We start from the raw sequence: 72,089 nt of genomic DNA on the forward strand, positions 1-72,089 counted from the left end.
ATATTCGAACGTAATTGTTAATTAGTCAAATTACTAAATTGAATCCCCTAAAGTGTAGGAGCGTATTGTATGATATACTTACGCCTCTCCTGTTATGTTAGTCTCATGTCTTCTTCTTCTATCGCGTGGATCTGAGTGGAGTACCAACCTCATCAACCCTCATCAAGTCTCATGTGATACGAGTTTTTCGTTTTTCTTTTTTTTGACGTGACTCAAATATACAATAGATTTGCCGCAGATGGCATTAACTACTTGGCCGGACAAAGTATGTAATATGAGGCGAACCTACTGCTTTTTAGGAATTCGAACTCATAAAATCGAATTCGGTGGATTAGAAACCAAGGCGGCTTTCGAATCCGTCACATTTGAATGTGTATTAACCATTTTAAATTAGGTAAATTCCTTGTACGAACAATTCTGTATGTAACTTTAGTAAGCAGTAAAAACCTCCATACCACCCGTTACAAAAATACAGCTTACTAAATACTATCAAAGTCTCTGAAACAAAGCATTATATAACCTGAAATTACTTCGTCAAAAACCTTACGAGACTATTTGCGACAGGTCATAAATTCCATCTGACTCCGTTACTTCAGGTCATGTCAACCTGACCTCGGTATTCTGTATTTATAGCTCAAGAAGTGAGATCTAATTTGTTTATAGTTGCGAATACGTCGCAAAAGTGACTATTTCGCAAAAAAATAAGTGATTCCCTGAGCTACGTCTGAGAATTATGAGGCTGTGGGAAGAAAATTGTTTTACATCACCACGCCTTATACTTATACTTAAATGGTCTCAGTGGCAGCGTTCCGAAAACTGAGGGGAAAAAAATCAGATCATGATTCTGAGTTAATATCAAGCGGAATTTTCCATTGCAAAAGTATACAATTGAAAGTAATTTTAAAAACAATAAAAGAACACGAATTTTGCGACGGAAAATTCCACTTGATATTGACTCAGGATTATGAGCTGAATCATCCGCCTCAGTATTCGGTACCGTGTCAGTAACACCTTGCATGTTTTATTTCACTGTACACACATGAGACTTACGTATCAGTATTTTTTATAAGAAATCATCATAGATTATTTATACTCTAAGGCGTTTCTCCCACGACGCAGTTTGTACACTGCGCGGTGTTCGAGTGTAAACACTGCACGCACATGCACGCGGCATCAGCGAATTACATACAAGTAATTTAATTAATAACAAACTAATACACATCCTGAATCATCTGCCTCAGTATTCGATACGGTGTCACTAACACCCTTTAGGCACACCCGGGACACTTCATACAAACAACGTCGTTTTACACAGACACCACACATTGACGTTATCGTACACGCGCATCTGTGTGTGTGACGTCTGACGCCATGGGGGGGGGGGGGGGGTGAGGTAAACCCTAGCTCAGACGCTGGTGGGGAGCGGAGAGTTGCTGCTTTATAGGAAATATTATTCCTTATTATATGCTTTAGGTTTAGTTCTGACTATAAAAATGTTACCGCCAGTTTTGTACACCTATAAAATACATACATAGTACAAATACATAATTCAGAACAGACACTCGATTTGCCTCTGCGTTCACTATACATCCGTAATAGCTCTGTTCGGAGAATTGACTTACGTCGTAGTCACGAGCTCGGACGCAAAACCACTGAATTCGACTTTAACATAACATAGTTTTTAATATAAAATAGCATTATGTTATGTTACATTTCACTTTTTCTCTTCTATCGTGTGAATTGTGAGGTGAATTACCAACCCCATCAACCCTGGTGTCAGGGTTATTACTGAGCCGCCATAGGCCCCTGACATTACTCATGTAACGACTACGTATTTACATCAGTAAGTAATAACCGGGACCAACGGCTTAACGTGCCTTCCGAAGCACGGAACTTTTTACTTTTTGGACACTCAGGTGATCAGCCAGTAATGTCCTGACCAAACTAGGGATCACAAAGTGATTTTTGTGATTTGTCCCCACCGGGATTTGAACCTGGGACCTTCGGATCGTGAGCACAACGCTCAACCACTGGACCACGGAGGCCGTTTACAAAATAGACATATCTATGTGACCGTTAAAACATTATTACCTTTACCTTTTAGGTAATGGTAAAGGTAATAAATAATATATATATATATATATAAGGTATTTTAATGGAAAGTGAAGTGATTTCGCAGTCATAATGTAGTTAACTCCGTTCTCCGGAATGTAAAACTGTCAAGTCCACGTCTTAGGCGGATATAATTTAAGTTTTAATTTTGAATAAAACCCAAATCTTCAATTTAAAAGTTTATGTCCCCAAAACGGCGGGGACTTGGGGTTGAGGTAGGCAAGCGGCTAAGGGAGCAAGGTGGCAACTCCCGGACCGGGTGTTACTTATCGCCCTCGCCATCCAACGGGGTAACGCTGCGACCGTGATGGACACATTCGGTCGAGACATGGTAAAACGGAGCATTTTTAATTGAGACTTCTATTTTATAGTTTTAGTAGTTTAATTTAAAACTTATATTAATAACAAAATTGTGTAGGTGATGCGTTCGGTCAATAGGTCAGAACGAAAGTGTCATGTACTCGCAACAAACTCCTGGGCAAAATGCAGTTTTTGTCATCCGGGAGTGATAATTGCGGACGTGGTTTAGGAAGGCGCTGGCCGGAACACTCCATTATTCACGGTCTGTCGGTTAAGTCAACACATATATTCAAAGGCTAGAAAACTCTGGAAACTAGATTCTAGCCAGTAGTAGAAGAAACCGGACACTCCGTACAGACCATTTTCAACGTTATGTCTGGGATTATGATAACAAGCTGCAGCAACATCTTACTCTTTGAAATCTTTGTAAAACCTATCCAAACATGGGCATGTAACTTGTTATCATGTACACACACTTACATTTTCACATGTATTGTCATACATCTACTCAAAATCTACACAATTTATACTTTTCTATTTTTATTAGGTACTTTTTCTTAATGTTTATTAAGTACTAGCGACTCGCCCCGACTTCCCTCGTGTGCAATGCTGAGGAAAAAATTAAATTATTTACGACATCACATTAAAAACCTCAAAAATAACAGTTTTTCTCCACTATTTAATGGAAGTTATTATATTTTATATACAAACGTTTCTCTTGAATCACTCTATCTATTAAAAAAAACGTATCAAAATCCGTTGCGTAGATTTAAAGATTTAAGCGTACATAGGGATATAGGGACAGAATAATGGACTTTGTTTTATACTATGTAGTGATATAAATTAGATTAGCACCTATTTATATAAGTTTTCTGGCACAGGCATACTTTACTTAATAATTTGTAAAGGAAAAATATTTTTTTTTATCATACGGCATATGTATCTAGTTGTCTCTTGATCACATTTTTCTGATCTAATCGACATAATGGGAATCATCTTCACTTATACTGAAATACGTACAGAATAAGTTCCATTCAATTTTACTCGACTAAATTCAATTCATAGGCATTATTCCAATTTTACTCAGGCAATGCGTGCCTTTATTTATATTCACCCTACATATGAAATTGCACGAGTGTTTCGTTTCCCCTTTTATCTTACCACCATAAGTGGCTGAATGTTTTTGTACTCAAATTACATGTCAGTTTCAGAATAGGGAAGTTTCGAAGCCAAGGGATTTGACTCAATAGGCCTCAGTCAACCGGGCGACATATTATTATTACACCAAATTTTTTTTTAATGTACAGGGGGTACCTAAGTGACATCAAAACATTCAGACCATGATTCTGAGTTGACATCAAGTGGAATTTCCTGCCACAAAATTCATGAAAATTTTACTATTTTTTTTTTACTATCTAGGTATCATTCTATCAAGCAACGTAGCCGCGCGTAGGTAGGTAGGTCTAGCGACTGTTTCGCGTTGTTCGATTTACATTACGGAGCAGTAAAATCTCAAAACCTTAATTAAACATTAAATTTGCGACAAGAAAAACACCTACTATCTTTTTTAGTATAATGAAATAGATGTTCCATTTTTTAAACGTAAAAAAATGGAACGTCTATTTGATTGTACTAAAAACGATGGTAGGTTTTTTCTTGTCGCAAAAGATTTTGAGTTTTTTACCTGTATGTATTATGTACCAATGGATTTTTGGAAAATCACATTTGGATGTGCGTCTTTGATCAGGAAACCTCGCAATAGATAAGCAAGGTAGTTTCCATCAAATTAAAATTGTGGTCTTAGAAATTTTTACCCGCATTGAAATAAATTGATAGGAATCGATGATTCGTTCAAGAAAATGAAATCAGAATGTGATTTTTCAAAAAGGGGCTTACGTGCTTTTCATTATAAGGAGACGACATGATGATTTTGTTCGACTCGATAATATGATCCATGATATGAGTCAGAAATGAATTTTAAAAAGAACCAGACATGTTTAATTTTTGTTTGTTATTATTATGAACAAAGCTTTAAGCCATTATGAAAATGCCTGTTTTCTGTTTAATGACCTCATAAAATACCTATACTTACAACGTTTTCATTGCAAGTAAGATTTGTCAACATTTTAAAAGTTCGTGGTTGATAGTAAAACACTAAAAGCACATATCTACCTTCTTTCTAACCTTAAAACAATCAAAGATCGGCTTGTCCCGACTTCCTCAAGAAACCCATCCTACCCAAATATTGACATTTCCGCAAAATTTATAACTGCACGGAACAAAATACATCGGACGACGTAATAAGAATAAAAAGCAGAGTTGGTGAACAATGGACCAGTGCAATGATAGCCGGAAGTTTGCGCTGCCACCGGAAGTAAACGATGTTCCGCTTCACTTGTTTTTGATAGGTGAAGTCAAAGTGTCAGTGAAGTGTTAACTGTGGGTGAAGGAAAAATTCTGAGTGAATTTCATAATGTAGATATTTTTTGATTATGCTGGAGAGGTCGTGATAAAAAACTTGGAGCACGTTCAGTTGCTAATCCTCAAGAGCATTTCGTAAAAATTAGAGAAATCGTGTCGTTTTTAATCTGCTGGACCATGACAATATGGGCGTTCATCACATTTTCTACTGAAATATTGTAGATTTACCGCATATGGCGTTAAGTATGTGAGCGAGCACATAAGGAGTGCTGAGATTTCTCACTCGGTACAAAATTTAAAACAACAGACCTGAGAGTGCCAGTTGGATGCGTACCTCAGCTCAGGGCGTCGTTTGAGATGATTATATTTGAAAGAATTAATCGACGCTAGTGGGCCAATAGCTGAATGAAGGATATTGTCGACGATTCCGAGGGGATCAGTATCAAATATAAATCAAATATACATTACTGCACAGACAGCACACACCTTTCAAATAGCTCTAAATCAATTCCTTCCAGGCAGCCATTAACAGGAAATAACCATATACAACACGCGGATGAGGGGTGGTGTAACAAGAAATAAATAATTAAAAGTAAACTAAAGTTAATAAAATCGATATGGGGCTGGTGTTGATTGTTCGTTGTCATCATTCGGTTCATTATATCTATCATAGAATCTCGCATCAAAAGTGGCTGCCTATGGTATTCTTCTTGCGTCATTAGGGATCATGGTATGGGTTTACGTATGTACCTATGTCGACGTCCAAAGTTCTCGACAAGGGACCTGGTACAGCGTGACGAAATTCTCACGTCTCGAGTGAACTACAGAACAAATATCAAATTCATAATTCCAATGAAACCTCACGGGAACAGTGCACTGCTTGCAATGCTAATAGAAAATTAATATTTCATAGCACGAATCTTCGCTTGTTCTGTGTTTTTCAAGGACCTACACTGCTTCAAATGCCTGGAAAATTATTAGTTTTCTAATTGCTTTTCTTCATTCAACTATTATGTTAAACTTAGCATGGAATATTCTTTGCATTCTTTTAAAGTGAATAAAGAAATACAATATATAATTAACTGAATTTCTATTCATAAATGTTTTGATGTGGAACTTCGAGTCAGTCCTGAGCTTCGGGTTAGGTCCGGGTCTAGGTCCAGGTCCAGGTCAGGGTCTAGGTCAAGATCCAGGTTAGGGTCAGGATCCGGGTCCGACTTCACATCTGAGTCGACGCTTATACAGATACAGAAGATGAATGAGTATAATGTAATTTTAATAAACATCATAGGGTAGTTTCGAACTAGTCAAATCAACTACTTTTTACTAAACGTCAAAACATGGAATTACTGTGGAATTGGTATGAAAACGCAACCTGTGACGTCATAGTAAAACATGACCAAATGTCGCACTTATTATTACGTATTTCTTTATTAAAGTTCATAAATAAGTTAATTAGAAAAAATAAAACGTTTTTGTCACCTTTAGATCTGTCTTTATTAATTAGAATTTCATAATTTATCTCTGACTAGGGAATTACCCAATTATATAATCATTTGAATGACACCAATAATAATGTAATGTGATGTAAATTTGCATAGCTAGGACGCAATTCACCAAATTCAATCAAGCTTCGAACGTTTCAAAACAATTTTTCGCGACGAATATCGAATACTGGGAAAAATACGAATTCAATGAGGTATTGAGTTGAAAATACACACAAACATAAAATCACGTCTTTTTTTCAATTCCGGTAGGCAGAGTTGATCCGTGACTTATTTACTTGTAAGTTCGATAGTATAAAATATTTGACAGGGATTTCAGAATAAAACGTGAAATTAAGTGTGATTAACTCAATAATTTCTTCATTGGAACAGAGTTCTTAGCCTCACTGAGGCAACTCAACGAGTGAACTCACTGAGTCAAATATTTAACACATCAACGAAGTCAAACCTAATACATTTTGTCGCTGTAAGTATACCTATTTACTTTGTAGACTCATAATTACCAGTATTTGATTTATTCTTTAAGCAAAGTATCTCTGTTTAACTTAGACTGTGTATCAAATTACAGAATGTGTAAGTGCGCTGGCTAACGCGTGTGTGAGCGAGACAAAATCCGCGCGCTTTCCCTCTTACTTTTAACCTGCTTACCCACCAGCGTGGTCGACGATTTCCCTCATTCAGCGCTTATCGCTATCGACCCACTAGGGTCGATTAATTCTTTCAAATATTTGTCCTCTCAGACTACGCCTTGAGCCGAGGTTCGCGCCCAACTGGGCACCGTCAGGCCTGTTGTCTTAAACTTTGTACCGGGTGAGAGCCTTCAGCGCTCCACATTTGTCCGGCCAAGTAGTTAATGCCATCTGCGGCAAATCTACATTAAGTCACGTCAAAAAAATGTATACGGCCATTTAAGTAGACTAAAGTAAGATTACAGATTACTTAATAGATAAAACCCGTTATAGCCGATCACAAAAGCTTTAAAAAAATACATTAAAGTGTCTCAACCCGCAGTGCAGCAGCGTGGTGGAGTATACTCCATACCACTTCCCATTCAGAAGAGGACTGTGCTTAGCAATGGGACGTATATACGTAGTCTGTTTATGTTTATATATGTAGGTATCCTTTCAAGTAATTTTACAGAGATATATGATATCACGTGGTTTTCAGGATTTGTGCCAATAGGCTCGCCCTATATTACATGGGACTTACACATCGCTAGCGTCGCGTTGGTTACGGTTACTAGTTATTGATGTAAATAAGTAGTCGTTACATGAGCCAAGGCAGGGGCCTTTGGCGGCTCAATAGCAACCCTGACACCAGGGGTGATGAGGTTAGTACTCTACCTCACAACCCACACAAAAGAAGAAGATCGCTAGCGAGGAGTGAGTGTACCAGACATCTCTGCCTACCCTTTCGCGGATAAAGGCATGATGCTATGATGCTAATTTTACGTACCTCTAGGGGTTTATATAGGTGCCACTAATTGGAATCGACGAGTAGTGCAGTCATGAGCAATATAATGTACCCACTTTCGGACTCTGTCGCACTAACATATTTGACATTTAGTGAGACTTACAGTTCAATTTGTCAAAAAAGTTAGTGTGACATGGTACCAAAGTGTATACATATATTAATGCTCGTGACCGTACATCGGTTGGCTTGTCTCCTCGTAATTACTCCAGAAATCTGTATAAGTAGTGACTAATTACTGACATTTACACTACGAATTGTTACCATGTGACGTCGGTAATTGAATTAACCAAATGATCCATTAACTATTACCGGGACGATTCCATTAAATAATTAAATTTGCTAATTATGCACCGTCTAATTCACTATGGGTGAAAGACAAGCAATTAACGTGGATTGATTCGGGCAAGACATGAAATAGATTTACCTGGTAGACAATAATAACAAAGGATAAACAAACATTAATAAGTGATAGATTTTATACCAATTAAACAGTGAATGTGTAGAACAATCCGACATGTCAGACGACAGATGTGTTGGGCACGATATCTGACAAATTGGAGGGGTGATTGGCACGAGAGACGAATGACCCTTCTGTAGGCGTTCGAAACTGATGACCGTTGAAAATATTTTGTACCTACTTGTTTTACTGAGTAGGCACAATATACCATGTGATGTGAAATGTCTATTCTGGCTATGATGTTTATTCTATGAGATTATTGTAAAGTTATACTTTTTCCAAAGTTGTGATTTATCTAGGCCTTCAGTCATAAAATAAGGAATAATACTACGTATAGATAGTTCTAGATAGCAACAGCCTCCGTGGTCTAGTGGTTAGAGCGTTGGGCTCACGATCGGAAGGTCCGGGTTCGATTCCCGATGAGGACATTGTTTGGTAAGGACATTGCAGGCTTGAATCACCTGATTGTCTAAAAATGTAAGATGATTCCGTGCTTCGAAAGGCACGCTAAGCCGTTGGTCCCGGGCTACTAGCCCAAACACCTCCACCAACCCGTAGTAGAGTAGCGTGGTGGAGTATGCTCCATACCCCCTCCGGTTGATTGAGGGGAGGCCTGTGCTCAGCAGTGAGACGTGTACAGACTGTTTATGACTACGTATAGAACGGCAACTCTCCGCTCCCTACCTGCGTCTGAGCTAGTCCCCCAACCCCCCTTCGGTCTTACTTAAGTCTTCAATTCGTGCAGAGGTGTTTTGTATGAAGTGTTCGGGAAGTGCCTCTTCCATGTCGCAAAAACCGAGTATCGCAAAAATCCTTTCTAAAATGACGGACCATTATATGGGCAATAGGCCGATTTACCTGTACGGTTCCTCATAATATATTATAGGACTTATTAAATAACTTAACCACAGAACACTATACATGACTGAAGTGGTAGAGGGCGGACACATTTGTCGCAGTACCGACAACTGGTGCAAACGTGTTCTGAAGTGGAGACTGCGTCTAAGGAAACGCTGTGTAGGTCGACCCCTGGCAGGATGGCGGGACGACTTGTAGAAAATGTCTGGAAGCGCCTGGATACATAAATCTGAGGATAAGGCATTTTGACGAGTCTTGGGAGAGTCACATGTCTAGCAGTGGACTGTAATGGGCTGGTGATAATAACAGAAAACTATAAGGTCGATATTTCTTCGATCACTATAATTAATTGACAAATCCCTAAATCAAACCAATTGGCCTGCACAATTTGGGCGTTTGATTGCCATGTATAAGTGATATGGGTTAAGCTGAAACATTAATATGCACACACACGGACCCTTTCTGATGTGATTGGGATAATTGTGGAAATTAACGCAGTTTGTAAACTTCATTTAGTGTTTGATAATTATCAAATAGTGTAAGGCGGGTAGTTCCGTGTTGGAATGTAGGCATGCCATTCGACACACATAATTCAAATGACATTTACAATTTTATATTTTTACTTATGTGAAGTTATGTTATGACTAATAGTAAACATTTATTTATATCATATATTACAATTGTACACAAAATAATATAAACTATTAAGTACTCAAGAACTAACACGTCGAACTCAAACTCGAACTCAATACTAATTTATTCATTAGGTCCGTAACATACTTGCACATTGAATGGTATTTTTTAAATCTCTCTTTATTTAAGAGCTGCGCTCTTGTCGGTGGAGTAATCGCCTTCAATACTCCATTGATAGGGCGTGTAGAACGGTGGTTGCCCCAATCGCCTTCAAAAAAATCTTCTCAAAAAATTAAAAAAAATCTTTTTTTAAATAAATAATATACTGGCCCCGATTCCTGCAGACACCGCCTAATTTTATTTTAAGTTATATCCGTCATTTTCATATCCGTCGAAAAGGAAAGGGACGGATGATTCACAGCTCTTAATTTTAGGAAGAATGAGTAAATTAATGTGTCGGGTTATTGACTGACGTAAAATTTTTAGACGGTTGGTTTAGATTTGTGCTTAAAATTGACGTGTGTTCCATAAATTTTATGCTTGTCGATTACCCGTCCCTTTCCTTTTCGGCGGATATGAAAATGACAGATATAACTTAAAATAAAATTAGATGGTATTTACAGGAATTAGCACCAATTTATTTCAAAGAAGTGGGGGGGCGCTCCGCAATATCAACCAAGACTGGTTCACCCTGGCCGCAAACTAACTTAATCGGGTTAGATTGCGGCCACATAAAACTCATACCGGGAGGTTTTAAACTAATCGAACAATTTTGTATTTAGAGGGGCTGAGGGGCCTCTTTGAGGTCTCGTACGGTCACGAGCATTAATATGTATACACTTTGGTACCATGTCACATTAACTTTTTTGACAAATTGAACTGTAAGTCTCACTAAATGTGAAATATGTTAGTGCGACAGAGTCCTAAAGTGGGTACATTATATTGCTCATGACTGTACCTAAATATTTTGCTAGGGCCGCCACTGCCTGAATATACTGATGTCATTATTTATTAAAAATAGGGTATTTAACTGGATCAAATGTAAAATTATAAAATGTTATAATCTAGAAATAAAAGCCGATCTAAGATGATCAAAAATCAACTACATTTTACTTTTCGATTTATTTCCGAATTTATTTTAAGTATGAATTATCTAACAATGAGTACGACGTTTGACCGCTTTTATTGATGACGTCACAAGACAGTTTTTCTATTCAAACTCTAAAGAAAACTCTCGTTTCGTAAAAAAAATCTCATTTGACTAGGTTATCAAGTAGCTTATTTGGGAATCTGTCATTTTAGTAGTGAAGGAGGAAATTTCAGAAATTTGAGCGTAATAATCTCTTCAAAGAAACTGTTTATAGTTTATCTCTATTTTGAATATTAATATATTAAGTATAGATATATGGAGTACCGTTTGATGTTGCTTTTCAGTAGAATTATTTAGTATTTGATAGTAATTTACGTCGCATGTTAAATACTCTTAAAAAAAATATAGATAAAATAGAAAAATGTCTTCGGATGTAACACAAAAATAATACTTTACTTAAGAAATTAAACTCAAGGTTTCGTTTTTTTGAACAAATTATTTATTTTCTCATAAAATTAAGTGATTATTTCAATTTTCATTTTCATAATACTTTACAATTTTTTGGATTCTAAAACTATTCTTGAGATAATTCTTCTACATTGTTTGAAAACACTCAATATAATCTCAAATAATAAAAATATATAAGTATTAATTCGTTTTTAAAAATGGTATTAAATAATCTTTCGCTTAATCTTTCACTTTTTGTCTTTCGCGTCTTTTTCGATAACGTTCTTCGTACTGCTGGGGCTAATATTTTTGTCAGGACATTTCATCACTTGCTGATAAATTATCTGGTATGCTATCTGCTGAATAAGTTCTGTGTAACTATCAGTGAGTTATTAGCAAGCGGAGAAGCGCGTTTTCTTTCAAATGTTTTTATATCCTATAAAACGTAGCATGATTAGAGTGATATATATCTTTCCTCTCTTTCGTACTAAGCTGTATTCTTTTAGTGCGAGAGAGACGAGATGATTATTATTATTTGGAAAAAAAGGCTCGAGCTGATGCAGCCCGAATGGCCACTACAACCTAGCGATTGTGACCAAATCACTAAATTTAAAAATCCATCTCTAGACCGATCCGTTGGATAAGATCTAGCTATTTTGGAAACCATGACCTCCTGGTAATCCATTATGTGGTCCCCCAGTGCTCGGCTTCTGCAGAGCCTCACAGCTGTTCAACAGGTGCAATGGCGAAAAGACGAGTTTACTTTGTCTCTTTTGCACTAGCTGATTTACTATGTCTGTCTCGCTGTCATTCTACTCATGCTACATTAATTAAATAGGGTATAAATAAAAATACAATCAAAAGCTCTGGTTCATGGTATCTTCATAATCGCCGAAGACTTTGTGCTCTAACGCCTGATGATCAGCCGATTGCGAACTTCTCAAGCTCGATACCCAAGTTCTACTCCGGCGTAGTGGCGGTCTACCTCTGATTCTACCCTCGTATTTGTGTCTCTTGTGGTTTAAAGGACTCAGTTCGCAGTCAGACATCTCTTCGCATTTCCTTTTAGTTGCCGATGAGCCAGTGGAATTGAAAGACCTGTGTGGTGTCTCAGCATCTGAAATTGTTGGTATTTTAGAAAGAAAGAAGATATTTATTTCCATATTGGACGCCACATTTACAAACTTATTAACAGAAAATTAACAGAAAAAAAAGAAACAAAGACAAAAAGACAAATAATTACAGACATTAAATACACAATGGAGGCGCCCAAAATGAAAAAGGATCTCCCTCAGCATAATGCCGTGACACGTGCTTAGCACGGGCCGCGGCGCTGCGCTGGTATTATGGGAAACCTAACGAACGTGAGCCACGGACATACCAAACTTTTACCTATCCTAACCTACTTATATACAATAAAAAAAACATACTAACGTAATATATCATACGTAGATTATAATGCATTACTTATACTTGATATTATAGATATATATTCCTATCAAAAATATATGCAAAATGTTTAAGGTTTACGCGGTTATTATCATACTTAAAACACATAATAACGGGTTCTTACCGCGTTTAAATCAGGGATATGAGACTCCCGATATTTCGACACTGTTTCACTGCCATGATCACGGGATGACTGATGAACGCGGTAAGAACCCGTTATTATGTATTTTAATTATGATAATAACCGCGTAAACCTTAAACAATTTAATACAGGATATTAGTGACATTGTAACGAAAACTTTGTTTGGTCTGAATCATCGCCCTCATAATCGTTACGACGTCATTAACAACCTATATAAATATACTAGATGTCGCGTGGTTCGCTCGCAGCAAGCTGCTCGCGTGTCTTGTTTTCCCGCCATTTTTTTACCGCGATAGAATTTGACCAAGACTTGAATAGGTCTCGTGAAATCAAAAAAGTTCTAGGTGCTATAGTTTTGCCAGGCCGTAGGGTGTCTCCCTGATGCGGAGCTGTTTTCCAAGATGACGATCCGATAACACCCCTATACATCGTTTTTACACCCGAGACATTTTCTGGACAAAAAAAAAATTGTATGGCGGCCATCTTGTTTTTCGGCCATTTTGTTTTTTTTTTTATCGGCGATAAAATTTGACCAAGATTTAAATAGGTATCGTGTAAACAAAAAAGTCCTAGGTGCGATAGTTTCGCCAGGCCGTAGGGTGTCTCCCTGATGCGGAGCAGCTATCGAAAACCCACACTTTTTTCATACTCGACATGACGATCCGATCACATCCCTATACATCATTTTTACCCTCGAGGCATTTTCAGGAAAAACGAAAATTTTGTATGGCGGCCATCTTGTTTTTCCGCCATTTTGGTTTTTTTTCACCGGCGATTGGATTCGACCAAGATTTAAATATGTTTCGCGAAAGAAAAATTGCTCCAGGTTTTCTAGTTTTGCCAGGCCGTAGGGTGTCTCCCTGATGCGGAGCAGATTTTGAAGATAGAGAAGTGTTTTCATACTCCACAAGACGTTCCGATTACATCTCCATACACAGTTTTTACTCCCGATGCATTTTCTGAAAAAACAAAATTTTGTATGGCGGCCATCTTGTTTTTCCGCCATTTTGATTTTTTTTCACCCACAATAGAATTTGACCAAGATTTAAATAGGTTTTGCGAAAAAAGATTCGTTCCAGGTATAATAGTTGCGCCAGACTGTAGGGTGTCTCCCTGATGCGGAGCAGTTATCCAAGATCTGGAAGTTTTCCCATACTCATCGGATGATTTTGATCACATCCCCCATACATCATTTTTACCCCCCGACGCTCCTTCTGGGAGAACAACCCTGTCAGTGAGTCAGTGAGTCAGTCAGTCAGTACATGGGTTTGTAGCTATATATATTATAACTAGATGTCGCGTGGTTCGCTCGCAGCAAGCTGCTCGCGTGTCTTGATTTCCCGCCATTTTTTTACCGCGATAGAATTTGACCAAGACTTAAATAGGTCTCGTGAAATCAAAAAAGTTCTAGGTGCTATAGTTTTGCCAGGCCGTAGGGTGTCTCCCTGATGCGGAGCAGTTTTCCAAGATGACGTTCCGATCATCAATTTTAACTCTGAGACATTTTCTGGAAAAACAAAAATTTGTATGGCGGCCATCTTGTTTTTCGGCCATTTTGTTTTTTTTCACTGGCGATAAAATTTGACCAAGACTTTAATAGGCTTCGTGAAAACAAAAAAGTTCCAGGTGCGATAGTTTCGCCAGGCTGTAGGGTGTCTCCCTGATGCGGAGCAGCTTTCGAAGATCGAAAAGTATTTCCATACGCAACATGATGTTTCGATCATATTCCTCATACATCATTTTTACCCCCGAGGCATTTTCGGGAAAAACGAAAATTTCGTATGGCGGCCATCTTGTTTTTCCGCCATTTTGGTGTTTTTTCACCGGGGATTGAATTTGACCAAGATTTAAATAGGTTTCGTGAAAAAAATATTGCTCTAGGTTTTATAGTTTTGCCAGGCCGTAGGGTGTCTCCCTGATGCGGAGCAGTTTTTCAAGATCGAGCAGTACTGAAATACTCAACATGACGATCCGATCACATCCCTATACATCATTTTTACCCTCGAGGCATTTTCAGGAAAAACGAAAATTTTGTATGGCGGCCATCTTGTTTTTCCGCCATTTTGGTTTTTTTTCACCAGGGATTGGATTTGACTAAGATTTAAATATGTTTCGCGAAAGAAAAATTGCTCCAGGTTTTATAGTTTTGCCAGGCCGTAGGGTGTCTCCCTGATGCGGAGCAGATTTTGAAGATAGAGAAGTGTTTTCATACTCCACAAGACGTTCCGATTACATCTCCATACACAGTTTTTACTCCCGATGCATCTTCTGAAAAAACAAAATTTTGTATGGCGGCCATCTTGTTTTTCCGCCATTTTGATTTTTTTTCACCGGCCATAGGATTTGACTAAGAATTAAATAGGTTTTGTGAGAAAAGAATCGATCCAGGTGCGATAGTTTTGCCAGGCCGTAGGGCGTCTCCCTGATGCGGAGCAGTTTTCCAAGATCTGGAAGTTTTCCCATACTCATCGGAAGATCTTGATCACACCCCCCATACACCATTTTTACCCCCCGACACTCCTTCTGGGAGAACAACCCTGTCAGTGAGTGAGTCAGTCAGTCAATACATGGGTTTGTAGCTATATATAATATAATAACTAGATTTCGCGTGGTTCGCTCGCAGCAAGCTGCTCGCGTGTCCTGTATTAGTTCGAAGCTATGTATGGCGGCCATCTTGTTTTCCCGCCATTTTTTTACCGCGATAGAATTTGACAAAGACTTGAATAGGTCTCGTGAAATCAAAAAAGTTCTAGGTGCTATAGTTTTGCCAGGCCGTAGGGTGACCCCTGATGCGGAGCAGATTTCAAAGATCTGGAAGTTTTCTCATACTCAACAATACGTTCCGATTACAACCCCATACACACTTTTTACCCCCGAGGCATTTTTAGGAAAAACGAAAAATTTGTATGGCGGCCATCTTGATTTTCCGCCATTTTGATTTTTTTTCACCGCCAATTAAATTTGACCAAGATTTAAATATGTTTCGCGAAAGAAAAATTGCTCCAGGTTTTATAGTTTTGCCAGGCCGTAGGGTGTCTCCCTGATGCGGAGCAGTTTTTCAAGATCGAGCAGTACTGAAATACTCAACATGACGATCCGATCACATCCCTATACATCATTTTTACCCTCGAGGCATTTTCAGGAAAAACGAAAATTTTGTATGGCGGCCATCTTGTTTTTCCGCCATTTTGGTTTTTTTTCACCAGGGATTGGATTTGACCAAGATTTAAATAGGTTTTGCGAAAAAAAATTTGATCCAGGTATAATAGTTGCGCCAGACTGTAGGGTGTCTCCCTGATGCGGAGCAGTTTTCCAAGATCTGGAAGTTTTCCCATACTCACCGGGAGGTCCCGATCACTTTTCTCATACATTATTTTTACCCCCCGACGCTCCTTCTGGGAGAACAACCCTGTCAGTCAGTCAGTCAGTGGGTTTGCAGCTATATATAATATAATAACTAGATGTCGCGTGGTTCGCTCGCAGCAAGCTGCTCGCGTGTCTTGTTTTCCCGCCATTTTTTTACCGCGATAGAATTTGACCAAGACTTAAATAGGTCTCGTGAAATCAAAAAAGTTCTAGGTGCTATAGTTTTGCCAGGCCGTAGGGTGTCTCCCTGATGCGGAGCAGTTTTCCAAGATGACGTTCCGATCACACCCCTATACATATATTTTTTGACCTTGAGGAATTTTCTAGAAAAACAAAATAATGTATGGCGGCCATCTTGTTTTTCCGCCATTTTGTTTTTTTTTTCACCGGCGATAAAATTTGACGAAGATTTAAATAGTTTTTGTGAAAACAAAAAAGGTCTAGATGCGATAGTTTCGCCAGGCCGTAGGGTGCCGCCCTGATGCGGAGCAGCTTTTAAAGATCGAGAAGTATTTCCATACTCCACAAGACGTTTCGATTACAACCCTATACACAGTTATTTTCCCCGAGACATTTTCTAGAAAAACATATTTTTTTATGGCGGCCATCTTGTTTTTCCGCCATTTTGATATTTTTTCACCGGTGATGAAATTTGACCAAGATTTAAATAGATTTTGTGAAAGAAAAATTGGTTTAGATACGATAGCTATGCCAGGCCATAGGGTGCCGCCCTGATGCGGAGCAGCTTTCCAAGATCGAGAAGTATATCCATACTCAACAAGACGTTCCGATTACATCCCCATACATAATTTTTACCACCGAGACATTTTATGAAAAAACAAATTTCGTATGGCGGCCATCTTGTTTTTCCGCCATTTTGATTTTTTTTCACTCACGATAGAATTTGACCAAGATTTAAATAGGTTTTGTGAAAAAAGTATTGTTCTAGGTGCGATAGTTTTGCCAGGCCGTAGGGTGTCTCCCTGATGCGGAGCAGTTATCGAAAACCAAGAAGTATTTTGAAACTCAACATGACGTTGTGATCTCAACCTTATACATAATTTTTACCCCCGAGGCATTTTCAGGAAAAATGAAAAATTTGTATGGCGGCCATCTTGTTATTCCGCCATTTTGATTTTTTTTCGTCGGCAATAAAATTTGACCAAGATTTAAATATGTTATGCAAAAACAAAATTGCTCCAGGTTTTATAGTTTCGCCAGGCCGTAAGGTGTCTCCCTGATGCGGAGCAGTTTTTCAAGATCGACAAAAATTTCCATAGTCAACGGGATGTTCCGATTACAACCCCATACACAGTTTTTACCAACGAGACATTTTCTGGAAAAACAAACTTTTGTATGGCGGCCATCTTGTTTTTCCGCCATTTTGATTTTTTTTCACCCACGATAGAATTTGACCAAGATTTAAATAGGTTTTGTGAAAAAAGAATCGTTCCAGGTGTGATAGTTTTGCCAGACTGTAGGGTGTCTCCCCGATGCGGAGCAATTTTCCAAGATCTGGAAGTTTTCCCATACTCATCGGAAGATCTTGATCACACGCCCCATACACCATTTTTACCCCCCGACACTCCTTCTGGGAGAACAACCCTGTCAGTGAGTCAGTGAGTCAGTCAGTCAGTACATGGGTTTGTAGCTATATATAGTATAACTAGATGTCGCGTGGTTCGCTCGCAGCAAGCTGCTCGCGTGTCCTGTATTAGTTCGAAGCTATGTATGGCGGCCATCTTGTTTTCCCGCCATTTTTTTACCGCGATAGAATTTGACCAAGACTTGAATAGGTCTCGTGAAATCAAAAAAGTTCTAGGTGCTATAGTTTTGCCAGGCCGTAGGGTGACCCCTGATGCGGAGCAGTTTTCCAAGATGACGTTCCGATCACACCTCAATACATCATTTTTACCTCTGAGACATTTTCTGGAAAAACAAATATTTGTATGGCGGCCATATTGTTTTTCGGCCATTTTGTTTTTTTTTTCACTGGCGATAAAATTTGACCAAGACTTTAATAGGCTTCGTGAAAACAAAAAAGTTCCAGGTGCGATAGTTTCGCCAGGCTGTAGGGTGTCTCCCTGATGCGGAGCAGCTTTCGAAGATCGAAAAGTATTTCCATACTCAACATGATGTTTCGATCACATTCCTCATACATAATTTTTACCCCCGAGGCATTTTCGGGAAAAACGAAAATTTTGTATGGCGGCCATCTTGTTTTTCCGCCATTTTGGTTTTTTTTCACCGGCAATTAAATTTGACCAAGATTTAAATAGGTATGGTGAAAACAAAAAAGTCCTAGGTGCGATAGTTTCGCCAGGCCGTAGGGTGTCTCCCTGATGCGGAGCAGTTTTTCAAGATCGAGCAGTATTGAAATACTCAACATGACGATCCGATCACATCCCTATACATAATTTTTACCTTCGAGGCATTTTCGGGAAAAACGAAAATTTTGTATGGCAGCCATCTTGTTTTTCCGCCATTTTGTTTTTTTTTTCACCGGGGATTGGATTTGACCAAGATTTAAGTATGTTTCGCGAAAGAAAAATTGGTCCAGGTTTTATAGTTTTGCCAGGCCGTAGGGTGTCTCCCTGATGCGGAGCAGTTTTTCAAGATCGAGCAGTACTGAAATACTCAACATGACGATCCGATCACATCCCTATACATCATTTTTACCCTCGAGGCATTTTCAGGAAAAACGAAAATTTTGTATGGCGGCCATCTTGATTTTCCGCCATTTTGATTTTTTTTCACCGGCAACTAAATTTGACCAAGATTTAAATGGGTATCGTGAAAACTAAAAAGTTCCACGTGCGATAGTTTTTCCAGGCCGTAGGGCGTCTCCCTGATGCGGAGCAGTTTTTCAAGATCAAGCAGTTGTTTCATATTAAGCTTGATGTTCCGATCACACCTCCCATACATCATTTTTACCTCCGAGACATTTTCTGGAAAAACGAAATTTTGTATGGCGGCCATCTTGTTTTTCCGCCATTTTGAATTTTTTTCACCGGTGATTGAATTTGACCAGGAATTAAATACGTTTCGTGAAAACAGAATCTTTCCAGGTGCGATAGTTTGGCCAGGCCGTAGGGTGTCTCCCTGATGCGGAGCAGTTTTCCAAGATTTTGGATTTTTCCCATACTCACCGGGAGGTCCCGATCACACCCCCCATACATCATTTTGACCCCCCGACGCTCCTTCTGGGAGAACAATTATGTCAGTGAGTGAGTCAGTCAGTGGGTTTGTAGCTATATATAATATAATAATAATAATAATAATTTTATTATAGCTTACATATTGAGAACGATTAATTGTGACAACCTAAAAAAAATGTATTCATTCGATATTCAAATCTACTGTAGAACTCGCATCCGTTCGGGAGGTATAAAAGCACGAAACACGGGCACCAAAACAAATACGAGTCTAGAAAACAAATATTTGGAATTGAGACTTCAACCCACAACTGAAAACCCGAACAGCTGAAGCACTAATCTCTAAATAATAAGCTGGACTCACAAAAATAACTTTGTGATCCCTAGTTTGGTTAGGACATATTACAGGCTGATCACCTGATTGTCCAATAAGTAAGATGATGCGTGTTTCGGAAGGCACGTTAAGCTGTTGGACCCCATCACTTACTGATGTAAGTACGTAGTCGTTACATGAGTCATGTCAGGGGCCTATGGCGGCTCAGTAATAACCCTGATACCAGGTTTGATGGGGTTGGTAATCCACCTCACAATCCAAACGATAGAAGAAGCTGAACTGGCTGCTCCTATTATACTCTGTTAAATATAATCTCGATTAAAAGTACTAACTGGGTTGGGTTGGTATTAATTGTACACCATTATGGTAAATAGTTGTTATAAAAATTATAATATATAAACCAGGAAGGTTATACCAAACAAGAAAAAAATAGGTAAAAATAATAATTTAATTTGATAGCTGTCACAATAATACGGAAACTTATCCAATCCATAAGGTATTAAAGACTAATGTCCTTTTAAAATCCAAAACCAACTGCGTCATTTCTTGTGTCTACCAAATTAGGATATAGGGACCAAAAAAAATTAGGTACTATTCTGATAGGCATAAAACATATTTTCCGTATACTATCCAGTGTATTTTATGTAGGTCAGAGGTCTAGAGTAATTCAATGGTCGATTTGTTAGGCACTTTGCCAATCGAAGCAGATTTCAGGAAGTTTATCTAAATGAATTTCTAATTTATTCATTAAGGTCCCTTCTGGTTTTGGGGGACAAAATGTGGTCTATTTAGTTTTCGATGGAGATAATACAATTTAAAAAAGCAATTTAAGAAAATTCGCAAGGAGTTAGTTTGGTCCTTTTTAGCCAAAATATACCGAATGAGAACTGTCATTCGGTTGTTTTATGAATAGAATGTTTAATATTACGAAGTACAGCTGTAACGATTGTTTTAATTTTATATGCGTATGCGACTCAAATACAGAGTGTTAGTGATATCGTAACGAATACTAAGGAGGATGATTCAGACTATGATTCTGAGTTAATATCAAGTGGAATTTTCTGTCAGAAAAGTCATGACAATTTTAGTATCTTTTAAAATTATTTTCAGTTCTCATCCCCTTCAGGGGTAATTCAGTTGATTATACTGAGTTAATATGAAATTTAATTGTTCATCGCAAAAGTAAAGAATTGAAAATAATTTTAAAAATTAAAAATAAAAAACATGAATTTTGTGACGGAAAATTCCACTTGATATCAACTCAGAATCATGGTCTGAATCACCGCCCTCAGTATTTGTTATGACGTCACTAACAACCTGTATAAAGAGGTGAACAGATAATTAACCTGCCAACAGACGCAAGGGATTGTGTTACAGACACGATTATTACAATGTGGATGTCAGTAAATGGACAACAGAGGTATTGAACAACTAAATTGCCTTGCGTCATGGTTACGTAAGCACAGTCAGTAGGGAATATGGTAGAGAAGGCATATCAGTAGTAAGGTCAATGTGGGGAAGACCGTCTGGGCTAAAAGACCGTCAAGTGCCGATTTGTGACTAACAATAATAACGCCTCCGTGGTCTAGTAGTTAGAGCGTTAGGCTCACGATCTGGAGGTCCGGGTTCGATTCCCGATGGGGAAATAGTCGAAATCACTTTGTGAGACTGTCAGGACTTTTTAGGCTTGAATCACCTGATTGTCCGAAAAATTAAAATGATTCCGTGCTTCGGAGGGCACGTTAAGCCGTTGGCCCCGGTTATTAGCCATAAAAAACACCTCCACCAACCCGCAGTGGAGCAGCGTGGTGGAGTATGCTCCATACCCCCTCCGGTTGATCGAGGAGAGGCCTGTGCCCAGCAGTGGGACGTATATAGGATGTTTATATGTGTGTGTGTGTATATACGTTTTTTTTTTCTTTTGTGGGCGGACTTGCCTCACACTGCACTGGAAGACCGTCTACTTACTAAGTTTCAAAAGATTACGGCGCTTTCTCTTATATTTAGACTTATAAACATAGCCAAGTAAATTATCTGTCATACTCGATCATAATGACTTAGTCTACAAATAATATCTTCTTCAACAAATCCAGTCAAACTCATATTACAGAACAGTATGCCGGTCTTTCCCACATTGACCTTATACGATTAATGTGACCATTCATTCTTTAATAAGACAGGCGCAGGATTGACAGCTTTTTCTGTATAACTTAAAGTGATTTTCTTGTTCTTTTTATATATACTATATTGTATAGACTGATTGTATGTTTGTGTATGTATTTGTATAAATGTGTATATTTATATATTTATAATATATATTTATTTATTTACTTAATAAAAAATAAAATGAAACACCCTCTCCACAGATTTGTTTAAGTCCCTTGTAACAGGGGGTGAGTCAATTGCAACTAGGCACGAATCCTGAAAACCACGTGATATTAATTATCTATGATCGAAACATGAATTCAAACTTATAAAGTGGAATTCAGTGGGTTAGACGCCGGGCAGTCATGCGTTCTCCAAACAGGATTACCATTTCAACTTAGCTTATTGTACATTGGCAGCAAATGGCGTAATTTACGAGAATACTGAGGTTCTCATTAGATATAATAAAATGTATGACTATGATGTCCAGTAGGGCTGATGATTGTATGTATCATGGTATAACAAAACCCTTTGATGGCGCAAGTGTGTGTTACCAACTCCACTGTGTTACCAATAAATTGGTATCTCCAACAAATTAAAAACAGCGATCGAGAGTAATTTATTTTTTACGAAATGGCAACGCAGGGTGGGATGACGTCAGATAGGCTAATCTTAAAATGTTAGCTGTCACTTTTGGGCATACCTGGTTTTCTTACACCGATGAGTTATTAATTTATCTTAAGTGCAGTTTTCACTAGCACAGTTGGCTTGACCATTATAGATGGTTATATTTATTTGACCATTATATTGATGATTATTGTGCTGGAAAGAGTTGAAGAAAAGAGAACCATATTGAAGACTATAGAGAACCGGAGAGGAAATATGATTAGCCACCTGATACGACACGATTCATTCATAACAAATATTATAGAAGGAAAAATTGAAGGGAAGAGAGGAAGGGGAATAGAAGAATAGGGGAATAGACCTAGGATAACATTTAAAAGAGAAGGTGCAGGTCGTGTCGTATCGGGAGGTGAAGGTTTTGGCGGGAAGAAGAGAGGAATGGCGGTTACTCCACCGACAAGAGCGCAGCTCTTAAATAGAGAGAGAGATATTGATGACCATTATATATGATACGGCTCACCACCTATCACGTTGGTCTAACAGAAAGCTCGGTGGAGTAATTAGTGCATCTCTGATTACCCCATTTGTGATATAGTCGTATGCTTATGTTTTGTTTGTTTATTTTTCTTTTCGTTGCTAACTGTAGGCCATTGAAGTATTAAAACTACATTTTCAAGGCCCTTATTGGTCAGCAAAAACTTAGTATCGATCGCCATCGACTCGCAAAGAAGAGAAGAAGAAGGCCCTTCATTGTATTATAATACTCGTACCTATTTAGGTGAATTGATGGATAAATGATGGATAAGGGATAACAGATATACCGCACCTAACGGAATACATTTTAAATATTTATCTAAATTTACCTTCACGTGAACCGAGGGAATATCCATCCTAAAAAAATACAAGCGTGTTGTGTATTCACGTATAGCTTTATAGATATTTATATAATTTTCACTGAACAAAAAAGTGCAATGAAGTAAAAAAAAGGTTAGATAATGCTAAAAGCGGATGAAAATTCTTCCGCATCGTATGTTGTCAGAATATTCTATTTTATATGAAACTAGCTGTCCACCCGTATCTCCACCCCCGTGGTCTGGTTTTATTACTTTTAACTTTTTTCATACAAACATTGCTATCCCTTTTTACCCCTTTCGGTGTTGAATTTGGCAAAATCCCGTCCTAACGTCCTAAAACCCCCACGCAAAATTTGAAACTATAATTCACTTATGAGTGAATTAGTTAGTGAGTCGGGGAATGACTTTTCACTTTTATATATAATATATATTAAATTATAATATATAATGAATATAATATATATTATATGTAATATATAATATATATAATATTTTTTTTAATTAATTTGTAGATTATAAACGCTATCACAGAACAGAGGTCGATTTTTGTTTTTTAATTTGAATATCGGATATCATTTAGTGACAACGCGACGACAATTTTAAAAGTAATAAAACAGAAATTGATCTTAACTGTTCTGTCATAGTGATTATAATTCCATATAATACTGAAAATTTTGACAGCGGCAGTCGATACAATTTTATGTGGTATTGGCACCGTTTCCTGCGGATACATCTTAATTTTATTTTAAGTTATACCTGTCATTTTCTTATCCGCCGAGATGGAAAGGGACGGATGATTAACAACTGTTAATTTTAAAGTAAAAGAATAGCCCGGAAGAATAAAATAGCCATCTCGCTCATATGTAACTCGTTTGACGTGTGCTGTAAATTTAATTCTGTCTGTCTGTTATTGGACGATATAAAATTTTGGAAGGGTTTTGTAAATTACTGCCTAAAAACGACGTGTGTTCCATAAATTTTATGGCTGTCGATTACCCGTTCCTTTCTATTTCAGCGGATTAGAAAATGACAGGTATAACTTAAAATAAAAATAGATGGTGTGTACAGGAAGGAATCAGCGCTATTAAAAAACAAATCTTATCTTCGACACTGCCCTCAAGATCATGTCAATGTTCTTATAAAAAAAAGGGACTTGAGCATGATCTTGAGGGTAGTCTCAGTTGATATTAGTTTATTAATACCATACTTAGGTCCTTTAGTCCTTGTTAGTAGTCCCTTTTCTACAAATTCAAACTATATACATAAACTCACGCCTATTTCCCACCGGGGTAAGCAGAGACTATAGAATTCCATTTGCTTCGATCCTGACACACTTCTCTTGCTTCCTCCACATTCATCAATCGCTTCATACACGCACGCCGGTTCATAGTAGATCGTATTGAACCTTTTCTAAGGACATCTCCAATTTGGTCAGTTTTGGTTAGTTTGGTATATAAATATAAAAAATAAAAAGATAAAAAAGGTAAAAAGGTTAAGTTTCAGTACGATCTACTCTGAACCGGCGTGCGTGTATGAAACGATTGATGAATGTGGAGGAAGCAAGAGAAGTATGTCAGGATCGCAGCCAATAGAATTCCATAGTCTCTGCTTACCCCTGTGGGAAATAGGCGTGAGCTTATATATGTATGTATAAAACACAAAAGATAAATCTTACTAATTATTATAAATGTGAAATTTTGTGAGTATGGATATTTGTTACTCTTTCACGCAAAAACTACTGAATGAATTCTAATGAAACTTTACAATAATGTCGCTTATACATCAGAATAACACACAGGATTTAGCAATTAAAAAAATCGGAAATTCTTACCGCGGAAACCGAGATCCCCGGCCGCTAATATCAGAATATTGGAAACATACCTAACTTTCCAATATATATTTTACAAATACTCTTGTTGACTGATACTCAAACGTAGACATGTAAGAAAAATAATTGAGATCCGATACCTAGCAGTTTATTTTTGCTCAGTGAATGTCTCAAAATATATCAATTTCCCTACCTCAACATCGCAGATATTACTGAAAACATCGCGGAAAATGTGCGATAGATTCAGCTATTTTATCGAGACTTGAGCAAAGAGTCTCCTTTAAAATAACACACTTTCATATCTTTATACTTGCATAAGACATCAAGCTCACGAATACCCTATAAGGGTAGTCAGAGGTACATCTATCGCATGATGAACTAAGTACGTACGCCTCAACGAGCTTTATGTTAGACCAACGTGGTAGGCGGTGAGCCGTATCGCCGTCTATAATGGTCGAGCCAACTGTGTTAGTGAATAATAGTTTCAGACGAAGTTGGTGATCAAAACAGATTAAGGACCGTTGGGAATGGCGGGAAAATTGCTAACAATGGGTTTTACGTATTAAGACAAAAAAAAAACAATCAGAGACAGCGTTAGTGAATGAATAATGTATAATTACAGGGTGTTGGTGACATCTTCGAATACTGAGGAGGATGATTCAGCTCATGATTCAGAGTTTTTTTTTTTTGACGTGACTTATTGTAGATTTGCCGCAGATGGCATTAACTACTTGGCCGGACAAATGGGGAGCGCTGAAGGCTCTCACCCGGTACAACGTTTAAGACAACAGGCCTGAGGGTGCCCAGTTGGGCGCGAACCTCGGCTCAGGGCGTCGTCTGAGAGGAAAAATATTTGAAAGAATTAATCGACCCTAGCGGGTCGATAACGATAAGCGCTGAATGAGGGAAATCGTCGACCACGCCGGCGGGGTCGGTATCGGGGCCCTGAAGTGTTTGGTGTCGCGAAGTGTTGGTGTTATTACTCTATGGCTAGAGTAATAAGGTCGTCGGGATCGTAAATTACGTCTTTCGGACGCCGATATCAAGTGGAATTTTCTATCGCAAAAGTACCTATAGAATTGAAAATAATTAAAAAAAAGCAAAAAAAAAAAATATTGAGAGTTCACTTGATAATGACTCAGAATAATGGCTAAACCAATGATTGTCGAATTTGATTTCGTATTCATGTTTGGATGCGGTGAAGGAAAACATCGTGAGGCAACTTAAATTCCCGAGAAATGTATATTCCGAGGTATGAACCTAACCTGTATTGGGCTGGTTTTCTCTTCGCGGGTTGACAGGATCTTTGCGCCCAAAGGGGGCACTCTCATTTATTATAGAAAGTCACTTCACTGTATACCTATAGACCCGCCTGCCCTCACTGACATTGAGGCTTCGATCTGTCGAGTGGGCATGACAGGACATCAGCCAATCACACTAGTGTCGGCTTATCTATCTCCTAATAACTCTAAGAGGTTACTTAGAAGTGACCTCGAAGCCCTCTTTAATCTCAGTAATTCAGTCATAATTGCTGGCGATCTTAACGCTAAACATCTTTCTTGGAGTTGCTTAACAACAAACACAAGAGGCAGGGTATTAGAAACTCTAGCCGAGCCCCTCTATTATGATATAATAACACCATTGCAGCCCACTAGATATCCCCCTGACTTGAACCACAGACCAGAAATACTCGACTTGGCGCTTCTAAAGAACATAAACTTACGTTTATGTTCTATAGAAGTACTACACGAGTTACTATCCGACCACCGACCTGTTATATTAAAACTAGGCTCCCGTTTAGACGCCCCTGATAATCCAGCAACCCCTAAGACAGTACTGGACTGGGAGAAGGTGGCCGAAGGCCTCCAGTCTTCTAGTTCAGTATACTTAGATAGTATCCCAGTAGAAATAGCCTCCTTAGAGGAGGCCTCGACAGCTATTAACTCCCTCACGGATCACGTGAGGTCGGTTTTGAATGAAAGTTCAAAACAGGTTCCGGAGATGGAAGACCATCGCTGGAAACTGCCTACCGATATCCGTGATCTGCTAACGGAGAAAAACGCAGCCACCCGCGCATATGATTCCAATCGCACCGAGGAATGTCGCCGTCATTTGCGTCTCTTGCAGCATACTGTAAGAAAACGTATTAATGACATGCGACAGAATCGGTGGGATAATCTTTTGAGCGGCATTGAGCCCCACCACCAGGCCATCTGGCAGCTGTCTAGGTCTCTTCAAAAGGATACGGTTGTTCCTACTCCTCCTCTCAATAGGCCTAACCAACCCCCCGCTTTTGACGATGACGAAAAAGCCGAATGCCTTGCCGACAGTCTCGAAGCCCAATGTTCGCCCAGTACTCTCCCTACCGATCGTAGGCACCTCTCGACGGTGAACTCTGAAGTTGAGCGTAGGGCTTCTGTACCTCCCACCGATCCTCCTCTTCCACAGGTTACTGAGGAAGAGGTACTAGGTATCATCAAAAGATTTCATACCCGAAAAGCCCCTGGCTCAGATGGTATCACGAATCGTGTCCTTAAAAACTTCGGTGCTCCCCTCATCTGCTTACTAACGGCAATATTCAACGTCGCCATGAGCAACTGCGTCTTTCCACAGCAGTGGAAAGAAGCAATTGTAATTGGTATACCAAAGCCTGGGAAACCTAAAAACGAACCTTCCAGTTACCGCCCTATAAGTCTCCTCAATACCATGGGGAAGATTTATGAGCGGCTCATATTTGCTAGATTACGGGACTACGCCGAATCCAATAGTCTTATTCCACCAGAGCAGTTTGGTTTTAGAACCAAACACTCCTGCGTTCAACAAGTGCACCGTATTGTTGAACATATCTCCAGTAGATTAAACTTAAAAAAACCTGTCGCTACGGGAGCGCTCTTCTTCGATGTGGCGAAAGCGTTCGACAAAGTCTGGCACAACGGCTTGATCTACAAGCTTTATTCACTGGGAGTGCCAGACCGTCTCGTGCACATCATACGAGACTTCCTCTCAAATCGAACCTTTCGCTACCGCGTAGAAGGGACGCTCTCGTCACCGCACCCGATACATGCCGGAGTCCCACAAGGCTCCGTCCTCTCCCCTTTACTATTTTCATTGTATACTAGTGACATTCCCAAATCCCCTAATACCGAATTAGCTTTATTTGCGGATGATACAGCCATCTATTCTTCGTGCCGTGGTCGAGTTATGATGACCGGAATCCTCCAACGCGCGGCCAATGCCTTGGGCAAGTGGTTTCGCAAATGGAGAATCGAGGTAAACCCGGAGAAAAGTGCAGCGGTGTACTTTTCAAAGGGCTATTATAACACGCCACGGTCACGCCGTCAACTTACAATCATTAAGATGTTTGGCAAGCCGATCCCTTGGGAGGAGCAAGTCAAATATCTCGGCGTAGTCTTAGATAGACGTCTTACTTTCAAGGCCCATATCAAACGTGTGCGCGATCGCGCCGCGTTTGTAATGGGCCGTCTTCACTGTCTTCTTAACAAGCGAAATAAATTGTCCCTTAGGAATAAGGTGAAAATCTACACGACTTGCATCCGTCCGATCATGACCTATGCAGGGGTAGTTTTCGCTCATGCGAGTCCCTCTCAAATCCACCGTCTACAGGTAATACAAAATCGTTTCATGCGGAAAGCCACGGGAGCTCCGTGGTTCCTTCGCAATGAAAATCTGCACATTGACCTAGGTCTGCCAACCATTGCCCAATGGCTCAAATTAGCTTCCAAACGTTTTTTCGATTCTGCTCCGCACCACCCAAATCCCCTGGTAGTTGCGGCTTCCGAATACATCCCGCTTAGGGACGGTACTGAAAAGTATCGGCGTCCGAAGGACGTATTATACGATCCCGACGACCCGATTACTCTAGCCATAGAGGCAGCCAATCAGCTCGCGACACCAAACACTTCAGGTCCCCGATACCGACCCCGCCGGCGTGGTCGACGATTTCCCTCATTCAGCGCTTACCGCTATCGACCCACCAGGGTCGATTAATTCTTTCAAATATTTTTCCTCTCAGACGACGCCCTGAGCCGAGGTTCGCGCCCAACTGGGCACCCTCAGGCCTGTTGTCTTAAACGTTGTACCGGGTGAGAGCCTTCAGCGCTCCCCATTTGTCCGGCCAAGTAGTTAATGCCATTTGCGGCAAATCTACAATAAGTCACGTCAAAAAAAAAAAAAAAAATCTTCGCGGGTTGGAAGGTCAGATAGACAGTCGCTTCTGTAACAAACCGGACCCTGTAAAAACGGGATAAGGCTAGAGAGATGATGATGGTTGACTCAAAATAATTATCTGAATCATCTCCCTAAGTGTTCGTTACGATGTCACTAACACCGTGAATAATAAATACTTCCTATTTTAAAAGCGATTACGAAATTATTCACCTAATGGCGTTGGGAATATGAAAAGATCTATTCCAAAGAATTAATACGAAAAGGATTGGAAATTAAACCTATCTGGAGTAAGGCGAGGTCTATGGGCTAGAAAATTAAAGTCAGATTTTCAACTCCCTAGTCTATTGGGTCATCTATTCACTCAATTCATACCCTCGAGATGTAAGCCAAATGAATCATATTCAATTTGGGTTATACAATTGAGTAATTGGAAATTCAATTAAGTAAGTGTCATTTTTAATCCAGATAGAACTTTTTGGAATATAGTATTTATAGGTTTAACAGCCTACCTGATCTAGTGGTTAGAGTGTTTAGCTCACTACCTGGTGGTCCGGGATCGATTCCCTTACATAGGGGACATATCACAAAAAAACTTTGTGGTCCCTAGTTTGGTTAGGACATTACTGGGTGATCACCAGATCGTCCGAAAGTAAGATGATCCGTGCTTCGGAAGGCACGTTAAGCCGTTGGTCCCGGTTACCACTTACTGATGTAAGTAAGTAGACGTTACATGAGCCATGTCAGGGACCTTTGGCGGCTCAATACTAACCCTGGCACCAGGGTTGATGAGGTTGGTACTCCACCCCACAACCCACACGATAGAAGAAGAAGTTGAGTGTGGTTAATTGAATATGTGGAGAGTGTATCGGATGTTAATGCGATTGGTTCACATGTGTATTGTGACTCAAACATAGTAAGTAGGTATTTATCGCCGACTAATTAGAGTCGTTGGTGCATCGACATTGATAAACTTGTTTAATGTCAACAAATTGACTGATTGATTGATGTTAAAACATTTTTGAATCTACGTTATTTCGCAAGGTTATGTCTGAGGAGACGAAATGACACGAAAGTGAAACAGCAACACATCTTTTAAATCAATGTAGATGTACATACATTACAAGGTATCTAGTAACTAGAGGAACACATATGACTGTATAGTGGATGTGGAGGCTGTAGGTATGAATATGTTTAGAATGAGGTTATGCGGGTCGCTGCTTAGCAACAGGATGCTCTGTTGATGTTTGCCAAAGTGCAGCCGGCACTATATTACACTTTGTCACTTTAACTACAAAGCCAATAGTGTACTATTGAGTTAGACCTGTGAATTAGACAGAGAACTTGATCTGTGAATGGAATTTGACTTGTGCAGGCCAGAATTTCTGTATTGTGGCTTATGTGTAGTTAGGCAATTGAATATTCAATTTAGTTGGCTTTGATTTATCGAATTTTATTAATGTTAATTCGTTTCTGATGATTTCAGCACTTATCATCATCGGCCCACTATAGTCGATTAATTATTTCAAATATCACCCTTCGTGTTTCGGAAGGCACGTTAAGCAGTTGGTCCCGGCTGCATTAGCAGTCGTTAATAACCATCAATCCGCACTGGGCCCGCGTGATGGTCTATGGCCCGATCTCCCTATCCATCCATAGGGAAGGCCCGTGCCCCAGCAGTGGGGACGTTAAAGGGCTGATGATGATGACTATTTTACTAATAATATCATAAGAAACTAATAACAAAAAAAATTATTATATCATTTATGAAATTAGTTCAGAAGTGGGATAGAAGCCTCTTTATGATATAATCTTGATCATCATCCTTCTAGTACTATCCCGTTTTTCACAGGGTCCGCTTACCTAACCTAAAATTTGACAGGTCCAGTATTTTACAGAATCGACTGCCTGTCTAACCTTCCAACCCGCAAAGAAAAAACCAGTCCAATACAGGTTAGGTTACATACCTCCAAAAATGCATTTCTCAGGAATGTGGGTTTCCTCACGATGTTTTCCTTCACCGCTGAGCGTGATATAATCTCGATGGGTATATAATTATGTCATGAAACATAAAAATATATTAAATTGTCTCTTACGCTTCTCTGTCTTGTTGTCATTCTAATCAAGTTACATTAAATTAAATGAATCATAATTATACAGGCAAACAGAGTAATTACTTTTAAAACCTATTTGAATTTCTTGTTTTAAGTTGTCCGATGCAAAATGAGGTATTTAAACAATTAAGTACAGATGGCTGCTAGTTAAACAGTAAGTACTTAAACAATCGCTATGTTGTAACGTACACCAACAAAGTAACCAATTCAGCTTCGCAAGGCCCTTTCCGAAACAGCTTTTACAGGTATAAAATGTGTTGTAAGTATTACATTTACGGCCGTGGGTACTCAAGAAGCACCATTACGCTGAAAACAGCGCTAAGGTTTATTTTCACGACTTTTGTGTCCCCTGTAATACTATCGCGCGCGGAATCGTATTACGAAACGCGTTCGATTTTATCATGCGAGCGAGACCCAACGCGCGCTCACATAAAAAAGGGAACTACCAAAAAAATCTTACCCAAATTAGTCCCCTCGCCCCAAAATACGGTCCTCACAGCCTTCGCGACCGTGGACCAGATGTTTTCCTTGTCCCGCTCTGAGCCCCTCTCAATTTCACTCGACTTCTCGTCCACCCCCTCTCCAGCCTCGACAATCCTTTTAACGCTAACTTTCTTTTTCGTTATCACAAATTTAAATTGTATCTCTGTTTCCTCTTCGTTTGTTTTCAAAGCGGTACTGAGGCAATTCTGAAGAGAGCCGGCGATATTTGCAGTGAGCGCTGTTATTGCATTGTTAATACCTTTGGTCTCGGCTGGCGAGTCAACGCAGGTCTTGAATAATTCATTTGAATCTTTGGAGTAGTTTTCGTCTACTACGGGACTGTCTTCTTTAAAGTTGATTGCCCTCGCTGGCATGTTGGAATGTTCGCCAATCGGCGGGGTACTATCTGGTGGGTCTCTAATGGGATCCCTTACGTCTCTATTGACGGGGGTCCTAGCCACAGTTATGCCCTGATGCTCAAAACGGTTGATTAATGCTTGGAAGCGAGGGTTGCAACAGTATTTTGGCCTTTGTGGTCCCGGAGTTAACATTCGTTTTGGTTTACGGTACACTGGAAACAGAATACGGACATCGTAGATAATTCAATTGAGTAGTTACAGGGATTATTTTCGAGCTTTAAAATAATCTATTTCTATTGTCAGTATAAAAACATAATATTATGCAAAGACTAAAATTATACCCATTTGAAGCTCCTCGAGTCATTAGTAAATAAAAGATGCTTTTATTTTTCTAATGTCCCTTCAGCAATCATCGCATTTCCAAATACAAACAAATTCTAATTTCCATGTTCATCAATTAATTACGAGTAGATTTATTTTGTATTAGAATTTAAATTCAGAACTAAGTAGGCACTTTATTGCTTGGTTCTGAATTCAAATTCTTGTTTGCCTGATGAATGTAATAATTGATGAACCTGGAAATTAACATTTGTTTGAATTTGGAATGTCATACGAGAAGAAAATAGCACTGTACCATATACTCACCACGTTTTACTTTTGGTTCTTGTTCAAAGACGGTGTCATCGGCAAATTTGACCCTCTTAGTCTTCGCTGATGAGTTGTCAACTGAATCCTGAAAGGTGACTTGTTTCTCAGAACTGTCCTGGCTACCCAAACGGAGCTTGCTACCTGTTACTATAATACTCTTCAGTTTTGGAGGCAACGTCGACTCGCCTTTAGATGATGGCTGAAATTACACGAGCAAACAATATCTGAGTGAAATCGGAATCTTTCTGAGAAAGAATGAAATAATATATTTTTTGCGAAAGTAATATTGAGCTTCCGAATTTAAATCTTGTTTCTAAGTCGTTGTTATAAACACATAAACGTAACATTGAGTTTATTTATCTTTAGGAACCTGATATCGTCCAATAATACCTATATACCTACCTAGCTTTTATATTCATATACTAACAAATATATACAAATTTATTTTATATAAACAGCTACCTAAGCAAGGAGTATTTTATTTCAGCAATAAGTTTCGTTTAATCCATACGTATAACTAAGTCTGGAACATATTGAGGGACTTTCAAGGCTACGTACACCAAAAACAATATAGATGGCGTTGTACAGTCACGAGTACTAATATGTATACACTTTGAAACCATGTCACATTAACTTTTTTGACAAATTGAACCGTAAGTCTCATTAAATGTCGAATATAATAGTGCGACAGGGTTCTAAAGTGGTTACATGATATTGCTCGTGACTGTACAGCATTAACATGCTAATTATCTATTTTTTCATTATTATTAGTACGGTCACGAGCATTAATATGTATACACTTTGGTACCCTGTCACATTAACTTTTTTGACAAATTGAACTGTAAGTCTCACTAAATGTCAAATATGTTAGTGCGACAGAGTACAGAGAGAAGTGGGTACATAATATTGCTCATGACTGTACATAATTATTCCAAAATGCAATGTAATGGCAGAAGCATAATACAAAAATAATTGTTGCTTGATATTTGGATGTATAGAATTATGTTGCTACGTATATCCTCGTAAGGCCCGGATTTCCAGACACAATAGTTAAACAATGGGATTTGGATTTTAAAAGGACTTTGGGACTTACGACCATATTGCTTCTCTTTAAGTATTTTGATCAGTATAATAATGAGTGGAAAATGTAATTGTGCCAGAGTGCAATACAACGAATCATTATATAACCCAAAAACGTATATAAAAGATGCAAATTATGTCTGTTATGCATGAAATTAGAAGGTTAAACGAATAAAAATCTGTGCAGACAGAGTGTCCATCTATAGTGTTTTTGAAGAACTTGGGCTCGGATTGTCCCTCCTTATATGTCAGATAAATATTTCACACAAAATGTTTCACGCGAAATCTCGTACCCAACCTCATCAGTTTCTTCTGTGAAAAGGGGTCACGCTAAGGAGATCTTCTCTTCTTCTTTCGTGTGGGTTGTGAGGAGGAGTACCAACTTCATCAACCTTGGTATCTTACTATTGAGCAGCCTAAGGCACCTGACATGATTCATTAAACAACTACATATTTAGGTAATTACTTATAATTCATTAAAAAGGTGTAACGTAATGAAATCAAATAGATTTTTCAATGTTTTTCTTTCCATTATAAACTTATGGGTTCGAATTTTTCAAGCAAAAACTAACCAATATTCGCATGTTTATATCCTGTCCGTTCAAATTCGGACCCGAAATTCCAAATATCATTTATCCCCATATTTTCATACACATGCGATCACTCAAATAATATTTCATGAAGCAAATAATATATATGAATGGAAATCGCTTTGGTGCTAAAATGTCTCTGAGGGGACCCTACGGAAATTGACGGCCAGAGAAACGTGTGACCTCTGACAGATCAAGGACCAAGATTGAAATAGGCAAAAATCACGCTTAATGGAAATGACGATGACGTAATCGTGTTTTTTCATTCATCATCATTATCCCGTTTTTCACAGGGTCCACTTACCTAACCTGAAGATTTGACAGGTCCGGTTTTTTACAGAAGCGACTGCCTGTCTGACCTTAAACCCTCGAACGGAAAACTAGCCCAATACAGGTTATGTGACATACCGCCGAAAGATTTCACGGGAATGTGGGTTTCGTCAGAATGTTTTCGTTCACCGCTGAGCACGTGATAATCATTTATGATCCAAACTTGGATTCGATAAAAAATTCGACAATCATTGGTTTAGGCCTGTGGTGCAAATCGCACCTGCGACCTCAAAGTGAGAGCTTTTCAAAGAATTACTTTAATTTTGGCTTGAAATGCAATGAGTTTTTAGTTGTAATAAGCCTGTAATAATATTCATAAAATGATTTAATTTTAACTAGTTCATTTAACTCTAACGCCTTTTTTCCACCTCGCAATGTAAGCTAGTTTTGATCCAGGTAATGTGGTTTAAATTTTTACGAGTTTTGATGAAAAAATTCACAGCAGAATGTATAACTAGCTTAGCCAATTGAGAGGTTTTGTTAACAAAAAGTCATCTGAATATTCTCCACAAGGCGATGATATACAGGGTGTTAGTGACATCGTAACGAAAACTTTGAGGGATGATTCAGACCATGATTCTGAATTGAAACCTAGTTAAATTTTCCGTCGCGAAAGTATTTTTAGTTTTAACTAAAAATAATTTAAAACATACTAAAATTTTCATGTTCACGGTCTCAATATTTATTACGGTGTCACTTACACCCACACGCATTTGTATGGCCACTGTACGTACTTGTACGGGGTGTAAGTGACATCGTAACAAATACTGAGAGGGGTGATTCAGCTGATTATTTTGCGACGGAAAATTCCACTTGACATTAACTCAGAATCATGGTCTGAATCATCCCCCTTAGTATTCGTTACGATGTCACTAACACCCTATGTAAAAGTACCTATTTATAGAAATTAGTTCATGTTCTGGTTATTAAAATGGCTTGTGCGATTTTATGGCGTCGTTATCATATGAGTAGGTTGTTTATGAGACAACACACCACAGACATTGTGGCGCCTTCAGGGCAGACGGCTTGATTCACGTAACTTGCTCACAACATTTTACGATTTCCTCAATGTGTTCAAAAATAGGTGTAATGATGACACAGGCGCACGACTTTGTTCCAATTGGGGTGGTCCGTCTATGAGTCCAAGATAAAATATGAAATTCTGACTGCTAAATAAAGACAGGTCTGAAGGTGACAAAAAACGTTTTCATTTTTCTACTTAGTAATAATATCTGCGATATTTTGTCACGTTTTTCTATGACGGCACAGGTTGCTTTTTCATACAAAGTTCACATCAATTTCGTGTTATGACGTTCAGTAGAAAGTAGTTAATGCTATCTGCGGCAAATCTACTATCATCATCATCAATTTAAGAGCCACGCTCTTGTCGGTGTAGCATTTTCCATTCCAGTCTATCAAAGGCCAATCTACTATGTCACGTCAAAAAAAAACTAGTTGTCAACTACCCTAGTCGCCTTATTACAAAATGCAGACCAAAGATAGTACCTACTAGGTTTTAACCACGAACTATCTTCGGACTAGTCCTTTGTTGATCCTTATTTTGTTTCAAGGCTGGGTTTTAATTCTAGTTTTAAAGTTAGTACGGTAACAAATCTAAACTTACTAGTCCAGTTAAACCCAGACTAATGTATTTTATGCAATAAAACATACATACACAAACTCATGCTTATTTCCCACCGTTGTAAGCAGAGCCTATAGAATTCAATTTGCTTCTATCCTGACATACTTCTCTTGCTTCCTCCACATTCAATCGTTTCATACACGCACGCCGGTTCTGAGTAGATCGTTCTGAAACTTTTCTAAGGACATCCCCAATCTTATCTAAGGCGGCATAAGTTTCATTATAATCGTCTTAGGACTTCGTATCAACCTGCAACTTGTCTTTGGTTGTTTGTGGCTCGGTTCACCCTATGGAAATTTCGGGCATGAATTTATGTATTATGTGGTTTTTTAGAAGTTGATACGTCAATCTATGTGTAATTTTGTTTAGAAAAAAACTTGTAAGCAAATATAATATGTTTAAAAAATATTTTATTTGAATATTGATTCGCATTGTTCTCAAAAAGTCCAATTAGTTTTGAATGTTGACGTTAGTAAATTTAGATTGTATTCCAACGTTAAATATCGTTCAATATTGAATGAAACTAAATAATTCTTATTGACAGGAGTTGAAAATCGAAATTTAATACAAAGCGCAGTCATTAATTTGTTCAAATAGAGTGAATAAACTCTGGCTTACTGACGAAACAAGATCGAAAGAATTTCTCAAGGACAAGAGGAGGACCCGGTGGTGTAATGGTTAACACGCTCGTCCCGGCTTGACAGGAGCTGCGGGTTCAAGCCCCGTTCGAGCTAGATTTTTTCGATTTAATTTTCTCTCTGTGAATTTCTCTAAGCACGAGTGAATGCTATAAAAACAAAAATAACTTAGGGTTCGTATATTACCTCCTTCGAGAGCTGATACTTTTCAGTACCGTCTCTAAGCGGGATGTATTCTGAAGATGGCTCATGCAACAACTCCAAATAAGTATTTTAAAGCATGACGTCATTTACATCCTATGTTACATTGCTACATAATATTCATTGCGAATCCCGTATTCGAGTACCTATTAGGTTCACCTTTGTCTACAATAATTATTTTCTTTTTATTTTAATAATTTTTGTAATCTCAAAACTCCTACCTCATTAACAGTACTTTGAGCAGGACTCTCTCCATTCTCAATCTCTGAGAGTGGGGAGTCAGCTCCCTGGTCGGTGAAGAGTGACCATCCTCCCACAGCAGGGTGGGTTGGTGTGCTGGTGGTGACAACCTGGGCTAGCTTCATTAGGTGTGGTATATGGGATGTGGGAGTAGTCATTTCCTTATCGGTGTCTGGAATTTGTGACAATAAATTCACGTTAATAATGGTCATGTGAAAACGATGAACTGAGTACCTACACTTTACCAAGATTTATGTTAACATTTTTTTATAATCTAAGTCTTCTTCTATCGTTTTGGACAACCAAAACGATCACAAGAAGAGGATTACCAATCTCATCAACCCTGGTGTCAGGGTTTACAAATTAAGCAACTACTTATATCAATACTGCTACGAGGACATCTGACATTTTTAGTTTTTTTTTTAAGCGTATTACTAGTAGATAAACCAAAAGAATATAAACACTTAATTAAAGCACATAATAACGGGTTCTTACCGCGTTTAAATGGGGATATGAGACTCAACGTTTGATTTAAACGCGGTAAGAACCCGTTATTATGTGCTTTAATTATGATAATAACCGCGTAAACTTAAAACAATGTATAAACACTTATCCTTGTAATCTCAGAATTACTCTTTAACTGAATAGCAAGATAATAAACTTCCAAAAATATGTCTGACGAACTTACCAACATTATCTTCATTTCTCAAAGGAGTCGTTTTGGATATTCCAGGGGTATCATTGTCTGCGTCTTCACCTGTATCATCATATTCTTCTACAACTTTCTGACGCATCAACAACAACTTTTTCACATGAGGAGTAACAGCTCTTTGCTTCTTCGCTTTCGGAGTTTTAGGAGCCAATTTCGCGTACGGCGTTTTCATAACTTCAGCCTTTTGACTATCATCTTCGCCATCACTAGATTCGTAATCAACTAAATATTTCTTCCTTACTATTGGTGTTATAACTGCAGTCTTACTAGTTTTATCGACAGACACTATAGCTTCAAAATCTGCTTCATTACTGTCGGTCTTTACAAGAATAGAATTGAATTTATCATCAACACTTTTGACGAGCTCCTTCGTGACTTCTTTGTCAATTAACTCAGATATGCTGACACATTCATCGATTTTGCTAAGGTCTTCCATTTTGTTGAATATTTTGTTACATTTACGGCACTGTAGGGGTAAATGTTCTCGAGTTAGATGTCTTACGAATTGTGGGTTTAACTCTTCTGGTCGGCAAAGGAATCTGTAGCCTCGGCAGATTGGACAGTCGTACTGAAGACCGTGGGTTGTCTGCTCGTGTTTCCAACGACATTCAGCGCAACAAAACGTGAGGTGACATACAATACAACGGACCTAAAATTGTAAAAATATTGTTAAAGTAACAAACTTGTTTTAACGATGACGATCCATTGCTGCTTTATAGCAACATGCCGCAGCTGCATCATCAGACGCATTTTTAAAGAGGCAAACCTTAATATTACCCTATTAAATTGGTTACACGATAATTACAGCCTCTGTGGTCTAGTGGTTAGAGCGTTGGGCTCACGATCTGGAGGTCCGGGTTCGATTCCCGATGGGGACATCGTCGAAATCACTTTGTGAGACGACATTGCAGGACATTGCAGGCTTGAATCACCTTGATTGTCCGAGAAAGTAAGACGATTCCGTGCTCCGAAAGGTACGCTAAGCTGTTGGTCCCGGGCTACTAGCCCAAACACCTCCTCCAACCTATCCCCTCCGGTTCCGGTAAGAGTCCATATCCCCTCCGGTTGGTTGAGGGGAGGCCTGTGCCCAGCAGTGGGACATGTATAGGTTGTTTACTTTTACACGATAATAAACCGATACCGATTCTGTTATATGATAAAATACATCGCGTCACGTGTGATATGTGGGCAACCCGCTTCATAAATTATATCGAGGCCTTCGGCCAATAGCCGGATGACATCTATCTATGGAGATAATTTTAGCTATTTGGCGAAGTTCTCGATACAATTCGCCCCAGTATAATTAGCCCCAATTTGGCATATTGATTGAAATTGAATATATTGCTCCTATTACCAGAGAACCAATTATAAACCGGCAATAAATATCTACAAATCCCACATCATTAGTCTAGAATCTATATCGTGACAAGACGACTAATCGGCTACGATAATCGCATTGTTACACGCCGCATCAGATTGCTAGCTAATCCGACACGTCCCCAATTAGTCGTCGATACAAAATAGGTTCAATTAGTCGGAAAACTGTGACGCATCCGAAGTCAATTACCTTGATTGATTTTCTGTTATTGTTTAAATGAAAAAGGTGAGCAATCGTGTTGATTTCACTGCATGTTTGACTTGTTTTCCATTTTTATACCATTCAATTTCATATTGAGCCGTTACGATACAACGGTTTTTACAAGCTATCTAATTCAATTGACTGCTTTTCAAAACTTGCATGTTCAACAATACTTGCAGAGGAATGTAGAGGAAGCAAGAGGAGTATATCAAGATCGAAGCAAATGGAATTCCATCATCTCTGTTGTTAAGTAAGCTACGTATGTTGCGAAAATATTAAAACTATACAATTATGTTCTACGAAACTTTTATTGCTTACCTATTAGCTTACTTCAAAAATTACATTTAAGGTGAAATATAAGGAATATCTTCTTAATATTCAGAAAAACGTCGGTAACTGAACTTTATGCTTATTTCATAATTATGTTTATACACACACACCTACTTTTCATACAGGGTGGACCAGAAGTTCAGGTTCAAAATGAAAAATTAGAAAGAAGGGCTCATTAGCTACCAGAAATACCCCCATGTATGTTCAGCATTTATTTACGGTTTAGGAGATATGACCCATTTTGTACCGTTTTCTAGATTTTCTACCTTACTTCAGAAATAATCATTTTGTCGCTATCCCTTTCTTAATAATTATTTTATTTTACTTCACAACTATGCCTAAGTCTGTGTACCGCTCAATCAAAGATAAATCAAAGTGAAATCAAAGATAAAAAAAAGATATCGGAAGTCAAAGTGAGAATTCGACCAAAATTGTTACAGTTGTTAAAACTTCGCCGAAGAATAATAAACACATGAGATTGTCATGGACCCTGAAAGTATTTCTAAAAACTGCTCCATTTAATAGGCTTTTAGATTTGACACCTTGGAATCGCAATTTCATTAGACGTTCTGTCCCTGAGAGTGTTAAACACGTAATACTGGGTTTTTACCACGTTAGAAGAATGAGACTCCTTATTTTACTCGGTAAGAACCTGGTATTGAATGAAAGAAAGAAAGTATTTATTATTAGAGGACGCCACAGTAAAAAAAAAAAAATACACGGCCGGTTTCAGCCTGTGTGGGATTCGAACCTACGACCACAAAAGTGAGAGGCAAGCGTTCTACCAACTGGGCTACCATGGCTATAAATAACATGACGATAAAGTGTTCATAAGTAGGTACGATAATGTTAGTACTATGATGATTATGTGTGTGTACAGTCATGAGCAATATAATGTACCGACTTTAGGACTCTGTCGCACTAACATATTTGACATTTAGTGAGACTAACAGTTCAATTTGTCAAAAAAGTTAATGTGACATGGTACCAAAGTGTATACATATTAACGCTCGTGACGGTACTGTGTGTTTTAATTATGATAACAACCGCGTAAACCTCGCTTAATAGAAGTAAAATATTGTTAATAATAGGATTTGTGCCCTTGTCCAATGGACCTATCAGCTGGTGAGATGTGGGTGCAATAATACACTATTTGATGTACCATGTTACCCACAACATAACATAATATGTGAACAGCTTCCATGGTATAGTAGTTAGAGCGTTAGGCTCACGATCTGGAGGACCGGATTCGATTCCCGATGGGGATATTGTAGAAATCACTTTGTGAGACTGTCCTTTGTTTGGTAAGGACTTTTCAGGCTTGAATCACCTTATTGTCCGAAAAAGTAAGATGATTCCGTGCTTCGGAGGGCACGTTAAGCCGTTGGTCCCGGCTATTAGTCGTAAAAACACTTCCTCCGACCCGCAATGGAGCAGCGTGGTGGAGTATGCTCCATACCCCTTTGCCATGCTTTGGCTTAATGTGTTTAATTATAAGTTTATTCTTTAAGTATCTATTGTGTAAGCTGTTTGTTTCCTTAATAAAAATAAATAAATAAATACCCCCTCTGGTTGATTGAGGGGAGGCCTGTGCCGAGTAGTGGGACGTATATAGGGTGTTTATGTATGTATGTATGTTACTCACAAATTCGTTCTCAGTCGGGAAAATATCAGAAAATACGGCGTCGTTTCAGCAGTTCGGTCTATGTTGGGGACAGATTCGACAAAAAGCGAAAACGTGTCGCGGTCACTACGTTACGTCACTTTGGTAAGTACGTTCCGTACAGCTGGCCACGTAAGCTTGATACTGGCTAGAAGCTTTCGCCTCCTCAAATAAAGGTGTTTGGGGTCACTATAGTAAAATAGTATACAGGTATCTAGTAAGGCCGGGTTTCGACTGACGCGGAGAAGAGCGGAGATATGCGGATTTGACCAATCATAGCGTTCGAGAGAGCGAAAAATGAAGACGCTCTGTCACTCTTCACGGTGATTGGTCGATTCCTGCACATCTCCGCTCCTCTCCACCCAGCTTCGCGTCAATGGAAACGCAGACTAAGAAATGAGTAGGAAAGTAACGGAAACGAATAGTATAGATTTGGCTTTTAAAAACAACTTTTTATTTACTGTATTATTATCCTGTGCGCAATGCTGTGTGGAAGAGATCGTCTTTAGCGATATGACCACCTTGGTCTTGTTTTGTGTGCAATAAAGTATTTTATCTATATTTTAACTAAAAAAATCACAATATTTTTTTTAATCGAATTCCTCCAAGCATTGTAAGTAGGTACCTATGTAGCTGGTTCTCACTACATAAATAGGTATATTATTTTTTTAAACCTGGTGTTAGTGCTGATTCCGGTAGACTCCATCTTATTTAATTTTAAGCTATACCTGTCATTTTCTTATGCGTCAAAAAAGAAGAGGACAGGTAATCGACAGGCATAAAATTTATGAAACATACGTAAATTTGTCAGGAATTTAAAAAGCCCTCCCAAAATTTTACATTAGCAACTCGATAGAATTAAGATGACAACACACGTCAAACGGGTTTGCATATCAGCGAGATGCCTATTTTATTTACCCGGGTTATTTATTCATTCACTCGTTCATACTAAAATTAACAGTTGTCAATAATCAAGAATTGATTGGACGATCGCCGGTTTTCCGTAAGTTTCGTAACTAACACCCTGTTCAATTATAATGGGCATAGTTTCATACTAATTCCCGCTTGTTTCTATTTCCCGGCTCTGTGTACAGTCATGAGCAATAGCATGTACCCACTTTAGAACCCTGTCGCACTATCATATTTGACATTTAATGAGACTTCGGGTTAATTTGTCAAAAAAGTTAATGTGACAAGGTTTCAAAGTATAAACATATTAGTACTCGTGACCGTACACCTAGCACAAAATAGAATGAAGAAATTTTCACCTCAGTATTTGCAGAAGGGGTTGCAGTAAAAGCATTCCTCAAGCCTTCCTCAAGTGAACACTCAGGCTAAGTAAAGTGCACAAAGTGAAATAGAAGGAAACTTTCTGGTACAATACCATTGTTGGCTCACCTTTCTATTATAAAAGAGGTTGTAAACAATAGGTCGGAAGCCATAGAGCCTCCGAAATGGGGGTAAATATCGAAGGAAGTTGTAGAACGAAATCTTGAAATACATTGAGAAATACCTTAAGGCGAATCTGAGCGCTATTGCAGAATATACGCCGGATTGAAAGAATTTATAATGAGAATTGTACAATTTTTAAAAACTTTTGTAAGTAAAATCTTTATTCCAATACAAAAACAACAATATATCGAACATTGTAACCGATAAATGGGTGGAGATGTGTAATTAATTTAATAGACACTAGTGCTTTTATATACTGTTCCAGTCAGCTATAAAAGAAAATAAAAAATAAAAAAGACCGGGATATTATAATAGAAGAGCCAGGATTTATTTTGTAATTGTAGATTTTTATAAAAAAAAAATAAGTATGTTATATTTATTACTCAACCCGCAGTGGAGCAGCGTGGTGAAGAATGCTCCATACCCCCTCCGGTTGATTGAGACGAGGCCTGTACCCAGCACTGTTTATGTTTTTATGCAATACTTAAGTACCTTCCTATTATGTATCAATGTGATAATTATGTTCGAAGTTATTAGTGAGTTACTTGATATTTTCTTATAGGTATATTAATTACGCTACGCCACTGCGGGTTGGTGGAGGTGTTTTAACTGCTAAAAGCCGGAACCAACGGCTAAAAATGCCCTCCGAAGCACGGACTCATCTTATTTTTTCAGACAACCAGGTGATTCGAGCCTGTAAAATCCTTACCAAACAAAGGACAGTCTCACAAAATGATTTCGAAATTGTCTCCATCGGGAATCGAATCCGGACCTCCAGATCGTGAGCCTACGCTCTAATCACTAGGCCACGGAGGCTGTTATACTTAAGTATTATACCATTTTATATGCCTAGCCAGCGATAATTCAGTAGTTTCCTAGGTCAAAAATAAATAATAAAATTCTAATTACTAAATAAAGACAGATCTAACAACGCGAAAAATAACGTTTTATTTTTCTATTTAACTTATTTATGAATTATAAAGAAAAATGTTATAGTAAGTGCGACATTTTGTTACGATTTCTATGACTTCACGAATTGCTTTTTTATACAAACACATACCCCATAGCAATCTCGTGTTTTGGCGTTTAGTAAAAAGTTTTGTAATTGTTGTCTATGTTCGTGCGTCACCCAACAGGGTCCACATAATATCAGCCTCGTGGTTCACGCCGCGACTTGTGCTGAGTGAGGCCCTTTTATCTCAGGACGTCCACCACCAACTTACGATCATTTCGACAAACATCCGTCTTGCTTTTTTGTAATTGTTTTAGTGGAAATTTGATATGATGTTGTTGTCTTTTTTTGTGTGTGGCGTCCTAATAAACTATTTCTATTCTATTCTATTTACAGACGAGTTACAACTTTTCGAAATCAAAAGAAGTCAATGCATTGTACTTACCTCAACTGGACACTTCATTTTTATTGTAAATAATTCCTTTACTTATCATTGTTTACGAATCCTTGAACAAAGTAAGTAAGTAAAAATCGTAACTGTCAAATAATATTATAACCACTTTTTCTATTTAAACATTAAATTGTATTTATTCAAAGATATCAGAACAACTTCTTTAACATCGATATGTTTAATAAAGTGTAAATTTTTCGTCTACCCTCATTTTTAAATTGAACTCATATTATTGTATTTATTATTTTTAAATGTCACTGACAATATTAACATATTACATGAACGAGCAATAAATAGCATATACCCACTTTAGAACCCTGGCGCCCTAACATATTTGACATTTAATGTGACTTACGCGTCAATTTGTCACAAAAGTTAATGTGACATGGTATCAAAATGTATACATATTAGTACTCGTGACCGTACATGAGTGATGAATACTAATTAATTAATGAAGGACTTTCCAGGCAACATTCACCAAAAACAATATTTAGATGGCGTGGTACAGCTTTAACGTGATAATTACCTATTTTCTCATTACTCGGGTACATAATCATTCCAAAATACAATGTAATGGTAGAAGCATAATTATAAAAAAATAATTGTTGCTAGATATTTGGCCCATATTATATAGTATATTCAGTCTTTTCAGGCTTGAATCACCTGATTGTCCGAAAAAGTAAGATGATTCCGTGCTTCGGAGGGCACGTTAAGCCGTTGGTCCCGGCTATTAGCCGTAAAAACACCTCCACCAACCCGCAGTGGAGCAGCGTGGTGGAGTAGGCTCCATACCCCCTCCGGTTGATCGAGGGGAGGCCTGTGCCCAGCAGTGGGACGTATATAGGCTGTTTATGTTATGTATGTATATAGTATATAATTATGTTGCTGCCTATATTGCTTCTCTTTATTTTGAACAGAATACTAACGGGTGGAAGGTGTAATTCTGCTTGGGCGTAATAAAAATGGTCATCATTTAGTATACCCAAAAATAAAGATAAAATATTATGTCTCTTATCCATTAAATTAAAAGGTTAAACGAAGGAAAAACTGTACAGCGCTATCTATATTGTTTTTGAGGAGCCTGGACCTGGAAAGTCCTACATTGTTGCATAAAACCGAATCGCAAATTCTTCATGAAAATTGTTTTCAAAAATATATTTTTAGTTCTAAACTTATGAATGAATTTATTACATAAAACCGATAATTCGCGGACGTTTGTTTATTCAGGTCTGTATTATTTTTAACGGAAGGCGATTGGGGCAACCACCGTTCTACACGCCCTATCTATGGAGTAATGAAAATGGAGGCGATTACTCCACCGACAAGAGCGCAGCTTCTTTATTGTACACACTAAAATACATCAGTAGGACGTATCTAATAGAAAAAAACACAGTCAAATAATTGAAATAAGAGTATCATCTAGCAAACTATAACATTACGATACAGCACAACATTTTCGTACACTCAAAACTGGAAGCGGCTAACCGCTGTATTTCCGGAAATCGCCGGCGTACGCTTTCACGCGGCGCCTGTCGGAAATAAGCGAGCAACAGGTGCAACGTAACGTAAATACCTTTTTGTTGGAGAGTCAAAACAGGCGCTTAGCGTGTTTGCAATTGGCTCAATTGTTCCAGTCAGTTAAATCCGTTATTGAGCGAGTAGTAGTCGCGGCCGGTAGTTCCGGCGTTTGCTATCAATTTATTGGTTTAATCTGGTTGAATGTGTGTAGAATCTAGTGGGTTTTGTGCGTGGTCAGGGGTCAAAGGGACAACCTTACTTTACCTGGCACGTAGGACATAAAATCGTACATATCTAACACTAATACTGTCGCTTTTCAAAACTGTTTGCAACTTGCCTAACCCCGCTGATGTACTTTATAATTACATAACATAAACAGCCTATATACGTCCCAGTGTTGGACACAGGCCTTGCTTCAGTCAACCGGAAGGGGTATGGAGCATCTCCACTACGCTGCTCCACTGCGGGTCTTAACACAAACTCGTAAAAAGAAACCTATCCATTAACAAAATTCAGTAATTACTTCTTTACTGTGCTAAAACTTCAACTGTACTAAACCACTGAATTCGACTTTATCAGTGTTACCACAAAACACAAACTAGAAACAAACTAGGTTTGAAATAGTATTTCGCGCCACGAAAGAAGTCGGCGGATTTTAATGAAACTAACTTGACAAGTCATAATAATTCTATGCAGAATCTGCGACAGCAGCGCCGCGGCCTTCGGGACTTCTTTCGTATACGGATTATATTTTAAACATAGTTTATCTTTTAGTCTTTGTTTTGTAGTAACACTGTGTGAGTTTAAATTCATGTTAGAATCATAGACAATATTAATGTCACGTGGTTTCCAAGATTTATGCCCAGTCAATAGCAATAGACTCACCCTTATTACATGGGTCTTAAACATAGCCTACGAGGAGTCGATGTTCCTAATATAACAAAAAAAAAATTAATAGAAGTAATCTCTCTTCCCTTAAATTTTTCCTTCTATGGTGTTTGTTATTTATGAAACAAATAAAAGAAAAGGTGCAGGTCGTGTCGTATCAGGAGGTGAAGTTCTATTTTTTTTGATGTTAATAAATAATAATTTAACTTCATATAAGCCTCTTAAAAATACAGTCCACCCATTATACCCTGTCTACTCCTTCGGGGATACTATGTGTTATATTATGTGTATGTGTCATCAAAAGCTTTAATTTGTACCTCTCTGGCAGACGAATATAAATAATTACACCGAACTAATATAATACAAGATACAGCTCGTCATAAGAGGACTCATTACCAGAGTCTGTAATTGCTACCTTTTGATACACAGTGTGGAACAATCTCATTCACCTAGCAACGTAAATTATATTCCTGCCTGACATTTTAGCTACTCTGTGACTTTATATTTGTATGCTGTGTCTGTAAATGTTTGCAGTGGATGTAGAATAAGTGAAGTTTGAATGTAATGTTCCTTTTAGTACTCTACTGGACTGGGGAGCAAGGAATATGAATTCAACTGCTTTATTTTATCTTTTTAAAATCTCCACCAACCCGCAGTGGAGCGGCGCGACGTGAGGGAAGACCTAGGTTCTTTTGGAGAACCAATATATATATTATATAAAGAAGAATGGTGTGTGCTATATATGTGTATACATAGGTATACAATAGAACAGACAAACGAAATTCAAATTCAAATTCAAAAATATCTTTATTCAGTAGGTAACATAGTTACACTTTGAATCGTCAATTTTTACATAACGAACGTCTCATCCGCCTAAAACTACTGCAGCTTCTCACAACCTGTATAGCCGGGGAAAAGAAGCTGCAAGAAAAACCTCGGCACAGGGTACTCGGTACACGTAAGCCTATTACTGCGGGTTGGTGGAGTTGTGCAGCGCCTTAAAGTGCCCTCCGAAGGTCAGGTGATTCAAGCCTGCGAAGTCCTTACCAAACAAAGGACAGTGACACATTGATTTCGACAATTTCTCCATCGGGAATCAAACTCCAAATCGTGAGCGGAAACGCTCTAACTACTAGACCACAGAGGCTGTAAATTAAATAGAAACACTTAAATTACTTACTTTGCTGGTACTGGAATCTTAAAATGAATTATTCATACAAAATACTTTTAAGCCCGTTTTGCCCGGCCAGCCTTAATAAACATTTAACAGATCTGAAAAGTACAAAATTTTGTGTTTACCATTGTCGCGGAAAACGTAAGTCAATTACATACATACATACATACATAAACTCACGCCCGTAATCCCAAATGGGGTGGGCAGAGCCACAAGTAATCAAAGACAACTTGCAGCCACTGTTGATACGAAGTCCTAAGATGGATATTATGAACCTTATGGTGATAAGGGATCAGCCTATCGCCCATAACATTAGTCCATCATGTGGAGGAGGAAGTCAATTACACCTATAATTAATTAGGCTACTGGTAAACTGGTATAAGAGGTAGCGATTTAATGTAACCATCGTAATACAAGATGTTCCACAGTCCTGTGGTACATTGGCTTGATTCTTGAGGGCAGACATATGTCTGCCCGTAGAATATTATGGATCTACCTACTCCACTCCAATCTCATCGGTCATCCCGTGATCATGGCACTTGCAACAGTGTCGAAATATCCCGATATTTCGACACTGTTGCAAGTGCCATGTCTCATATCAGTCTCATATCCCCATTTAAACGCGGTAAGAACCCGTTATTATGTGTTTTAATTTTCAAAAATATTTATTTTTCAAAATTGGCTTACAAAGTAAGTGCTTTTTGAACGCCAAAAAATTAAATTACATATTATGTAACTAGCTGTAAAACTACTACCACATTGGAACCTGTAACGCTGAGGGAACGACGTGGCCAGAAAACCTTACAGCACAGGGCCCTAGTCCTACTGTTGCATGTTTTACTTTCTTTTCTTTTTTTTTAAATCCAGCTTGTATTACATAATTTTTTTTATAGACTTAAATACAATGGTATTCCAATTACAGTCGGTGGAAGGAAAGTGAAAAATAAAGAGTTTATGTGACTTTATCACAGAAACAGTGTGTTATGAGCTCCCTGACAGAAGCTCAATAGGGGAGCGCCGCTTCGAACCCCGGTTCTGGACTTGCACCAATGGGTTATTTCATCACTAATTTAACAGCCACGCTCTTGTCGGTGTAGCATCTCCATTCTTGTTTATCAAAAGCCAATTCCTTCACTTCCTTATAAGGCATGACATTCTTTGATCTGTTCCATGTTGACTCTTCTTGGTCTTCCCCTTCCTCTTTTTCCTATTAGCTTTCCTTCTATGATGTCTTTTTAATAAATTCGTTGTGTCTTATTTTAAGTATCCAACCATTTTGCCTCTTCTGTCCTCAATAACTTTCGCCTCTTTTCCCTTACACTCACTAGCACTTCCTCATTAGTAACTCTTTCAGTCCAACTTATTAATAATAATAATAATAAAAACACTTTATTGCACACAAATACACAAAACATTTACAGGATAAACTTAACTTAACTTATTCTTTCCATCCACCTCCAACACCACATTTCAAAAGCCTCGAGTCTCTCTGTCTTTCTGTGTCAGTGTCAAATGAGTTATTTACTTATCATAAATGCAGTTTTCTCTAACACAGTTGGCTCGACCATTATAGACGGCGATACGGCTCACCACCTATCACGTGTGGGTACTTAGTTCATGTAGTAATGGATGTACTTCTGATCATTATTATCACTCCACCACCACTTTACGAAGACTAAACACCTATACTAATGATTATTATAGAAGAGATCTTTTTGATGTACTTAAGAAGGGCTACAGTCTCCTCAAAATAGAGTCAGGTATAGTGACGTCAGCGGGGGTGCTCCCCGATAGGGGTGAAAATATTCAAATTCTCAATTCTGCAACCGAAGTCTGGGCCCTTAATGGAAATTATGCTGTTTCAAATTTAAAAAAAAAACGCTTTTCTTGTGTATACAAACTGCAACCTTAAATAAATTAAGAAGATAAAAAACACCAAAATTGTTGTCCCTTTTATGATACTTTCACAAGCCTTTTAATGTTTATGAAATTATAATTTAATTGACCGAATTCTGTTAGAACCAACGCGGGTATTTTTATATGGGTCAATGTTTAATTATACTTTATACCTACTAGTATTATTTATCTTTGGAACAGTGATAAGAGTAGCTGCTACATAATTTTGGAGTCAATGCAAAAAGCAAGTATTAATTAATTCAAAACATCTTTATTCAGTAGGTAACATAGTTACACTTTGAATCGTTATTTTTTACATAACGAACGCGAACGTGTCATCTGCCTAAAACTACTGCATATCATAGGATAATTAATTCATCAGCTGTCAGAACCATATAAATGTTCCCATCTCTTTTGCACTAGGCTGTGTCCTAATTTTCTATCCTGCAGTTTATAAATTATAATATCTCACATACATAATACACACATGCATACGTCATAATTCACATGTTTGAAATAACTAATAACGTATCCAAAATTTTTTTTATTTCATTACAGTTTTGTTTATCTTTTCACATTATTATTTTTTTATTTTTTTTAAAAAGGGAATGGTAATATTTAATTTGTAACCCTCGGAAGCAGCGCGGTCACTCCCAACACAAGCATATCAAATTGCTTACTGGGAGGTCCATAATTTTGTTATTGTAAAATACTGGAGAAAAATATATATTTTTTTTATTCATTTATTATTTTATTGAGATAGATCGTCGTCAATAACCATTTTAGATGGGCATTCTCAGATCAGCTGTCTGAATTTTTATAACGATTGGGAACGTTTGGAATTGTGATCTTTCTAGCATGATGGACAATAAAATTGTTATAGGCGAAAGCCTGACCTCTTGTCACCATAATCTTCATCATATCCATCCTAGCCCTTCGCATCAGCAGTAGCTGCAAGTTGTCTTAAAAATTATGACTGTGATCTCAAAAGCTAGCGATCTTTTGTTTACAACTCAAGCATTCTCCCGACCCAGCTAGCAATCTCTACTCCCACTTTACTTTCTCAAATTCCATTCCTTTTATCACTTCATCCGCTTCAGCATTCTTTCATCCTTCAAGCATTGGCACTCAAGACGCCCACATTTCTACAAAGCATTTTTAAATCATTGGATTGTGAAAGAATCACGCGAAATGCTATAAACGCTCTTTCCGAACGGATGAGTCGGTTGATTGCCCACTGGACTCGTGGCTTCGCTAGGGCTGTGATTACTCGACTCATTCACATTTTATTCGGTGAACTGGTCATGTTATATTTGAGTTATCATTTTTTTCGTGCCTCATAATGGATACAAACGTCGTGGTAGACCTTGAAAGAGATGGCGTGACGACTTGGACGCTTGCCGGAGGGACTGGCCGGAGTACGCACAGGACCGCGAAAAATGGAAAGAGGAAGGGGAGGCCTTTGCTCAGCAGTGGGATGTTGTAGGCTAGATTGGATTGGAAACAAAAAAATACAGTTTTTCTTACAGGGCTTACCTATCTGCAACGTGCAGTAATAATTTATTATCGGACTTATTCTACTAGTAATTCTTATTACTGGTTCATTTAAAATGTGAAAAGTCACCTATAAATGTTACAGGTAAATTAGCACAACTACTGAGTCAACTCAGGTCATTCAAATATATTGAAATGTAAACTCATAGTTTACTCAATAATTAAGTACCTACTAATTCTTATTAAGCATAAAATGGGGGGAGGGAGGGTATTAATAAGGTACCTCAATTAGTTACATTCAAACACTCAAATACTGTATTTTTACGTGAGTTTTTTTCTGAAACATGAAGTAAGTACCTTTATTTATTTTTAGGATACAATTTGTTTGTTTCGAAAGTTAGAAAGTATAATAATGATTATAAAAACTCTTTAAGCACATCATTATTATTTACTTTCAAACTTCACGGCACTTGGCAGCGTGAAGAGCTGTTTTAATAATTTTGTAGACGCTTACCAATATTGTCGCTACTTTTGAGTAATTCTTGGTAAAATATTTGATTGTCAATTAAAGTTCGCCGAGTGTGGCTCGTGAATCGTGACACTTCTGATTATTATGGAGCTGCTATGCGCCAAAGGTCTTCGACATCACTCGTGTAACGGAGTCATACTTAGGTCATCTTTTCACAGGGTCCGCTTACCTAACCTGAAGATATGACAGGTCCGGTTTTTTACAGAAGCGACTGCCTGTCTGACCTTCCAACCCGTGAAGGGATAACCAGCTCAATACAGGTTAGGTCACATACCCCCCAAACTGCAATTCTCGGGAATGTGGGTTTCCTCACGGTGTCATACTTAGGTAATTAAAACACATAATAACGGGTTTTTACCGCGTTTAAAGCAGGGATATGAGACTCCCGATATTTCGACACTATTGCAAGTGCCATGATCACGGGATTATGGTTGTCATACAGTCGAACTATAGTTGTAGGATAAACGATCGATAATAAATACCTACTACTTACATATAGAAGGGAAACTCCGTCCCACGCCAATACGAACCTGAAGAGAGCTTTATTTTCCTCACCCCTCCAATGGGAGCCACTTTAGTCCATTTAAGTCGTAAGCCTTTTAAAGTGTAAGGGAGCGCGGGCGGACTGTCTGTCTCGTTCGCACGCACGGGACAAGGCTGCACATGGCAAAAACGTCATTTTTACATACAGTATCCGGGTTGTGTTACGGGGGCCAACGCCTTAAAATGCCTTCGTCACGATTCCGATGATCAAGGTCCTTCCGACGATTTTAGGGTAGGGTTGCCAGTATTATACCATTTCGTTACAAAAAGTTTGATTATTGACCATTTTTTCGCGACGTCAAAAGTTATCATTTCATACAAACTTTAGTCACGTCCGCGTCGTCTTAGCGTCGTTTTAAAACTTTTGTAATAAATCTGACCAACATATAAATTAAGCAGATCACTGCATAAACCTAATCATGTGAGTAAGTTCACTTTCCTACATCACTAGGCCCATGCTCTGGCTTAAATCTGCGATGGGCTTTTGTTGGAATTCTTAGAGATTTTTCAAAGAATTCTATAAATATCTTTCGACCTGAAGAAGATGTACGTGACAATTTAGATAACTGAAGACAATGAAACCTCATTTAGTTTAAACCACTTTGATATAGATTTTCTGAAGTTAGAGCTCGTTAGTGATTTCATTATAAAAGTATAAGCGAGTATCGCTTGCGGAGAAATTAAAAAGCCTTTTGAATTAGAAATGTGGGGGTTATTAAGGCCACATCGAAGCAATTTATGTAACGTCTTAAACCTAAATTAAGATTCTATCTATCTATCTATCAATTCAATTGGGTATTTGACTGGGTCAAAGATAAATTACAAAATGGTTATCTAAAAACAGAAGCCAGTCTTAGAATCTCATTTTACTTTTCGAGTTATTTACATACATACATACATAAACTCACGCCCGTAATCCCTAATGGGGTGGGCAGAGCCACAAGTAATCAAAGACAACTTGCAGCCACTGTTGATACGAAGTCCAAAGATGGATATGATGAACCTTATGGTGATAAGGGATCAGCCTATCGCCCATAACATTAGTCCATCATGTTAGAGGACACAATCCCTCTGTCATAAGGTAAGCTTGCCGTATAGAGTATAGTCATGGCGATCTGAAAGATGGAACAATTTCGACCAGAACGTAATTTTGGAAAATTGCAAGACATACAATCAATAATACTTTAATGCACAACGACATATACAAAGGTCATAAACATAGTCTGCAGGAAAATATATACATGGACATATGTAACTGCTCAATTTATAAAAAACAAACTGTTATAAGAAGCTCGTAGTCGACCAAACCCCAACTTTGTTTTGAACAAGCGGTCACATCGGAGGCAGAATAGCTGTCCATCTGAGTTGAAGGTGTAGCTATAGATGGGTTTGGGAGGATCCTTGCGTGTTTGAGGTTTTTCGTCGAGCTCTTTCAGACGATTTTGCCCGAAGTTGGCAACCCCTGTTTTCAATAACAGGTACATGGGATACAAAAGTTTAAATTGGCAGTAGATCACTGTAGCAATGGTTTGGAAACGTATAATTTTGTGCGAACCCGACTCACTTTTGGCTTATTTGTCTTACGATGTACAATTATACACATATAAAAGAAAAAAGATGCCTACAAAAAAGATTTAACTAGGTACATGGCAAATGACGGTCGTATTGCTTAAAGCGATTTCTTCCAGACAACCGTAAGGCGAGGAAATATGTAAAAATTCAAAGATTGATGTAATTTCTCTTAAAATGTTTTCCACGAGCACATTTAGGTTTAAGTAAGTACCGACCAAAGAGCTCGGTGGCGCAGCGGTAAACGCGCTCGGTTTGCGATTGTTGAAGTTAAGCAACTTTCGCAAAGGCCGGTCTTAGGATGGGTTACCACAATAAAAAAAAGTTTTCATCTCGAGCTCCTCCGTGCTTCGGAAAGCACGTTAAGCCGTTGGTCCCGGCTGCATTAGCAGTCGTTAATAACCATCAATGCGCACTGAGCCCGCGTGATGGTTTAAGGCCCGATCTCCCTATCCATCCATAGGGAAGGCCCGTGCCCCAGCAGTGGGGACGTTAATGGGCTGATGATGATGATGAAGTAAAAATAAACTCACATGCCTAAGGTAGGTAATTTCCGTTATTAGGTTTTTGCGTCCTTAACGGATGGTCACAGATCGTAGAAACATGGAGATATGCCCTCCGCACTGATTTACTCGAGTTCGTATGTCCCCTGTTAACACGCCCGCGTCAACTTCACCCCCTTTGGGCCCTACTTTAGTCTTAGATAGCCGGAAGCTGTGTGTAGCTGGTGTTGGTAGACGGTGAATTGTTTTTTTGGGGTTGGTCATGGAGGGACGTGGAAAAACTTGGATGGTTACGAAAATAGTATTATAAGATTTAAAGTACGTATTTTGACAAAAGAAGAGAAATATATATATATATATATATATATATATATATATGTTATAAAATTATAGAAGGTGAGTTTTATTATATTTCAGTTTTTACAATTTTAAAAATAAGCTTAGAAATCATTTTATAAATGACGGGACCATTCGTCAATGATTACTTGCTAAATGTTTTCTTTTTTGTTTTTCTTTTGTTAGAAATTAAGACAATTATATTGTGTAAGTTATGTACGCCGTAACTGTGATTTACATCAGATTTATATATATAATAAGAGTTAATTAGTATTAATGTATAAATGTAAACCATGTGGCAGTACTAATTAAATAAATAAATAAATAAATGATAAAGCGAGTTCAATTTATCTTCGTTTTCTCTCAACGAGTTTTTAATTGATTGATGGCGCTGTGTCTGTGTGTGAATGATGTAATGTAAATTGAAAAAAAATCTGGAGTATTTACCGGTATTTTATTAATTCATCATTCAATCAGCATTATCCCGTTTTTCACAGGGTCCGCTTACCTAACCAACCTGTTGTGTCTAACCTTCCAACCCGCGAAGGGAAAACCAGCCTAGTTAAGATTAGGTCACATACCTGCGAAAATTGCATTTCTCGGGAATGTGCGTTTCCTCACGATGTTTTCCTTCACAGCTGAGCACGTGATAATCATTTATGATTCAAACATGAATTCGAAAACAAATTCGTCAATCAGTGGTTTAGGCCTGTGCTGGATTCGACCCTGCTACCTTCGAATAAATATTTTCTTTCTTTCTTTCTCAAACTGTACGTGTACGTTCTACCATCTGGACTACCATGGCTCGACCGATATTTACTTAATTCCTGTCTAAAAATCAAGCTTTTATGCTGGACCTCAAGCGGCCATCAAGGAATCTTCTTTCCGCCATCAATTGAAATCCTTATTGTGGGATAAATAAAAAAAAACAAAAAAAAACAAAAAAAAAATAAATGAAAAAATAAATGTTATTATAACATAAACGATTTTTTACGTGATCGTGACTTGCTTACTTGACCTTCTTATTTATTAATAATAATAATAAAAACACTAACACACTAACACTATTTATTATTTTAATTAAAATTATTCTTTTTTACTTGACATCTTTTATGGAGTACCAACCTATTCCTAAAATAAACTCACATGCCTAAAATAAGTATACAATGGTGCTAATTCCTGTAAATACCATCTAATTTTATTTTAAGTTATATCTGTCATTTTCTTATCCGCCGAAAAGGAAAGGGACGGGTAATCGACAAGCATTAAATTTATGGAACACACGTCAATTTTAAGCACAAATCTAAAACAACCGTCTAAAAATTTTACATTGGCCAATAACCCGACACAGTTAAGTAGACAGCACGTCAAACGTATTGCATACCAGCGACATACCTTTTTGATTCGCCCGGGTTATTCATTCATCCGTCCCTTTCCTTTTCGACGGATATGAAAATGACAGATATAACTTAAAATAAAATTAGGCGGTGTCTGCAGGAATCGGGGCCAATGTTAATACAATGCTATAAATAATTAATTGCGCATGCTAATTGCGACGGAAAATTCAACTTGATATGAACTCAGGATCATGGTCTGAATCATTCCTCAAATTTTACGTTGCGACGTCACTATAATTAATAATTATTATTATAACGTTATTTTCACTACGACAGAAAATTGGAAAAATAAAATAGGTAAAATAAGTTTTACTTTTAATTTTATGACTATTGTAACCTCAGTCCTCTTGAAGTAGCTGCGTCATCAGAATTAACATAAGCAACCATTCCAATTTCAAATATAACGCCTACATAAATATTTCACTTTCAAGTAAAAAAGTAAATATACGAAAGGAAATACAGCGCTTTAGGGGCTCAATTAGCAAAGCGGGGACACTTCTCTGAAGGGAGCCGTGAAGGCGTTAATTACATAAAATTTAAATAAATACGCAGTGAGTCGAGGTGTTTTTATAGGCCATGCCTTTCTGAAAATTAAACGATTGTGTCTTAGAAATGCGGCAGTAGAATTTACGAGGCAATAATTTATTGCTGACAAATGGAATGAATGCGAAAAAAGTTTTTTTAGTCGTAAGTAATTATAAAAGTGAAAAGTAAGACCATTTAAAAGATGAATTTCTATTATTGTTCAATTGTAATGAATAATTATGGATGGTGTATCTATTGTAGGTATTCAAAGCATGCTTCGGACACTTGATACGAAAAACCTCGATTTACACAGACATGGGCATCTGTGTGTGTGACGTTTGATGCTCATACGATTGAAGACTAATAAGACCGAGGGGGCGACACGTAAACCTAGCACAGCCGCTGGTGGGGAGCGGAGAGTTGCCGTTCTATACGTAGTATTTTTCCTTATCCTATGGTCTAAGGTTGATAGCCCCTCAGCGGATTGATTGGTCTATCCTGAAGAAGTAACGTAGTAAATAGGTACTTAAATTAGTTGGTTGAAAGGTCAAATAATCCGTTTTGGTATTTGCCTAAACTGTCTTGGAAGTGACTGAATTGAGGCCAGTTTAGACTCCGATTTAAAGTTAAAAGAATTTCCTCCTAATTCTTTCGTATTGTTATTGATTTTGAATTACTTTGCCTACACAAAGAATGCATTATTTATTTTTTCTTCAAAATTGTAGGGATATGAAAGGAAAAGTTCCAAATTCGTTTCCGTCGTTTATTTCAATTTTTAACCCGTATTCTTCTTTCTAATCGGCTTCCTTCCCATACCTCTCTCTCCTCTCCTGTTGTATGTCTTTCTATTTTTCTCAAATCAAAATCAAATCAAATCAAATATACTTTATTGCACAGAACACACCCTCCTCTTGCACTTTTAATATTTGTTTTTTTTTTCTTAAGGTAAATACCTACTTTTTCCTTTCATTCCCTTTATGCCATACAGCATGTGTAGCCGTTACACATTATTACACAGTATCACGTATCTTCATCCCTCTTATTATCGCTTTGTGTGTAATTTTCCAAGAATGCCTAATTAAATTTCACATAATTAGACGAAAACAAAGCTGTTCATGGCAATGGGTCTGACAACTTAAATATTTTAACAGCAACCTTAAATATTAAAGTCTCGGCACAGTTTCTAATAAGACCCGTTTTAATGGGTGAAATTAACAAAAATCTTCCTAATCTGCCCGAGAAGGCCCGTAATAGCCCTTAAAAATAGCCGTGGTACTCTTAAAAGCCTTTTATAATGTAGGCATAAGAATTTGGACCCAGAATCATATGTTTAGGTCCAATTTTCAGGTCGCAAACGCTTTTATTTTATTGAATTAATTAGACTCATTAAGGGTGACCTATCATAAGAGATTTTCTAAAGGGACGCGTAATGAACGGCAGCCATATACATTTTATTCTGTTTTTTTAACCAACATCATATCCATATATTATATCATATATATCTTCTTTTTATTTAACAGATTTTGATGATGAAGAAGAAATTTAAATAAGTGTCGCGTAGTTTGTCAGAAATAAACGTTTTTATTATAATTATTTTTATATCGCTTACTTCCGTGTAGTGTATTCGTCTGTATAATAAAATTTTCTTTAATATCGGTTGGCTGCCACACGGTTCCACGACGGAATCATGGTCTGAATCAACCCTCAAAGTTATCGTTACGATGTCACTAATATCCTGTATATATAATTATACCTACGTGTATTACAATAAGGTGTATTTAAGTACTTATGTAAACCCTACATCGCGGACAAAAATAAAAAAGGAAAAAAAGAAAGAAAAGGGTTAATTATTATTAAACCTCAGCAAAGGCAAATCATCAGAGCACTAACTCTAAAACGTCACAGTGCAACAGGTGGATAGCTCTTCAAAGTTCATATAACGGCAGTCAGTAGTCACTGACGTGTTAATTTGGCTGCCAAATCTAATAATTAGCTGAACCCTCGTCAACGTCGCGCGTCGACCGGGGTCCTTGCTTGCATTAGCACTCCCTTTGAAAGAATCTAAGAACCTTATTTTTCATGTATAAAACGACTGGATTCCTTTAAAATGAGGTAATTTTCGGAGGTGAGGTAACGGATTAAGTAAATTTGGACGAGGTAACATATGGAGATGGAAAAGGCACGGTTTAAGCAATCATAAAGGGAGAAAAGGGAAAGCAGTAAGGCGAATTAATTTGTGTCAATTTTTTACTTGATAGAGGAGTGGTTTGGCTTTAAAATCTTTATCATAAACTGGTCCCACAGTGGTCGTCAATGAAGAAGGGTTTGCAACGACTCGTTCTTCCGAGAAACCAATACAAATTAAGTAACTCAAGTTTTCTTTCACTGCTGAACACATCATAATCATTTAAAAAATATATTTACTTTATTCTTGAACAAAATTGGTACATTGTTGCAATATCTAATTCTTGTGACCCTCTATTAAGTCACAAACATCTGTATCAGAAGAGATTCAGTTACATACAGATAATTTATGATCAAAATATGAATTTGAAAATAAATTCGAAAATCATTGCAATTCGGAACCTGCAACCTTATTATTTTGAGGGTTAACCCTTCCTCCAAATGGGTTACCACGGCTTATCCAATTGCTCAGTACCTGGGTGTACACAATTCCTTTAATCCTAAAACTACAAGTACATTAAAAGCTTGGCATTTTATAATTATAGCGAGAAAATAAGCTATTCGTAAGCTAAACACGGTTGCTATTAAGCTAATATTAGCTTGGCCGTATCATAACATTATGAATATTGAACTTTGTCTGCATTATGTAAATTTTAAATAGCGTATCCTACTGAAATAGTTAGAGCTTAGCCGGCGGAGTGAATTCACTGGGCTATTTCTAAAATAAACTCCGAGTAATGGGCGATACACTTAGGACCCCGATATCGACCCCGTCGGCGTGGTCGATGATTTCCCTCATTCAGCGCTTATCGTTATCAACCCACTAGGTTCGATTAATTCTTTCAAATATTTTCCCTCTCACGCCCTGAGCCGAGGTTCGCGCCTAACTGGGCACCCTCAGGCCTGTTGTCTTAAACGTTGTATCGGGTGAGAGCCTTCAGCGCTCCCCATTTGTCCGGCCAAGTAGTTAATGCCATCTGCGGCAAATCTACAATAAGTCACGTCAAAAAAAAAGGGCGATACACTTTAGGTTCGAAAGATAATAGCTCGATGCTATTAATTTTTGGGATGCTTGAACTCAAGCATTCCAAAATGTGTACCGTTTTTACTTGTAAATTTTAGACCTGGCCGGACACATGTCATGAGAGCGCTGTGGGTTTCAACTAGGGATATTAGGGAGCTCCGTTTCCGTAACTAAAACTATCTGATATCCGAATGCGAAAGAAAAGTTTCGGATAATATCGGATAGGGGCGGAGCCTAATTGAGACACGTTATGACAAGTTGTTTTGATCGGCTGGCCGCTGCCAGTGTCGACACACAACCCGTGCGCATTGTTTTTTTCCTCTTTTGTCGTCATTATGTAACATATAATATAACTTGTCGTTATAAATTAAAGTACTTTATTACTTATTTGTAAGTATTTTACTTTTTAAATTCCTTAAAAAAATAATATCCGTAACCGAAATTATCCGAAACTAACAGATAATCCGAAATAATTATTATCCGTATCCGTAATCATATCCGAAATTTGATATCCATGACATCCCTGGTTATAGCCCGGTACAATATTTAGACCAACACGCCCAAGGGTGTTTGGGCGCGAACAGCCCAGGGCGTCATCTGGGAAGATTATAAGATTAGTGATTATCTAGAAGATATGCATGGGAACTGATATTAGGCAGCCAAATTACTAAATTGTATAATTGTATTGTATCTCACTAGGACATCTCGATCGCGCCATCATGGTGTTATGGTATAGGGCATTTAAATTAAACTTTTTCAGAATGGTTATCTTTTTTGTAGGTTTCATTTATTTCTTTTTATTCATTACTTAGGCAGTAGATATCGTTTTTAAAGCATCAGACTTCTTTTTCATAACTATTATGATTCTGGTTATAGTATTCGTCGTCTCTGCCTACCCCAATAAGAAGTACGCGTGTACTTATGTATTTCTGTATGTACGCCGCATATTGCCTGCAAAATGTTTCCGTTCAAAGAAAAAAATAAAAAAGAATTTTCTTTCGACAATGCAGCAGTAGTAAATTAATTTTTATACGCTATAAAGCTTGACGTTTTCTAATTAACTTACTTTTAGTTTGCTCCTTGTAGCTTGATTTAAAAAAAAAAGTTTAGAACCCTTTGAATACGGGTTAGCTTTTTAATGCACTAGTGAAGCCACAGGAAAAGCCGTGTTGCTTCATAACCAAGCTCATTTTTGCTTTGAAGTAGCTCATTTTCTACAACATAGCGTTCTTTTGTCAAGGTTGTTTTTAAAATATGTTTTTAAAAATAAATCGTCGTCCTATTGGGAAAACTACGTAAGCGACTTTGTGAGAAAACATTCCAATGTGATTTTCTTCAACAAAACCTCTATTTCTTTCAATTAATTTCTATTCCGGTAAAAATTTACCATGTTTTTACTCGGAGTCTTCTTTTTGTGTGGGTTGTCAGGTGGAATACCAACGTCATCAACCCGACGAAACAAGATGGCGCTTAACCAACTCCGTTACTGGGCCATTGGCAAGATGCCACGAAGTAATGACAGATGGCTTTTTCCTTCTTATTTATTTTTTCAGAACTTAATTGTTGTGAAATATACTTTTTATTTTATGTTTTAAAAATTACATAAAAAACAGAAATAAATAATGTTTCGTTGCAGTAACCTGCCACAATAAATAATGTTTCGTTGCAGTAACCTGCCAAAGTTCAGCGCCATCTATCCAACTGCTTGGGAATAAAAAGAAAAGAAAATCTCTCAATACATTCCAAATTGGTTGTTATGATTGAGCTAGTTATAGGTACGGTCATGAGCATTAATAAATGTATACATTTTGGTACCATGTCACATTAACTTTTTTGACAAATTGAACTGTAAGTCTCACTAAATGTCAAATATGTTAGTGCGACAGAGTCCTACTAAAGTGGGTAAATTATATTGCTCATGACTGTACCTACGCTTCAGAAAAACTTAACAACAGACTTTCGCTTGTAACAAATGACTAACTTAACGGCTCTTGTTTGCTAGTTTTCGCCTTAACACAAGTATATAAATGCTTCCAAGTACGGTTAACTTAGAATACCTAGGTACCTACATAAGCCAAAGTCTATAAAACCACTGCCACAAGCCAGCCAAAACAAAAACTATGTTGATCACGTACCCACATCGATTTGGCTAGCGTATCCAAATAGCCTAATCAGTTACACGCGCTCATGCGTATAAAACTGCAATTTCCGATACGGAAATATTAGATTTAGCCTTCCAAATAATTTATTTATTTAAATAATATATCTCATATCGTACGGAGTTAACAAAAGCCCCGCTATCTGAATGGAAAAGAGGGGTTGTCATAAATTATTCAATTCATCTTAACCGGTATTCCCATCGCGTCTTGTCATGAATTCCATCAGTACAAATTTGCGTTATACCCGTATAACTTCATATTCGCTGCTAAAGTAAACGGGTGATAATATTCTCATTTCTTTTTTTAGATGCTTGTCCCCACGCTGAAGTACGGTAGTGAATGTTGGGTATGGCAGAAGAAGCATGAAAGTAGGATTAATGCTGTAGAAATGAGGTCTTTGCGTAGCATCTGCGGTGTGCAGTTGAGTGATAGAGTGAGAAACAGTCTGATAAGATAGAGATGTGGTGTAAAAGACGATATAGTGACTAAGATTGAGAATGGAATGTTAGGTTGGTTTGGACACGTAGAGCAGACGAAGGATAATAGAATTGCAAAAGCGGCATATAAAGCGAAAGTTGATGGTAGGGCTGGCAGAGGAAGACCGGACTTACGATGACTAAATTGGAGATGTCCTTAGAAAAGGTTTAATACGATCTACTCTGAACCGGCGTGCGTGTATGAAGCGGTTGATGAATGTGGAGGAAGCAAGAGAAGTGTGTCAGGATCAAAGCAAATGATATTCTATAGTCTCTGCTTACCCCGGTGGGAAATAGGCGTGAGTTTATGTAAGTATGTATGTTCTTTTTTAGAATTTTACAAGCCTCCGTATTAGCTTTCTATTCAGTTTTAGCGCCTCCGTGGCCTCTGTGGTACAGTGGTTAAACATCCCGGGTTCAAACCCCGTTACGGCGCCATATCACAAAAAAAATACTTTGTTTTAATAATATTCTTCTATCGTGTGGGTTGTGAGGTGGATTACCAACCCCATCAACCCTGTTGTCCGGGTTACTATTGAGCCGCTAAAAGGCTCTGACATGGCTCATGCAACAACTACTACTTACGTCAGTAAGTAGTAACCGGAACCAACGGTTTAACGTGCCTTCCAAAGCACGGATCATCTTTTTATCGGACAATCAGGTGACCAGCCTGTAATGTCCTATAACCAAACTAGGGATTGTACACGACCCAATTGTGAAATTTACATTTTAACAATTTCAAAAACATTCCCTGCAGATTCAGCTTGAATAATCGAATAGTACGCAAAATCTCTTGAAGATAAAGAGGCAAAATCATCTCTCCTTACTTTTAGTAGGCAAGAAATAGCTGTATCTTGGTATTTATCATTCGAAAATGCCCGGGCCTTAATAAGACGGTTCTCTGCTGTAAAATTTAATTACTTCGCTCAGTCTTTAGTACCGTGAACGCACAGACATCATGTACTTAGAGGTACTTGTACAAATGTAATCATCAAATTTAGTCATTCCCTGTGAGAACGAGTAGGTTGGTATGTAACAATATTGTCAGGCATGTATTAATTAATGGCTTGTTGAAGTGTAGGTAGATTCATTAGAAGAGAACTTGCAGAAGTTTTTAGCTTTGGTGACTAATATTCACACCCGACAACTTCATACAAACAACCTCGTTTTATACAGACACCACATATTGACGTTATCGTATTCAAAACTATGTTCGAGGGGGTTATATGTAGTCCCATGTAACAGGGGACGAGCCTATTACCATTAACCGAGTACCAAACCTGGAAACGTGATATTAATTATCTACATTCCAAGCATGAATTCAAACAAATAAAGTCGAATTTACCCAAAGAAAGTGGTTTAGAGCCTTAACCGGGTAATCCTATATAGTTCTTTAAAAAGTATTCAGTTGAATCAATAACACCACGACAACAATATTGAATGTAACCGGGACAAATTAACTATGCAGGATATTTGTCATGTTCAATTCCTGTTTTTGCCTGTTACTTAGTAACGCGCTGCCACATAGCGCTGCTTAACTATCGATATTTGACATTTAATTAATCGATATCGATACATCAAAACTATCGTCACTCTGCAATGCTATCTATAGTATTGCCTCTGACTATTGCAAGAACTATCGGTACTATTGGTAGTATTGCTGATCACCTGATTGTCCAAAAAGTAAGATGGTCCGTGCTTCGGAAGGCACGTTAAGCCGTTGGTCCCGGTTACTACTTCCTGATGTAAGTAAGTAGTCGTTACATGAGCCATGTCAGGGGCCTTTGGCGGCTCAATAGTAACCCTGACACCAGGGTTGATGAGTTGGTAATTCACCTTACAACCCACACGATAGCAGAAGAATGTACATTATTCTAATTCAAATAAAATATATGTTATATTTTATATTATTATTGTTGCTTCTGACTATTGCAAGAATTATCAATGCTATTGACAGTTAGTTCTCGTAATAGTCAGAAGAACATTTTATCGATGGTTGTGAACTATCTATAGAGACTATCCTGTCTATAGTATCGAAACTCTCGATACCTAACCTGTCGATACTATTGTTTTTTTTTTTTTCAACTATCGATATTCTATCGATGAGCAACACTACTTCCATACTATTCATAACCACGAAATGATATTAATGGGAGCGGAAAGCAGAATAAATGGGAAAACTCGGGTCGGATTTGTGGAATGGATCAGAATTTCAAAACATCCTAAAACTCAATGCATAAAGCAGGAAAACATTCCAAAAGGGGACAAAGTTAAAGTCAAAGTCAAAATCAGGGTAATAATCATACTAAAACTTGTTGAAGGCAACTTTCTTTTTTCAATCTATGTCATTTCACTAAATAACATGGCTGAGGCGAAGTAATTACCAAAGATAATATAAATCACGACGTGAAAATATTATTATTATAAATAAATATTAATATTTAATATACTTTCCAGCCTATGTTCCTCAAAAATAATATAGATGGCGCTATCTAGATTTAACATGATAATTACGTATTTTCGGGATTCTCTTAAAATGCATAAATGGTTTTGTCATAATTTTAATTATCATAATCCTTTTTGCATAACGTTTTTAAGCATAATAGTACTTTCCCATAATAACATCTAAGAATACTGGTTTGTTAGGTATAACTTATTTTTGGACTAATATTTGTTGGTATAAATTTGATTCGCATATAAATAGGTATCCATAATTCTTTTTTAGAATAATAGTGTTTTGTCATAATTTTTACAAGGCATAACAGTAGGTTAGGGTGCGGCGGGGGTGGCTCTTGGGCCACCCCTACGTCGCCAGCATGTTTATCTTACACACAAACATGAATACTGAATGATGACCAACAGCATGAAATAGAGTCAAAAAATATAAAAAGTCACAATCATGAACCAAATGCAGCCTAGGAAAAAATAAGTTTCGGAAATGTTCAAAGTTGTGCCAAAGCTTTTCTCATTCGGAGTATAGTTTTTATGCTTATAATAATTATGCTTATATCATAATTGCCATTAATTATTATGCTTATAGTAGTTATGAGTTTAAAATTTACGCTTAAAAAGTTATGACAAATTAATACTATGCGTAACTAATAATAGGACAAGTAACATTATGCCATGGTAAATTATTACATAAACTTTTATGCGTTAAAATAGAGAACCCGTATTTTCTTATTAATCGGGTACAATATTGTATTATATAATAATTATTATTGTACCCGATTAATAATTATTATTATTGATACTTTATTAATCATATTATCAAACCTTACATGAAGACACGAATGAAATTATATAATAGGTACAATCTTAAAACTGTTTAACAAATATTACAAACTTAACAAGTAAATATTATTAATCTTAACATTATAAATAATTAAAACTGTACAACTAAATTAAAAAAAAATCAAAAGGAAACAAAAGTACACGTAACTAACTATAAAAAATCAATTTAAAATGCTGCCTTTATTATATAGAAATAGTACCTAATACGGGTCACATAACTCCGATAATGCATTTCTCGGGAATTTGGGTTTCCTCACGATGCTTTCCTTCACCGCTGAGCACGTGATAATAACTTATGATCCAAACATGAATTCGAGAACAAATACGACAATCATTGATTAAGGCCTGTGCTAGATTCGAACCTGCGAACTGAAAGTAAGAGACAAGCCTACCAACTGGGCTACCACGGCTTCTAATATAATCTAATATTTATATTTAATATAATATAATATTATTGGGCGATGGATCTTTGTGAGTATGTTGAACATTATAAAAATTAAAAAAAACCTGACGAACTAATTCTTCCAGCCAGGAACGTTCCGGTGCCGCCTCTTTGAACTTAATGAAGTCCCTCTATGGTATTCAAAAGAAAGGAATTCCTTTTCAGAAAGAAGATTAATTTGGGAAGTAAGACTGAATCCATAGTTTTCATTAATTAATTTCTATTTGTGATGACATAAAAAGACTTCTGAATTAAAATACCTAATTTAGATTCTATGAATGAAATTACTTTGGAATATTTACATATTGAAATGATTGCCTTTTGATGAATTATAAAAGAAAGAATTATAAATAAGTACTTACAAAAAATATCTCTTCCTATTAGGTTGGGATTCACAAATTTGGTAAGCCATCAATCCAAATGAACACGGTAATATTTCAACCGACTGCATCTCAAATCATTCAAGCATTCTGCATTTACAGAGTATAACAATACTCCCAAACAGAATTATTATTAGTTATGATAACAGACATCCCGGGAAGTCGGGCCTATCTCTTGGAATCAAACTTTCCGAAGTCCCAAGGCCGTAACTTGCGTTGCTTGTGCTCAAAGTTTCCTTCTATTTCAACGCTAGGGTCGTAGTTTCTAATTAACCCTGCGAAATTGTAGTGTCAGCCAAGGGGATGAAATATGGCGCAATTAGCGACCTTTTGCTTTTGGTCGGGTAATCGGAGCCTGAATACCCGCCGTTTTATGGAAATTCTGCTAAGGCTTTCGTTTGCAAAATTGTGAACCAAGTTGGTGCTGAATAAAAAATTTGCTCCTTCATGTAGCTTTGGGAAGTTGGAAAAACGTCTAGCAAGTTGGAAATTTTTGTGTTAATTGTAATTGTTGGGAAATTCGCGTCATTCTTTTTCGTAGTTCGTTACGATTTCAAATGTTGTAAATGGGGTATTTGATTGGGTCAACGATAACTTAGAAGCCAGTATTTAGTCTATATCTTTTTATATATTTATCTTCAATTATTTTATTCACGGTCAATGTAAACAATTGATGAATGTGGAGGAAGCAAGAGGAAGAATTCCATAGTCTTTGCTTACCCAGGTGGGAAATAGGCGTGAGTTTAAACCTAGGGCATCCGGATCGTGAGCCCAACGCTCTACTGGACCACAGAGGCCGTTTCCAATGTAGTGAAGCGCGTAAACAGTATTATGATCCGTCAGTAGGATCATACCGCGGAGCAGGGCCGGACCAGTATGGCATACACTTCATACATAAGAAAAAAAAATAAATAATAACCCCCGACCAGAAAAAAAGTACGCAAACAGCAGACCAGCAGATAGCTAACAACACTCTCGACTGATATACCTTTCAAACAAAAAAAAAACGCATTAATATCGGATCATCCGTTTGGGAGCTACGATGCCACAGACAGACACATACACATTTACACAGACACGTCAAACTTATAACACCCCGTCGTTTTTGCGTCGGGGGTTAAAAATACCTCGTTCTACATATTGGCGTTATCGTACCCGCGCATCTATGAGTCTCGTCACGCCGCGCGCCGTCTGGCGCCTATACGATTAAAGACTAAAGTAACACCGGAGGGGGTCATGCAAACCTATTTCAGCCGCTGGTGGGGACCACAGTAGCCGTTCTATACGTAGTATTATTCCTTGTTCTATGGCCATACGGCAGATTGGGCAAATGCCCGAAGGGCTGCATGGGCGGTCGCCGCCGACCGGCTGGTCTAGCTGCTGGCTCGGTTGACCATTGATACAAAATAATGCAAGCATTTGTCCGCGTCATTATTTCATTTCAGTGCCTTCTAGCGGTCCACCATGGACAACGGCACGGCACCACCAGTTCATGCTTGTGGTGACGACTGAACAGTCTGACCAGTGGTGGTAGGTCCTGCAAGGGACCGCCTGGTTTACTATCACCCTCCCAAGTCGAACCGATTATGGCTTAAATGCTGCGGCCGATTTCAGCTCTCAGTCCGGGCCTGTCGCGGAAAAATATATTATCTACCCATGAGTAGGCATGAAACATTTAGAAAATAAGTTTCGCCTACTGTATCATTTTGTTCACAACTCGATTAGAAGTCTCTTTGAAGTGCGTAAAACTGCCTCCGGTATCAACTAACGTTTTAACTCACATTCACCGCAAAAGTACCTTTCCCGACAAAATGTTGCCACTTTGCAACTTCAAATTCTTTCGAGAACTTTCCTATTCTATTTTCTCGTATTGCGAACCTATTCCCTGTTGAGAAAGTAATTTTTCTTGCTGTCAACTTATTCTGTGCTGACGTAGGAGTGTGTCGGTATTTTTTTTATACCTGTTAATAGAAATATAATCCGGACGGAACCCTTTTCAAGAGAGTCCGCTTCAATTTGACATTTGACCCCGGAGAGAATATTAATTCGTGTACAATTTCATTGACTTGTTGACCTTCAATTTATTTGGATATGGCGTATTTTGAATGTTTGATGTAAAAAAAAGAGATCTGTTCTTTTTAACTTTTTTAACCTGAAGCCACTTCGAAGGCGGCAAACATTTTCAGAGACGAAAATAAAACACCAATATGTTTTGTTTATAACACATTTTTATAACGGACTTTCAGCCAACATTATCTAATACGATGTCTCTTGTGTTCTTTTCTCTTGCTTTTTTTTTCGACGTGACTTATTGTAGATTTGCCGCAGATAGCATTAACTACTTGGCCGGGGGAGCGCTGAAGGCTCTCACCCGGTACAACGTGTAAGACAACAGGCCTGAGTGTGCCCAGTTGGGCGCGAACCTCGGCTCAGGGCGTCGTCTGAGAGGAAAAATATTTCAAAGAATTAATCGACCCTAGTGGGTCGATAGCGATAGATAAGCGCTGAATGAGGGAAATCGTCGACCACGCCGGCGGGGTCGGTATTGGAGTCCTGAAGTGTTTGGTGTCGCGAGCAGATTGGCTGCCTCTATGGCTGGAGTAATCGGGTCGTCGGGATCGTATATTACGTCCTTCGGACGCCGATACTTTTCAGTACCGTCGTTTTCTCCAGCAAGCACTACGAGTACTTATTATATCTTTGCAAAAGTATCTACCAAATACAACGCGCGAATGAGAGACTTTCCAGGCTACGTTCCTTAAAAATAATAGATGGCTCTGTAAATATTTTTCTTCATCTAACCTTCTAATTTCACGGATAACAGATTTTAATTACATCCAGGCACAATTACATCTTCCACCCATCATCATTCTGATCAAAATAAAAAGAAGCAATATAGAGGTAGGAAACATGTGATTCATATATCATATTATATAATTATATAGAATTATATATTTTATAACAGCCTCCGTGGTCTAGTGGTTAGAGCGTTAGGCTCACGATCTGGAGGTCCGGGTTCGATCCCCGATGGGGACATTGTCGAAATCACTTTGTGAGACTGTCCTTTGTTTGGTAAGGACTTTTCAGGCTTGAATCACCTGATTGTCCGAAAAAGTAAGATGATTCCGTGCTTCGGAGGGCACGTTAAGCCGTTGGTCCCGGCTATTAGCCGTAAAAACACCTCCACCAACCTGCATTGGAGCAGCGTGGTGGAGTATGCTCCATACCTCCTCCAGTTGATTGAGGGGAGGCCTGTGCCCAGCAGTGGGAAGTATACCTATAGGCTGTTTATGTTATGTTATGTTATATGTTTTTTCTACTCCTCTACTTTAATCTGGCATTTAAATAACCAAAAAGTCTAATATAAGTACATACATAATTAAACTCTTTGAAAAAGTGTACGCTCTATGGCCTATAAAAGCATTGTTTACAAAGTGTAACTGTACTATAATGTCGCCAAAAAAGCATTGTTGTTGTTTTTTTTTTTTTTGACCTGGAAACTGGCACCTTTACTTTGTTTGGTGCCATAGATATACTATAAAAAAAAAGTATACATTTGCCGCCATTTTCCCGCGCGTTGGAAAATAATTTTTATAAATAAAATTTTTCTTTGTATAATTTTTGTTTCATTTAAAATTACGTCGTCGTAGAAAAAGTATTGTATGCAACGTTGTATAACTAGGTCAAAAAATGCTCGTGGCGTCTCTTATTGCGATGTTCGCCAAGGCTCACATCGCAACTCACGCCACTCGCATTTTTTGACCCTTCTTATACAACTGTTGCATAAAATACTATTATATGCTTCTGCCATTATATTGTATTTTGGAATAATTATGTACCCGAGTGATGAGAAAATAGATAATTATTATGTTAAAGCTGCACAACGCCAACTATATTGTTTTTGGTGCACGTAGTGTAAAGTCCCTAATTTGCTCACTTGTGTGTAATACTGTTTCCGGCTTATCGCTGAAGTCTTGTTTTATTCAAAATTGATTTGCATTTAACCACAATCTTACCTGATGGTTAGTGAAGATGTGGCCTAAGTAAGTGTTTATTCAGTCTAGTTTTGAAGAAGAGAAAATAGAGAGAAATAGAGCAAGGTAATAGCACTTATGTAACTGAGCATTGTGATCGGCACATATGGAACAACAGGCTAGTTTCCAATGCTGATTTGAGTCATTTACTTTTTACTAAACGTCAAACCACTAAAAAAAAAGAAAAAGCACACTTTGACGTTTTCTATGACGTCAAAGTGTGCTTTTTCATACGAATTCCGTAGTAATTTAGTGGTAAAATGTCGGACTTATTATTTTTTCTTGATTAAAATTCATAAATAAGTTAAATAGAAAAAACAAAATGTTTTCGTTTTAATCAACTGATGTCGCTATTGATGAGTCGAAGCCAAAATAAGGTTTCGTCATAAGGAGGCCTATAAAGCCGCCGTCACAAATACATTTCCTTAAGCTGTCAGCTCCGACCTTCCAAGTGTCAATTCGGAAGACACTGACGGAACCTATTACAATACAACTTGAACACTTTGATGAAGAAGCTTTCGATCCTTATACATAACTAGCGACCCGCCCCGGCTTCGATCGGGTGCAATGCTGAGAGAAAAATGAAATTATTTACGACATCACATTAAAAACGTCAAAAATAACAGAATTTCTCCACTATTTAATGGATGTTATGTGTTGTGTTATACATATAAACCTTCCTCTTGAATTATTCTATCTATTAAAAAAAACGCATCAAAATCTATTGCGTAGTTTTAAAGATTTAAGCGTACATAGGGATATAGGGACAGAAAAAGCGACTATGTTTTATACTATGTAGTGATTATCATACTCGTATTCTTATGATACTACAGGGAAAGTTATTAAGTAGTTCTTCTTCTTCTATCGTGTGGGTTGTAAGAT

The 72,089-nt window shown here is 37.8% G+C and overlaps 1 protein-coding gene across 1 annotated transcript; it reads right to left on the reverse strand.

Moving 5' to 3' along the window:
• Positions 1-11,995: 11,995 nt before the first annotated feature.
• LOC126373104 (uncharacterized) lies at positions 11,996-45,008 on the reverse strand. Its single transcript, XM_050019104.1, has 6 exons — positions 44,837-45,008; positions 38,392-39,064; positions 37,685-37,875; positions 32,980-33,181; positions 31,953-32,546; positions 11,996-12,413 (listed from the first exon to the last, which is right to left on the reverse strand). The coding sequence occupies exons 1-6, from the start codon at positions 44,852-44,854 to the stop codon at positions 12,154-12,156; spliced, it is 1,938 nt and encodes a 645-aa protein (XP_049875061.1). The 5' UTR covers positions 44,855-45,008; the 3' UTR covers positions 11,996-12,153.
• Positions 45,009-72,089: the final 27,081 nt, after the last annotated feature.

This window comes from Pectinophora gossypiella, chromosome 15 (assembly GCF_024362695.1).
Source record: "Pectinophora gossypiella chromosome 15, ilPecGoss1.1, whole genome shotgun sequence".
Taxonomy (NCBI): domain Eukaryota; kingdom Metazoa; phylum Arthropoda; class Insecta; order Lepidoptera; family Gelechiidae; genus Pectinophora; species Pectinophora gossypiella.

Coding starts and splice junctions, on each gene's coding strand:
- LOC126373104 (XM_050019104.1), bottom strand. Junction 33,182..37,684: donor CTCAAAGTACTGTTAATGAG/GTAGGAGTTTTG, acceptor GTGTAATTTCAG/CCATCATCTAAAGGCGAGTC. Junction 32,547..32,979: donor AGAACCAAAAGTAAAACGTG/GTGAGTATATGG, acceptor TTCTGTTTCCAG/TGTACCGTAAACCAAAACGA.